The sequence below is a fragment of the Puma concolor genome, chromosome B1, assembly GCF_028749965.1.
Source record: "Puma concolor isolate L17-30 chromosome B1, mPumCon1.1.hap2, whole genome shotgun sequence".
Lineage (NCBI taxonomy): Eukaryota > Metazoa > Chordata > Mammalia > Carnivora > Felidae > Puma > Puma concolor.
In genome coordinates, this window is record NC_141670.1 from 160,740,440 (window position 1) to 160,812,528 (window position 72,089).

The 72,089-nt window shown below is 36.0% G+C and overlaps 1 long non-coding RNA gene across 2 annotated transcripts; it reads left to right on the top strand.

Moving 5' to 3' along the window:
* The first annotated feature begins 11,960 nt into the window (after nucleotides 1-11,960).
* On the top strand, nucleotides 11,961-43,181 carry LOC147581979 (uncharacterized). Of its 2 annotated transcripts, XR_015249822.1 has the most exons (4): nucleotides 11,961-12,017; nucleotides 23,694-23,921; nucleotides 35,196-35,441; nucleotides 42,930-43,181. It is a non-coding gene; the product is annotated as an uncharacterized LOC147581979 (long non-coding RNA). The 2 variants fall into 2 exon arrangements; XR_015249821.1 differs by lacking the exon at nucleotides 42,930-43,181 and having other exon boundaries at nucleotides 35,196-35,687.
* The last annotated feature ends 28,908 nt before the right edge of the window (nucleotides 43,182-72,089 follow it).

Sequence of the window (72,089 nt, forward strand, 5' to 3'; positions counted from 1 at the left end):
ACCTCTTTGCTCCTTTGCTTTTTTATTTGTAAAATAAAGGTAAAATCTACATCTACTTATACATTTTGGATATTTGATGATTAACTGAGTTAAAATGTTATACAACCCTAGTACATAATACTTGTTGATTCTTATAACTTGCATAATCTAAAATATTTTAAAAGTTCAATGTGATCCCAAGGAAAGAGATTACTAAAAATTTTGGAAAAGTTTGGAGAAATAAATACAAGCCTACATTATCTTATTGTATTATTTCAGAGGAAGTTATTTTACTTCATTTGAATGGTAAGAGAAACTTTAAAAATGGGGAACTTTAAATCCAGATTTAGATAAGTTCATGTGAGAAAACATGCATCAGTGAAGAAAATATCCCTGGTTGGATTAAGGAGTTCAGTTAAGGATGTTGTGGGAAAAGAGCATGAAGCATGAAAGGCTTTGATTCAATGCTTAAGAGTTTGAACTTTATCTCTGTAGCAAAGAAGAGTCCTTGATGCTTTTTGAGCAGAGAAATGATATGGTATGTTAGCTATTTTAGGTTGACTTTTCTATTCTTGGTATATAGGATTGTGCAGGAAAAACCAAAGCCAAGCAGGTTTGTTATGGCTATAGCAATAGTTTGTATGATGGTGAGGATGTGAACTAAAATGGTTGGGGGGGAAGACCTGAGAATCCCTTGGTTTCCAGAAATACTATACCTTAAACCCAGTGGAAGTTGCCAGCTTTAGAAAATAAAAACATGGGAAAACCAGTTAAATTTGCATTTTGGATAAATAACAAATCATTATTTAATGTAAATATGTCCCAAATATTGCATTTATCATTTCCCTGAAATCCAAATTTAACTGGACAACTTGTATTTTATCCAGCAATCCTATCCTCACTAGCCAATTTTATCTTTAAAATCAGGATTAATCACTCTACAAACTCTTGTTTGTTCAATGATGTGAGAAGACAGAAGGGGCTACACAGCAGTGAGAACTTCTTGTTCAATTAAGACAGGGAAAGTAAAGGGACACCATGAAAAACTGCTTTTATTTTTCTCCTTTTCCTGCTTCTATTATCACTAGGACCTACACCCTTACCTTATAGAACATAGAATGTATGTCCTCCATGTAAAGGTCAAGGAGTTAATGATTTCTTTGGAGACTTCCAACACAATAGACAACATCTATGGATTGACTGGGCAGGGTCATCATGAATGTTTTTCATGGACACTGGAGTCATCAAGACCCCTGGCTTTAGGGTATAAGTGACTTATGGAGAACACCTGAAACTCCTTTTTGTTCCTGAATACCTGAGAAGACATGTGCACCAGATCACCATTCTCAATAAAAACCTCACTTTCACCTCTCAATAAAAATGCTCATTCTTCTTTCCCTTATGAGTCTCCTAAACACTCTGTCTATATCTATACTCTCTCTATATCTTTTATATACTCTTTTCTCATTTTCTCTTGGCTCACGTTTGATTTCTATCCTGTGTGAAGCCAAGGGCATTCTTGACTGGTCCTGTGAGAACCCCTCTAGCTCCTCAGACCCAGCTAGCCTGCATCACAATGGGAATGTCATTATGTCTTCTAGTGAAAACATTCCTCTTCATATTTAACGCATCAGAGCCCAAAGCCATGAGAACAGAACACAAAATGCTTATGAACAGGTTATTAGTGAAAGGAGATGCCTCTACTCCCATAGCACACCAGTCACTGGTTCTGAGTATATAGGGCATCTTTTGGATTGTACAACAATATTGCAATTTCTTATCATCCAACTAAGACTGTTACTGTGTCTTTAATAGGCTATTCCATTCTTCCATTAAAGCATTCTTCCATTCATTAAGCCATTCTTCTATTATAATGGATGATTTGGTTCATGGTAAACCCTGTATATCCTCTGGGCTGAAGCTCATTTATCACCACTTTTCCTATAAAAATGTTACTTTGTCAGACATGGCAGTAAACACAGCATTTAGAAAGTCAACACATGGTGGTGCTGGCAGAAGCACTGTGGATAGGAAAGGCAAATCTATATTCAGACTTAGTTCAATTCCAAAGAGAACATATGATTGCTTCCCTCAAAATGGAAGAGGTCAAATGTAATCAACTGCCATCTGGAGACTGGCTGACCTCCCAGGAAATAGTGTCATATCAAGAGCTCAGCACTGGCCTCTACCATTGGCAAGCTGGGCATTCATCAGTGGCAATAACCTTAGCTGACTTGGTGAACGGACATGCACTTTGTTTATCTATAGCTGACCCCTCTTCCTGTCATCATGAACATTATGGTAATGAGATCACTGTGCAAGCACAAAGATAGCTGAGGGAAGGGGATGCTTGACATTCACAGAATGGGGTCACCTTGTTTACTTGAATATTGCAAGCCTCTATTGAGTCAATATTGTGTGGTGGGTATTTGTACCCTTTGGAACATCTTTACACTCTGAGAATTCCATCCTTATATCTCTTCACCATACTTGTTTGGCAACAATTTTCTAATTGCGTTTTTCCAGGACACTGATCACTTAGCCAAATTAGCACTTGCCCATAAACAGACCTCTGGCCACTGTTCCTTCAACATGAACTGAACATATAGGTGTTCAGCTCATTAGAAGTATTTCCATTCCATTCCATTCCATTTTTCCTATCCCCCAGTCCTTCCTGGCTATCCTTGAGTAGGACTGTAATGCCTATATTTCAGATTGTTGCCAATATAACATGTGAAACCTTCTGTAAATAAGGTCCTGATGTGCTATTTTTAGTCAGCTAATCATAGATAAACCCTCCATGAGGCCAGATGTGGAACTGGAAGAGATAGGTTGCACTGTAGCTGTAGCAAGTGCCTTGGAGATTACAGTGATTTACTCACACTTATGCCAGCAGGACACATTTCCATTTGCTGATGGAGTACTACTGTATAAGTCTGACATTAGAGCTTGGTGGATCACATAATGAATTAGTTTTCTCCTGCTATATACAAATTACCACAAATTTAGTGACTTAAACTGATGTACATTGATTAGCCCATAGTTCCAGAGGTCAGAAGTCTGGCACTGCATAAATGGATTCTCTGCTCAGGGTCTCATAATACTTAAATCAAGGCAGGGCTGTGTTTCTTTCTGGATGATCTAGGTAAGAATTTGCTTCCATGAACATTCATATGTTGGCAGAATTCAGTTTCTTAAGGTTATAAAACTGCAGTCACCATTTCTTTGACATGTGACCCTTTATCTTCAACAATAATGTATCATAATCCCTTTCATGCTTCAGAATCTTGCTACCATTTGGTAATCACATCTATTTTTTACCTGGTTGAGTACTGCCACTCCCATCAAGATTAAATTCAGTCTGCCTTGCAGTTAGATATGACCATGTGACTAAATTATGGCTCACAGAATGGGACCCAAATGACCTAAGCTATTTCCTGACTTGAACCCTGTTAAGTCCCATCAAGCTCCTGTTAACCCATTTCAGTGGTGGCATATAATACTAATGGCAATCCCCAGCTTACTGAATAAACTACTACAGGGAATTTAAAGGATGCTGAGATTCCCTCAGAAATATATTTCTCAGTGCTGTTATAAAGGGAGTATCTTCAGATCTCTTGTGGGATATAATGAGGTAGTAAGTGATTGTGTTGCATATGATAAATCCAGTCCAATTTTCCTTTACCACTGAGTCTTTGGATTCCTTTCTTTGTACTTTACCAAAGAAATTTGAAATCTTGACTTAATTTAATGTAGGTCATAATTTATTCCAGACTTCGGTCAACCAACCAAGAAAGCAATATGATTCACTACTCATTCCTTCATTTAAAACATGGAATCTATTAAGTCTACGAAAAATGAACCCATATAAGTCAATTCAGCCCAGTCCAATGTTATGCTCTTTTCTCTTTGGTCAAATCCTTTTATAATTGATCCTCCACATATACTTTCTGGGATTTTATTGATAGGAATGAATAAAATTTTGCAATTATTTAGATTTGAGAATCATCTTCCCCCAGATCACCCATTACACTAATACCCCTTAGGTGTTCTGGGACCCTTTGTTATACATTTGAAGGCCAGTAGGATTGGTGGAATGTCTTCAGGGGTATTAACATCCTTTTGAAAGTTGCTTCCCTTAGGTGAGTTTATAACAGGGTACTTCTGGTGTGGAGAGAGGCTCAGTGAAATTTGAGTGGTCAAGGTTATCTGAATATATACATACATTCCTGTTCTAATTCCTAAGAGGCCCACCCTTTCTCAGCCACTTCTTTAACATGAGATCCAGGTAGCCAAGTAAATTAACTATGCTGTAATTCTGCTTCCCACAGGACAAATTTGAGACAGATTATAGGCCCCATTGGCCCTATTAAGATTATAAAAGATAAGAAATTCTTTTAGGACATTCATAAAGACTTTCTGGTTCTCCTGTTAATTGTGGCTTGAGTTGAGAATCTAAGATCTTAATTTTTTTTCTTTTGCTTCTATAGGTTCTGTGGTACATTTAAAAGCTGCCATCCCTCCCTCCTTTTTATAATGATTACATATTTTTTAATGTAACTCTAGTTGCTATACTAGAAATAACCCTAATTCTCAGGGGCTTAATGTGATAAAGTCTTTTCTTTTCACATTCCAGTCCTATAAAAGTTTATAGTTACATAGTCTTCCATGCAGTCATTCAATTGACTCAGATCTTTCACTTATTTATTCCTTGAAAGGCTCTAATAATAATAATAATAATTCAAATTGGAAAAGAAAACATAAGATTTATGCAGAGTTCCATAGGTCAAGTCAGGAAATAGCTTAGGTCATTTGGGTCCCATTCTATGAGCCAGAATTTAGTCACATGGTCACATCTAACCGCAAGGCAGACTGAATTTAATCTAGTTGTGTGTTCAAGAGGAACTTGTTTTGATAAACACACAACTTACTGCTACTCTCTACCTTCTATTCTCATAAAAATATCAAGTAAATGTTCTTTTATAAATATCACTCTTATTTTCACACATCGTACTCATTCATCTTCTCCCTGAACGCTCATCCATTTGTGCATTTAAGTTCAATGTCCAAAAACTACAAGTGATATACGTTTCTTGCCATCCGGTTCAGATGCATCTTTCTATGACCCAGCAACCTATGTTGACATGTTATCCTCTTAACACCCTCAAAGTACTCAGTAGTGGAGTAGGAAAAGAAGACCCCAGTAAAATCTCCCGTATGGGAAAGAGGGACTGGATTACATAAAGCAGTCACTAGTCTATAGAAAGGATAAAATCCTGTTGGGCAGGCACTGCAAAGTCCCCACACCTGGGAACAGGGGAATATTCCATTCATATTGTAAATCTTTCTTCTGGAAAGAATAGTTCTTTGAGAACTCTGTTTTGGCCTTCTTTGAAGAATTTCCTTGTTGAATGTCCATTATCTAACTAAGTATGAAAAATGTCTGCCTTCCTTGGGAGCTGAAAAAATTTTGCAGTCACTCTGGATCCCAGGACTTTTCAGTTACGTTTTTTTAAAGATCACCAAATATTAACAAATTCTGTCCTTTTAAGCTGGTGGTTCTTTTCTATTTGTTGCTCATCAAATCCTTACCCCTCTGCCGCACCCCCAAAAACTACATGCAAAATTGTTTTCTAGATTACCTCTTAAAGCTTGACTATTTCATTGCTTCCTCATCTCACCTCTCTCTTTCTCACAGTATAAATGATGTTATTGAGGCTACCTGAAACAATAGGATTAGGTAAGGGAAAAAATTCTTTTTTTATTATTATTTTTTTAATCTTTATTTTTAAGAGAGAGACAGAGTGTGAATGGGAGAGGGGCACAGAGAGAGGGAGGCACAGAGTCTGAAGCAGGCTCCAGGCCCTGAACTGTCAGCAAAGAGCCTGATGCAGGGCTTGAACCCACAAACTGTGAGATCATGACCTGAGCTGAAGTCAGATGCTTAACTGACTGAGCCAACCAGGCGCCCCTCTTCTCCCTTTGAACCTGGATTATATGTTCTTTAACAGTACAATATATTACAAGTGACCCCCATATAATATCCAAATCTAGATCATAAGAATCCATAACACTTATGCCCAATTCATGTGGGATAGTTACTATGAGGGAAGCCAGATGCCATGTAAAAACTCTATACCAAGAGTACTATGCTGGAGAGGCCCGTTGGCAGCTAGCATCAACTGCAGGCCATGTAAATGAGTCTTAATGGAATTCAATCTATTTGAACTTTCATGATACCTAATTGCAACCGTAAAAGAGACCCTCAAGCAAACCTTTGTAGTCAGACCTCCTTAAATTTCTGACATATAAAACTGTGGACAAAATAAAATGGTTGTTTTAAGTGCTATATTCAGGGATAATTTTTACTGAGTAATAGTAACCAGAACAGTAAGAATTATGTATTTATGAAATTTCTGGAAAAAATTTCTTCTTCCACACATGCAAAATTAACTGCCATAGACATTTCTCTTCCACCATAAAAAAAAAAGAAAAAGAAAAAAGAAAAAAAGAAACTTAGAAGATCAGACAAAATACATGAAGCTTTTGTTTATAGGCATTGGAAAACAGGCAGCAAAGTACTGTGATCACTGAAAGAAGGATAACCAATGAGGTAGACTCTACGATTGACCAAGCTTACTATATGGAGGCAGTTTCCAGCCTGCAGATCACAAAGGGCAACGCAAATGTAGCCCAGTGTCCTCACAGAATTGAAGAGAGAAGAGCCAGTGAACAGAGTTCAGCATGGTTAAGGCAGCTAGCATTTGTAGAACAGAATAATGTAATGAAGGGAGCTACTTAGAGAACGAGTCCTAGAAATCTATAGTCTTTGTTGAGTACTAATCTGGATAAGCATAGGCTGAAATTCCATGTGACCAAGGAATAAAATACTGGAAACCATTTAGTAGGTAAATAATAGCTGGGGTTCACAAAAGGACTGAAGTTGTTCATAAACCAACCATCTGAAGTGGTAAAATTTATAATATTCATCAACCAATAAAATCTTGTCAGGAATTAAAAGAAGCAGAAAAATATGGCCTATAACCAGTGAAACAATTAATAAAAGCAGAACAAGAAATGACAGTGATTAAAGGCTTAAAAAAAAACATAAAATCACAAACATGCACAGGGATGGAAAAGAAACATAAATGTGACAGAAAAATAAAAAGAAGCTATAAAAAAAGAGTGGGATGGAACTTATACAAATAAAAAACACAATATTTTAACTAAATAATATCAGATTAACATCATATTAGACACTTAAGAAAAGATCAATAAATTTGAAGGTGTAGCAATAAAATTACTCAAAATAAAGCCCATAGAGAAAAAGAAGTCTGAATAGCACACCAGTGATCTCTGTCCAACAGAAAAATATTAAGCTGCTAAACATGTGTGTAACTGGAGTTTCAGAAAAAAATAAGGATGTGAGTAAAAAAAAATTTTTTTAAGGAAATAACTCCCATAATATCAAAGTCAATGAAAATTCTAACCATAGAGATTGAAGAAGCTCAGCAACCCTGAGCAGAATAAATACAATAAAACATCATAATGAAACTGCTAAAAAAAATATCAGTGACATAGAGAAAACCTTTAAAGTGGCTGCAGGACAGGAAAGACACATTGCATTAAAAAAGAAAAGCTAAGAACAAGAGCTGGCTTCTTGTAATGGTCTAGGGAAGACACAAGGAAATTAATTTACATCTGTAAACTGTTAAAAGAAAAAAAAAACTATCAATGATAAGTTTATACCCAGAGAAAATGTGTTTTAAAGTTGAAGACAAAAACAATTCTACACACAAAATTATCTGATAGAACTCATCACTAGCAGAAACTGTACTGAAAGAAATCATAAAAAAAAGTTATTCTAACAAAAGAAAAATGATTCCAAAGATAAATCTGAATCTACACAAAAAATGATGAATGCAAGAAATTTTAACTATGTGGGTAAATACTAAAGCCATTTTTCTCAATTTTTAATATTTTAAGATGATAATGATGTATAGCAAACATAAGAATGTTTGTCAGGATTATAACATGAGTAGAAGTAAAGCACATGACAACATTATCAAAAAAGTCAAGAGGGGTCACACTATATGTGACCTGGTTTGGTATTATTTGACTATAGACTGTGATAAGTTAAAGATATATTACAAACCTGAGAGAAACCACTAAATAAATATATCACTAACATGCCCATAGTAGAGACAAATGAAACCAAAACAAATAATTAATCTGAAAAAAGACAGAAAAGAAGAAAAAGGAGAAGTAACAGAAGATGGAAAAATAGAAAACAAATACCTAGATTTTAGATTTATACCAAAACTACATGAACTTCAAGTGATCTAAATACGTTAATTAAAAGAGAAGAGAGTGTCAGAATAAATAAAATAGCAAGATGCAACTATATCCTATTAAAAGAATTCCACATTGAGGGGTGCCTGGGTGGCTCCATCGGTTAAGTGTCCGACTTCAGCTCAGGTCATGATCTCACAGTTCGTGAGTTTGAGCTCTGCATCAGGCTCTGTGCCGACAACTTGGAGCCTGAGGCCTGCTTCAGATTGTGTGACTCCCTCTCTCTCTGCCCCTCCCCTGCTCACACTCTGTCTCTCTCTCAAAAATAAATTTAAAAACGTTAAAAAAAATTAAAAAATAAATAAATAAATAAATAAAAGAATTCCACATTGAATACAGAGACTCAAATTTGTTACAAGTGAAAAGATGAAAAAATATATACCACACAAACACTAATCAATAGAAAGCTAGAGCAGCTGTATTAATACCAGATAAGTAGACTTCAGAACAAAAAGATACAAAGGTACATCCTATAGTGAAAAAGATATAGTTCATTAAGAAGTCATAATAATCCTAAATGTCTATGCATCTAGTAACAAAATATCAAAATACATGAAACAAAAATGATGGAAGTTGAAGAATTAAAAGAAGACACAATTAGATCTGTGGGCTTCAATATTCCTCTCTTCATTCAATAAAACAAGTAGTGCCCCTGCCAGAAATAAGTTGGTAAGAACATGAATTTTAATAACATGAAAGAAATTGACATAATTGGCATTCTATTCAACAATAGCTAAATACAATTTTTTTCAAGTGTTTATAAAACATTCCCTAAGATTGATAATCTACTTTCATTTTTAAGAGTCTCTATACATTTAGAAGAATGAAAACAAGCAGAGTTTGTTTTCTAACAAAAAAAGATATCTGGAAAATCTCCAAATATTTGAAAATGAGAAACACGCATGTAAGTAACATACAAGTAAAAGAAAAAACTTAAAAGAGAAAACAGAAATATTTTGAAATGATGGAAAATGAAATACAATATTTAAAAACTTAGAGATGCAGCTAAAGCACTGCTTACAGGAAAATTCATAGCATTAAACATCAATATTAAAAAGGAAGAAATTTCGCAAACCAAACATCTCATCTTCCACTTTAAAAAACTAAAAATGAATATTAAGCCTAAAGTAGGCAGAAGGAAAAACATAAGGATAAGAATAGAAACTAATGACATAAAAAACAGATAAGCAGCAGAGAAAATCAACAAAGCCAAGCAATGTTTCTTTAAAATTCAAAATAATAAATAACCATTTATCTTAGGTCAAGATTTAAAAAAAAAAAGTCACCAATATTCAGACTGAAAAAAGTGACATCACTGTAAATACTACAGCCATGCAAAATAAAATAAATAAATAAAAGAATGTTACAAATAATTTTGTCAAAAAAATTAAGAATTCAGATAAAATGGTCAAATTCAAAGATACGAATTTTCAAAGATCAATTATTATGTGTATTAGGTCTCTACACAATATATGGGTCTATATATATTATAGAAATTGAATTTGTGATTTTAAAACTTCCCAAAAAGAAAATTCCAGGCTCATCCAGATAGGAAACAAAGTAAAACTTTCTTCATTCTCAGATGACATAATTGAGTCTGTCTTCTACAGACTAAGAAATATACAAGACAACTACAAAAAGTCATTATAAATGTGTGTCGCAAGACTGTAGAACATAAGGTCAATACACTAAAATTGACTGCGTTTCTATTTTTTAGCATCCAAAAATTGACATTTTAAATCAAGAAAATAATACCACTTACAAATGGGATAATATTAAGTAATTTTATATTTGGCTTCTTTTGCCTATCATAATGTTTTAGCACTCCATATGTGTTGCTGAATTTATCAGTAATTTGTTCCCTTTTGCTACCGAATAGTACTCTGTTATGTAGCCAAAACAACATTTGTTCATTAATTTATCAGATGATGGGCATATGGGATGTTTTGAGTTTGGGGTTTTACTTTTACAAATGTAAAACTCTTTATATAAATATATATGATTATCACTTATAGGTAAATACCTAGAAAAGAGATCTCTGGGTCATATAGTTAAGTCTACTATAAACTCTGTAATGTATTTCTAAGTGATTTTATAATTTGTTTGTGGCATTTTACATTCCCCCTAGCAATATGTAAAAGTTACAGTTGTTCCTCAATCTCACTAAAGCTTAATATTGCCAATCCTTCTCATTTTAGTTATTCTTATGGTTACCTAGTGGTATCTCAATGTACTTTTAATTTCATTTCACCAAAGATTAATTATTTTGAGCATTTCATAATATTAAATAAAATATTAAATGACCACCAAAAAGAAAATTTAAAATATGACACAGCATTGTGTATGATTATTACAAACTATGTTAAAGGAAGCAGGGTAAAATTGTGGTCCATGCTATGACAATACTCAAGTAAAACTTTGTGACAATATGAATGGACCTAAAGGATTTTGTGCTAAGAGAAATAAGTCAGATAGAAAAAGACAACTACCACATGATTTCACTTGTTTGTGATATCTAAAAAAAAAAAACAAAAACAAATGAACAAGCAAACAATAACAAAATAGAAAAAGATTTACAAATGCAGAGAACAAACTGTTAGTTGCCAGAGAGGGTGGGGGGAATGGACAAAATAAGTAAAGAAGATCAAGAGGAAAAAATTTCCATTTATGAAGTAAATAAGTCATAGGAATAAAAAGTACAGCACAGAGATTACAGTCACCAATATCGTTAAGAACTTTGTACAGTGGCAGATGGTAACTACACTTATTGTGGTGAGCACTGTGTGTAATACATAGAATTGTCAAATCACTATATTGTACACCTGAAATTAATTTAACATTGTATGTCAACTATACTTCAGTAAGAAATAATAATAAAATTTTTAAAAATTGCATGTGTTTCTGCATAAGATCGGGGATGAAATTAATTTCAATTAGTTGTTTTGCCAGGACTATAGTTACATAGCTTTTTACTTTTTCATATCATTTATATTTTCAAGGGTTGTAATGTGGTCATAATATAGGTACAAGAGAGGGTGGGAAAGGGAGAATCTGATTCATGCAGGCTAACTATTCAAGGAATGTCTCAAGAATTAGGTAGCATATTTGATCAGACCTAAAAATGATGTGTTTGTTAGAGCTTGGATGTGTACCACTATGTTTTTGTGTCTCTAATCCTTCCAAAATGAAGATGAGGAAGACCCTCTTGCCAAGTAGACTGGGGACACCCCTGGGCCCTGAGGCCTTCCACCCAGCCCATCCCAAAGATGTCACAGTAGGCTCTTGTTCTCCTCCTGTGAAAGAATTCAAGGACAGACACAACACAGCGGGTGAGCCACACAAGCCGGAAAGATTATTAAAGCGAAAGTACATGTTATGCCCAGAATTCGTGATCCCCAAAGACCACCAGGGAGCCGAGTCCAATGCAAAAGCAAAAGAGCCTTTATTTGAGCTAGCTCGAGCTCAATCCCCTACCTGCACCGACACAGCAGTGAGATAACGGGGAGAGAGAGCGAGTTTCAAAAGCACAAAGGTTTTATTGGGGTCTAGGGGCAGTTGGTGAGGTAATGGCTGTGGCCTCAGCCGATTGGCTGGGGAAGGGTCAGAGTCCTGTAACTCAAGGGGAGGAAGCATGGTCTGCCGGCGTAGGTCCGCCCCTTCATTACACTCTTGATTTGTGAGAGCAGGTAAGAGAGAGAGCTGCGTGCCCTGGGGTTTGGGTTTCTGGGCAGTTGTTAAGAAAGGGGAGGAATATTCATAACTTGAGACAGGGATTTCTTGCAAGCTGTTTCTTTCCTTACTTGGTCGCTGGTTTCCTAACATGGCAACCGCCACCCTGGGCCTGTCTGGTTGATCCAACTTCTTATGGCTTTGTTTTGGAGTGCTGCCAGGATAGGCTTCTGACTCCCAATAGCTGGCTATGACTTCCTCTTTTTTGACCTCCAGGCATCTTGTTAGAACCTAACTAACTGCCTCTAGCAACATCATTTACATTATAGAGCTGGCCTAAATTAGCAGAAGCCTTAGAAAAACCTGGAGGCAGTTCATGGATGAAAAGAATGGCAAGAAATGAGTAACTCAGAGGATCTTGCTCTCTGGTTTTCATCCCCACCTAAAACTCTTCTGAAGCGTTCAGGCCATAGACAGAACAAAAAGTCCAGAAAAACTTGTACAGTATTGACTAGTTTAATGAGTCTTATAAAACAAATGGATAATTTTTTTTTTTTCAACGTTTATTTATTTTTGGGACAGAGAGAGACAGAGCATGAACGGGGGAGGGGCAGAGAGAGAGGGAGACACAGAATCAGAAACAGGCTCCAGGCTCTGAGCCATCAGCCCAGAGCCTGACGCGGGGCTCGAACTCACGGACCGCGAGATCGTGACCTGGCTGAAGTCGGACGCTTAACCGACTGCGCCACCCAGGCGCCCCAACAAATGGATAATTGATTCCACACATCAGTTGGTGAAGTCTAAAAGGATGAGATGTTCACCTTTTTCCTTCTTAAGTTGCCTCACTGGTCAGAAATGTTCCAGATTCAGAAGCAATCTATGTATTGCTTCTGAAATACATAGCAATACTATGAACATGTATTCATAGTATTGAAATTTGCTACATGTTTGAAATTTGCTACATTATTTTTTTCCTTGTTTCATCTACTAGTCATCGGCCTACGTTGCACAAACTCCTATCACTTACTTGCATCTCCTGTTCATAGTTCTGTAGGCTTTTCTGTATCTCTTGGCTTTGTTTGGACTTGCTTTGAATCTATAAACATCCTCATATATAGTCCTAGGAGAAGTGTAACTTTGTTCAATCATACGTGATGAAGCACTTGTCATTTTCTTTTTTTTTTTTTTTTAATTTTTTTTCAATGTTTATTTATTTTTGGGACAGAGAGAGACAGAGCATGAATGGGGGAGGGGCAGAGAGAGAGAGAGACACAGAATCGGAAACAGGCTCCAGGCTCTGAGCCATCAGCCCAGAGCCTGATGCGGGGCTCGAACTCACGGACCGCGAGATCGTGACCTGGCTGAAGTCGGACGCTTAACCGACTGCGCCACTCAGGCGCCCCAGCACTTGTCATTTTCTAATGTACTCTTTTTTTAATACCTACCATTAAGCCAATCACTTTACATTGTTTTGCCATCTCTTTGCCTCCTTCCGTGCATTCTAAATCCTTTCATTTATTCTCTGTTCATTCCTCCAGCTCATTTTTTTAACTTCTCAGCTCAGTAATTGAAACTATGTGGCAAATTTCCTTAATTTTTTAATATCTCCTGTAAGTTGCACAGAAGTCCACTCGATCATGCACGTTTATTACATTTCTGTCATTTATTTCTGCCTTAATCCTATTCTTTGATTTTCTGCATTATTAATGTTGTTGTTATAGTTCTTTATCACTCTTCAAAAGAAGTTCTAATATTCCTTTCTCAATTCCTTTTCTTTCTCTCTGCCAATAATTTACCGAAACACTCATCTTGGTGTGTGTGTGTTCTTTTTTTTTAATATTGATTTATTTTTGAGAGAGAGAGAGAGGAGAGAGAGAGCGCACATGAATGGGGGAGGGGAAGAGAGAGAGGGAGACACAGAATCTGAAGCAGGCTCCAGGCTCAGAGCTGTCAGTGCAGAGCCCGATGCGGGGCTTGAACTCACAAATTGCGAGATCATGACCTGAGCTGAAGTAGGATGTTTAAATGACTAATCCACCCAGGCACCCCTCATCTTGGTGTTTTGAAAGCCTACTTACATCAAAGATAACAAAACTTTATATTAATTAACTTTAATTTTAAAGATATGCCAAAGAAAGAAGACATCCAAATGGCTAACAGACACATGAAAAGATGCTCAACATCACTCATCATCAGAGAAATACAAATCAAAACCAAATTGAGATACAACCTGATGCCAGTAAGAATGGCTAAAATTAACAACTCAGGAAACAACAGATGTTGGCAAGGATGTGGAGTAAGGGGAATGCAATTGGTGGGAATGCAAAATGGTGCAGCCAAACTGGAAAACAGTGTGGAGGTTTCTCAAAAAATTAAAAATAGAATTACCCTATGATCCAGCAATAGCTATACTAAGAATTTATCCAAAGGATACAAGAGTGCTGATTCATAGGGGTGCATGTACCTCAATGTTTATAGCAGTGCTATCAACAATAGCCAAATTATGTAAAGAGCCCAAATGTCCATCAACAGATGAATGGATAAAGAAGATGTGATATATATGTGTATATACACATATATACCATAGAATACTATTTGGCAATGAAAAAGAATGAAATCCTGCCATTTGCAACAATGTGGATGGAACTGGAGGGTATTTTGCTAAGTGAAATAAGTCAGTCAGAGAAAGACAGATATCATATAATTTCACTCATATGTGGAATTTGAGAAGCTTAACAGAAGACCATGGGGGAAGGGAAGGAAAAAAATGTTTCAAACAGAGAGGGAGGCAAACCATAAGAAACTCTTAAATATAGAGAATAAACTGAGGGTTGATGGGGGTGGGGGGTGGAGAAAATGAGTGATGGGCATTGAGGAAGGCACTTGTGATGAGCACTGAATGTTGTATGTAAGTGATGAATCACAGGAATCTACTCCCGAAGCCAAGAGCACACTGTAAACACTGTATGTTAGCTAATAACAATAAATTATATATTAAAAATAAATAAATACATAAATACATACATACATACATACATACATACATACATACATACATAAATAAATGCCAAAGAGGAATCTTAAGTAGCATAGAAGACTGGTGGATGGGAAAGACATTTCCAAAAGTTTGGAAAGATGATTTTCATAAATTTTGCTATAACTCTATAAGATTTTCACCTGAATTAATCATTTTTAATTCATATATGTACTTTTTATTTCAAGATTACTTCAGAATCCACATGCTTCCTAATCAGATCCCTCCATTAAGCCTAATGATAGCTGCTTGTCACTCATTCTTACAAATACAACACATCTACTTTATCTAGAATAAGGCTTCAAAACTTAGTTCTCTCCTCTGCATCACTGTAACTTGCTCCTATAGATTTCTCCTTTTCATATAAATTTCTTTACTTTTTATTTTTTGTGATTTGGGCATGGACATAAATTCTTGTCTTCCAGTCCTTCCAGCTAGAATACCATAAGGGCACATTTCAATACATAGTTTCTTACTCTTCAAAGTTATCCACATAAACCCCATAAATTCTTTAAAATTTTTAAATCCTTGTGTGTGTATGTGTGTGTGCATATGCATGCACGTTTAATAGCCATAGCTTCAAATGAACCTCTTTGTGACTAGATTTTTCTATTGAGAGTAGGATAGAGGAGAGAGTTGCCTGAGGAATTCAGCCCTATGGATCATGTTATTAAAATTTACCATTCAAATGGTAGCATAATGCAGGAAAAGAGAGGATAGTGAGGAAGGTTAAATTACTCCTCATCTTTAAGTTTGAATTAAAAGTGCTACAAAGTTCAATGACAGCTTTCATGAGAAGAAACAATAAATTTCATCCTATCAAAGTAGAGACTCAAACCTGAGATATTTGACATTCAAGAGATAAATCTTGACATTCAGAAGACAATAAATCTTGGTATCTTCATAAATGTGGAAATGGGACTACAGACTCAGTTTTTTTCAAATCTCACTTCCAAGGAAAAAGCACATTTTTCCTATATGTAGATTTCAAATTAATTACCTCTTCCACGTGTACAAAATTGGTTTTTATCTACTTTTTCATGAAGTGTAAAGTGTTTGGGACCTCAAGTCATTTATTTTAGTAGTGACAATGAACAGAAGCCCAAAGAGCACCTGCGTTCCACTTGGCTAAGTGTCTATATCAGTGAGAGGATCTAGTGTCTCAACACATGGAGTTCAAACCTGTGCTTAATCCAAATAATAAATTTTTGCATGAAACAACCTTAGGGTCACTGGAGAATTGTTGAAATTTCAAATGTTAAATCCACCATTGTCAAAGGACTATTTGAAATACTGATTCAAACCTCCCTAATGTATGTGCTTTGTGCTGTAATTATGTGACAAATCAAACTGCTGGAACAATGTTTGGAAACTAAAAACTAAACTGTTTTTCCAATTAAAGTGAAAACTGGAAAATATTAAGGAAGAAGAAAATCCCTATTTTATCCTCTTTCCTGGTCCTCAAAACTATCATGAATTTCCTAATATTGTACAGTATAAAACTTGAAAAACTAAGAAATGAGTATGCACACTCATCCCCCCACCCCCAACTTCCAAAGTAAATCAAACCTATCCATTCTAGATTTTTAGGAGAGAAAATTCAGTCATGAAGATATTTAGAAATTAACCCAACTTGGCAGACAAAGATGAGCCATCAGATTTTCTGATTTCTGTTCAAGAGAAGAACCATCTGTCCTCAAGCCAACTATAATATGTGATCTGCATGTAGCTTCATCCCGACTAGCTATGTCTGTAATGTCACCCTATCATGGTAAACACCACTCTAAACTGCCTTTTCTGTCATTGTTAACACTTCTATCAGACACTTTGAAGACTGCTGTAGAAAAACATTTGTTGAACTTCTAGCTCACACAAATACTGTTGGGACCTGGAAAATGGTTTCACAGTTAAATATAGCATTTCAAAAAGAAAAAAAAAGTCATTCATAAGAAATAAAAGCACACTCTCTCTCTCACTCTCCTATTCCACCTCCATCTCTTTGTAGACCAATTCTGTGAAGTTTGGCTAAGGTAGTCTTTGTATTCATGCATAATGGCTCTAAGTAAAGTTCTCCTACAGTTTTTTTTCCAAAACTTGGCTTCTTAAACGAAGCATTATATAATACAGGAGTAATGGAGGCTTTTGAAAGTAATTTGGGATTTAGGTTAAGAAATAGCAAAATTAAGATTTGAAAATTACATACTCATCATACCTGTTTTTAGCTCAGTTTTCTGGTCATGAATCTTTATTCTGCTTTTAAAAGAAAACCACATGTTGAGGAGAGATATGTATAAGACGCAAATTGAGTTTTATGTGGCCTCCTACTGTACTTTGAAATATAGTTTCAGTGTATAAAATATGGCACTTGTGTGCCATTATTTTAAATTCACCCCCAAGATTACTGCCTACCCTTATGTCCAATTTTATTTAAATTAAGGATGATGAAAGTTCCCAACACTTATATTTTGTTTGGAAAAAGAATGGTAAAAGTTTGAGTGACTGTTTGAAATAATTCATCTTCCCAAGTTACTAATGTATTATTAAGAAGTGGCTTATTCAGGGGGCATCTGGGTGGCTCAGTCGGTTGAGCGTCCAACTTCAGCTCAGGTCATGATCACGCAGTTTGTGAATTCGAGCCCCGCATCAGGCTCTGTGCTGACAGCTCAGAGCCTGGAGCCTGCTTCAGACTCTGTGTCTCCCTCTCTCTGCCCCTTCCCCGCTCATGCTCTGTCTCTGTCTCTCAAAAATGAATAAACATTAAAAAATTAAAAAAAAAAAAAAGAAGTGGCTTATCCAGGAAATAAAGTAATATTTGCATTGTTGTTACTGAAGATTTTGGTTGTTTCCAAACCCATGTGAAAATCTCAATCACTGGAGAATTCCTCAAAATGTAGATTTCAGGGCTTCAATTTCAGACATATGAAGAATCTCCAGAAATGGAGTGCTATCATTTGTGTTATCTTAAGATGCTTACCCAAATAATTCTGAAGTTCAGAAGGCTGGAGAACCATTTGACTACAATTTATTGGACAAAAATTTGAGGAGCTAATACTTACAGGTTTTCCATAGTAATAAGTATCAATAAGTATCAGTAATAAGTATGCATTCTACTATGAAGAAATAATTTGATATGCTTAAATGAAAACCATTTTATATCTTTTTTTCTGATTCACGCTTGCATTAAAACCTTAATAAGGTGAATTTTAAATATGTCTAATCTAGTAAATAAACTATGATCTCTAAAATGGAAGATGTAAAGCATAGGTTCAATGTTTGTAAGAACATATGCTGTGAACAATAAAAATTCCAATTAAAATTGAAAATATTACCCCAAGCTAGTATCTTTTGGCACTAATTCTTATTTTAATCAAATGCATCAATTTTTTATAGCTTAGTAGAAAAGCATATCATGTTTTATATATGTATATGTGTTTTTATAGCATTTCATGAGTCTAAATGGCCTCTAAAGTAGACATTATGCTATTATCTCCTGTATAAATTTTCAGAATATTTGAGAAGAAAGAGGTGCTTCCTTTACAAATCCTAATTGTTTTTCTCTGAATTGTTTTTGAGACTTATTGTGCATAAAACTTGCAGGACTGTATCTTTGTCTTCTGGGCTCTGTGCAAGACAAACATAGTGACATATGTGTTCTCATTTGTCTGTGTATCAAGGAACACATATGTTGCCCACTCAGGAAGAGAACTTTGTGCTGAAGATTTGGTGGTAAAGAAATCAGAGACACTCCCTACCCTAAGAGAGTTTACCTCCTTATGAGGAAGATAGACATAAAACCTTGGGAAATTATGAATGAAATAAATTCCACCAAGGAGAAATGACAAGTATGAACAGGGCAGGTATTACTGCATAATGGATGTGAAAGAAGAATCCCAAAGGATGAGTAGGAGTTACCTAGTTATCTGGGCAAAGAGAGTTCAAGGCAGAAAAATAAGATGTGGTTAGAGGAGGGCCCAGCATGCTACTTTGTTGAATTGATCTTGAATAGTAGGTGATGGTAGAAATGATGGTGGGCTCTGAAGGAACACAGCTGTAGTTCTAATCCTAACTCTCCTACCACTACTGAGTCATGCCTTCATGCAGATTGACTAATTTCTAAAAAGTTCCTCATCTATTAAGTGAAGTTTATAATAGGACTGTAGTGAAGATGAAAGGATCAAATAACAGCTAAATGACTATAGAAAACAAAATTAATACTTGCTTATGCATAGTGATATATAACCTTACCTTGTTTAATACGTAAATTCCTAATACAATTCCTAACTCAGGAACTGGGCTCCAATTCCAGGGCTCTCTACACAGCACTGCTCTGTCAGGTACTATGGATGGGCTCCTGCAGAAAGGCTTTATAAACACATTATTGCTATTCAAGATTTGGCAGAGGAGAAAATTAGAGGAGGAAATTGAAAATATCATAGTCTTTTTTTCCATGTTCAAAAATGTTGGACAGTGTTTAATGGGGAAAAAAGTTTCCTATAAATTTTAGATGTTGGAAAAGAAAAAGCGGCTCATAGATTTTAGAAAGTAAAGATGGATTTAAGAGTAGGAAGTAGCAGGATGGCAAATGAAATTAACTTGGGTAAATGACTCAGAGGGTGGTTGGCAAAAATGATCTTAATTGTTCTTATGCACAGATTATCACTGGGAAAAATATAAAAATTAGATTTGAAAGTGATTGGATTGTTTTATGAGCTTCAAGCAATAATTTTTTAATCAAACCTCATGATGCAGGAAGTAAACTGATCATTCAGAGATCAGAATGACATTTATGGGCTTGAGAGATTTCTATCTGTCTCTGAAACTGGCTGAGTGGGCACTACCATAGGTGGAACTTAGTAAAATGATTTATTACCCAATGTAGTACATAGCTCTTATTATTGCTAATTAATCATTAGGGGCAAATAGAAGACGCTATTTTCTGATACTAATTCAAATTTCTTAAATTAATAGTTTTGAAGAGAATCAGATGTAGAATTAATGTATAAGGTGTAAGATTTAACACTCCCCAAATTTTAAAAAATAGATAAATAGGGTTTCATAGGTTTCCAGGCCATACATTGTATTAGGCATTAAGATCTATTATGGGTTGAATTGCATTCCCAAAAATTCATATGTTGAAATCCTAACCTTAGAATGTGACTTTATTTGGAAACAGGGTCATTGTAGATATAATCAGTTAAGATGAAGTCACACTGGAGTAGGGTGGGCCCAATCCAATATAAAAAAGTATTCTTGCGGCTCCTGGGTGGCTCAGTTGGTTAAGCGTCCGACTTGGACTAAGGTCATCATCTCGTGGTTTGTGAGTTCAAGCCCCGCGTGGGACTCCGCGCTGACAGCTCTGAGCCTGGAGCCTGCTTTGGATTCTGTGTCTCCTCTACTCTCTGCCCCTCCCCTGCTCACGCTCTATCTCTCAATAATAAATAAACGTTAAAAAAAATTTTTTTTAAAGGTATTCTTATAAAAAGGAGAAATTTGGACACACACACACACACACACACACACACACACACACACATAACACAGAGAACTTTGTGAAGATAAAGGAAGAGATTGGTGTGATGTTTCTACAAGACAAAGAACACCAAAGAGTCCCAGCAAACCACCAGAAGCAGGGGGAGAGGCATGGAAAGGAATTCTTCCTCACAGCTCTCAAAAGGAACTGACACTGCCAACACCTTAATCTTAGATTTGTGGCCTCCAGAACTGTGAGGCAACAAGTTCCTGTTATTTAAGCTACCCAGTTTGTGCTTCTTTGTTATAGTAGCCCTAGTAAGCTAACACAGGATTGGAGCAGGGAATTCCCCACCCTCATGGTGCCTATGTTCCAGTTGTGGGCAATAAAGCAGCAAACTTTTCTGTATCTCAACCTCAAAAGAACTTGTAGGGTTGTTTTCTAATGAACAAAATTATATATTTGTAGCTAAAAGAACAAAATGAAAGTAAGTGAATCCAAAAGAATTCATTTATTAGTCAAAAACATAAGTAGTCTGTGCTTTGTGCTGGGTTTTCTCCACTTACTCTTCCAGAACTATGCCTAACCCTTCTCTGTGTTTTGCTTGCTAAACTTTATGGTCTGCATCAGTCAAGATCTCTTCCACTCTATTTTCCAGGTGCATTCAACCAATGGGAGTCACTGAAAGAAGAGCAGGGTTCAGGAGAGAGTCCATTAACTTCTCACTATTGGTCTGCAGTGTTGTCAATGGCTAAATCCTCTCCACCTAATCATTAGTCAGGTGCCTCCTCTCAGTGAGTTCCAGTAATATTATTCCCTTCTTTCCCCCTTAAAACTAGCTCATGGTAACCATTTCATAATAATTGTTGCTAATTCCCAGGAGCTTTATCCTTTCTCATTGTTACCCTTAACTTCTCCCTTAGAAATAATCCCATTTTCATACGCTCTTTAATGACCTCTTTAACTATCAGTGATTTCTTGCTAACACCATGGCTGATAACAAGAAATTTTCCTGGAATATTCCCAGGAAATAGACTCTAAAATTTGGGTTTTAGGACTGATGTCTCACATATTTGATGAGCATGCAGATTATCTCTTTGCTAAGGGACAATAAGATCTCATGATTGTAGTAGCACCACAGTTACTCAAATTATCACAGGTGGCATGAGATGAGGTGCACTGGAAAAAGGCTTTGAGAGCTCAATTTTCTATGGCATTTAGTTGCTATGTTGACATTGCTAATGTAAAAATCTGGAATATACTTGTTATTTCTAACTAAGCACACACACACAAATTAACTCAAAGCCTGACATTCCTTTTCAAAGTGCAGAAAGCCTCTATGAAGCTTTTTCACATATGACTGTGGATCTGATATAAAGCCTGATTGTTAGTGCTATAGAGATGCAACACCAGTTAAACGTACAATTTCCTCAGATTTTTGATGCTAACTTCAAGGTTCCTAGTAGAACCTTGAAAATTGGGATGGGGAGTTTTGGTCAGTGTATCTGCTTGTCCACTCGCTGTGAACATCTGAAAGGAGAGATAGATGGCTCGATGTAAAAATCTACATTAATTCATAGTCCATAGATAACAGGTTAGTTGTTGGTCATGGTACTGGAAAAAAAGATTGGAAAATAAGTGACAAGTATGAATCTACAAGACAGGATAGTGAATACACATTTCAGAGTATGAAAATATTCATGGGCCACATAAAATCTCTGCATTGAGGTGAAGGCACTCACCAATCAAGTGAATAGAATTACCTGTTGTGTGGATATAAGTTAGCTTTCTATCCTTGGTTGCTAAATTGCTTGTTTAATGGGCCCATTTACAAAGTGGCCACAGTGGCTGGGATGGAGGCTATGCATTGGGCTCAATAACATAGATAACATAGATTTCCCTTCACTAAGACTGAACTGCTCACAACTACTTGTTGAGTATTCAACATGCCAACAGCAGAAGTCCATGCTAGGCCACCAGTACAACCACTTCCTGGAGAGCTAGCCATTCACTGGGTGAAAGTTGACCACTTTCGAGCCCTTTTGTCACAAAGACTGTTCTCATGGGAATATACTCATATGCCAGAAACAGATTTCCTTTTGTGCTGGCAAAACTCTATCAATATTGTTAGGCAGGGACTAACAAAATGCCTTATTCGTTTTTAGGATACTTCAGTATCCTTAAAAAAATCACTTTTGCTGAGAGGAAACATTTTACAGTGAAAGAAATATAGCAAGCAGTGTGAAATTCTCAAGGTACTCTCTGATCTTATCATATTCCCCCAAAGAGCAGCTGGTTGACAAAGTGATAAATTAGCCACCAAAGGCTCAGAAATGACACTATGTAAGTGAAGACATCCTGTGAGCTTGTAGTTCTCTTCTATAGGATGCATAATAAACTTTAGGCCAGTAAACAATAAATAGTGCCATCTTCTCTATAGATAGACTGCATGAGCCTGGGAAACAAGGTGTGGATGTGGGAAAAGCTCTTCTCACTACTGAACCTAATAGTATGCTAGAAGGGACCTCAGTGTAGTTCAAAAGTCAATGCTTCCACCAGGGAACACAGTCATGATTCTATTGAAATAGAAACTGAGATTAACCTCAGGCTATCTTGGGCTCCTTATTTTAACAGGTAAAGACAGAGGTCAATGTTGTGGCTTGAATAATTAATTTGATTAACAAGGAGAAATTAGATTTCTTCCAACTAGTGGGGGCAACTTACTGTGGCACCTATTAATACAGCCATTCTTCTATCATTTGCCAGCGGGAAATTGGGGCAACACATCAAGACAAGACCATTAGAGATATGGCTTCTATAGAAGTGAAGATTTGGGTCACCCCATCAGAAAAAACTCGTCAACTAATGATGGCAGAGAATAAAGGAAACATGAAACTGGTGATCAAAGAATGAAACTATAATTTCAACAAACCTTGTAACCTAAGCCTTATAGTCAGCTATAGAAGTGGACACTATGGTCAGCTATGTTCTCCATTAATCATTATTTTTCTCCCTTCCATCCACTATGGACATCTATACTATATATGAAGGGCACTGGTGCTCAATAATATCACAGTTAAAGCTCCTGGTGAGATTCTAGCTACACTGACATCTCCCCAAGGTGATATGATAGTTAGTAAGACTTTTTGTTTCCTTTATGTTTGGGGATTTTTTTCCTTTGTGTTTCAGATTTGTCTATCTAAAATGAAGAACTGGAATGAATGCCAACTAGAAAAAAAGGGATGGACTGTGCTGATTATTCTGCATTTACTATTACCTTTATGGATCTGTTCTTTGCACTGATCTTTACCCCAGAACTACATCACTTGGTATCTCTTGCCCTCTGACATTTTGCTGTTTTCAATCAATAAGAGGCATTACTATGGGAGAAAAGGAGTAAGAGGGCAAAGTTATCAGGTACTTATTTCTACCACACCTCAGCTCCCTCCTCCCAACCCATGATTTTGACAGTGGCCCTCCTCCTCTGTGTAAGTCCACTAATGCTGGGCAGGCCAGTTTTCACAGCAATAGTCATCACTTAGTTTTGCTCTTACCACTCTGTACCATTTCACATGAGACTTTGGAGTAGTAATGGCTCTCATTGTTGGGGGCCCTTGAATGCTTCACCAACCCTTTTTTGTTCTCTTAATTTTGCCTACATTTCCATAATTATTCTCTTTTATTAACTCATCCATTAACTTTCTAGTGTGCCTTCTGTTTTCTACTAGCACCCTAACAGACTAAACTCATGGTTGATAAATGTCTTTTGTTATTCCCTACTGTCTCTGTCCCAGGAATAGAAATTATCTTTAAAAAAAAATCAAGATTCCACCAGACACTACTGTGAAACATGTCTGACCAGCAGTGTGGACTGCACAGCCAAAAGAGAAGATATAGTCCCTGGAACAGATTCTTTAAGGGTAGTGATATATTGGTATTGTGTTCTATAATCAAGATACTAAATATTTGGAAAGTTGCTATATTTATATCAACAAATTGGATCAAAACTCTATCTGCAATATGCCAAGGTAAGAAGAATTGATGAGAATAACATAATTACAAAGGTCACAAAATCCAGCATATGAGAATGAATAACAGAGAATCTTCTCACTTATATCTTTGAAAAGCTATTAGACTTTTTAGACCAGCATAATAGCTATCAGTTACTTGGCCAATTGATATATATATATATGTAGATAGATAGGTAGATAGATATTTTGGGGGGGTTTTGTTCCTATGCTACTTTATAATAATGATAATGACCTATTTTATGAGACTGAACTATTATCTTGAGTGTTGCTCTTTAAGAACCTACACAACTTATTCAAAATACTAACTAAAATCCTGTATATTTCTTTTCTTTTTTGGAACTGAAAGCGTGAAAAAGAAACCTTCAGAATATTACATGGAATCAATGACTACCACATATCAACTCTTATTGGCCATTGCCTTTGCCACCTACCCAATCCTTTTATTGAGAAACAGAGTTTTATGATTCACATTTAACCTCCCAGTTTTGCTCTTTAGGGGCTAAATGCAATATTGTTGAAACATACTCTTTGAATTTAATAAGAAAATGATCGATTTTAATGCTATCTCAGGAGAAAAAAGTGTAATGCTCAACACACTATAGTAAAAAGGAAGAGACAGGCTTCCGTAGCTGTTCATTGCAATTGAAAAAGCCTCCTATTTCTTCCTACATTCCAGACTAAGTCATCGCAGCAAACTTGTCGGCTTTAGCCAACTCGTGTTTTTATGTCTCAGCAGAGATGTGCTTCAAAGAAATCTCCCTTTGAAACCTGTGATAAAAAACTACTCAAAGCAAACTGAATCCATAATCAAATAACCTGTATTTTCTTTAAAAAAAAAAAGAAAGGAAAACAGAGCTCTTACTTGCAATACATTTTTAATAGTATTTTGAGTAGCTTTACTATTTTTTTCCCTTGTGGGAATATATCAGATTCAGACATGCTCTGAAAGAACAATCTTCTCTCTAAATAATACATAGCTAATAACTGAATTTAAATAGAATAACATGGGAGCATTTGTCTGTATCAAGGGGTCTCTCCCCCCCAAAAAAAAGAAAAGAAAAAAAGAAAAATTCTCTAAAATAAAAAATCGATAGCTATTATTTTTAAGCATTTCTAATGGCCAGGAAGGACTCATAATGCAAATTTTAGTTGCTAGTGTGGGCCACAGACCCTACCCCCCAAACTCATTCCCCACTCCTCAATCTAACCCTTTGCTACCTCTACCTATATGGTCCACATACCTCAAATTCTGGTTCAATTTGGACTAAATAAACAGCATATGCAGATACATGCCATGTGCTAGTATCTGAGTTGATATGTGGGAAATACTAGCACTAATGTTGAGAACAAAGTAGCATGTCCCTAACAGTGAATGAATGCATGAATGAATAAACAAATAATACACTACAGATTGAACTTGAATTTAAACCCTATAAAGAATAATGTTGAAAAATCAATACTTGAAACAATACAGAAAAGTCTTTTTTTATTATTCTGAATTTGTGATCATTTATAGAAAATTAAGGAGGGGGCCTGGGTGGCTCAGTCAGTTGGGTGTCCAACTTCGGCTCAGGTCATGATCTCACGGCTCCTGGATTTTGGCCTTGCATCAGGCTCTGTGCTGACACCTTGGAGCCTGGAGCCTGTTTTCAATTCTGTGTCTCCTCTCTCTCTGCCCCTCTCCGGCTCATGCTCTGTCTCTCTCTGTCTCTCAAGAATAAACATTAAAAAAAAAGTTTTAAATAAAAACAAAAAAAGAAAATTAAGGAGGATATGACAGCAAACAACTCATGTGTACTTCAGAGAAAGAACAATTTTACAACTCATTGGTTTCAAAATTATAAAGTTTTGTTTTATTTTAATGAAGAACACAAAATCACAAATACTGCAACTGATACCAAAGATGAACAAAATTATAACAAAAATAACAGAAATTTGTGTGCAAGGAAGCTAATGGAACAGAAATAGAATCCCGAAAAAGACCCAAACACATATGATCACTTGATTTATGTAGTGCATGACTGTAATTCAAACTAAAAGGGCAGTCTTTTCAATAAATTGTGCTGATCCATTAAGATATCTCTGGAGGAAAAAAAAAATGAAATTGACCCTTACCTCACAACATACACAAAAGTAATTTGATACAGATCATAGTCCTAATTGTGAAAAGAAAAACAAAAGGCTTCTAGATGAAAACAGAAGACAGTATCTTTTTCATCTCAAATAGGCAAAATTTCTTTTTTTTTTTAATTTTTTTTTCAACATTTATTTATTTTTGGGACAGAGAGAGACAGAGCATGAACGGGCGAGGGGCAGAGAGAGAGGGAGACACAGAATCGGAAACAGGCTCCAGGCTCTGAGCCATCAGCCCAGAGCCCGACGCGGGGCTCGAACTCACAGACCGCGAGATCGTGACCTGGCTGAAGTCGGACGCTTAACCGACTGCGCCACCCAGGCGCCCCAAGGCAAAATTTCTTAAACAGGACACAAGAGCACTAGCTATTAAAAAATTGTTGAATTAAAAAGTTCTGCCATCAGTCAAAATACATCAAAAATACAAGAGAAAACAAATGCCAAGCTATAGACTGGGAGAAGATATTCCCAATATTTAGGTGCAGCCAAGGACTTGGAGTCAGAATCCTATAAGTCAATAAAATACTAACAACCTATTTTATAAATAAATAAAACTTGAAAGAGAACATTACCAAAAGTGATGTGCAAAAGGACAATAAGCATATGAAAAGATACTCAGTATCATTTGTCATCACAGAAATGCAAATTGAAATCACAATAAGACATTACATCCCACAGGAATGGCTAAAATTATACATTATATATATATATATATATATATATATATATATATATATGTATGTATATATTATTCACAAAACCAACGTTTACTGTTATCAAGTGTTGGTGGATATGGAGCAATGAAACTCATATATTTTTGATGGGATTGTAAACTGGCACATACATTTTGGAAAAAGGTTATAATAACATATGCACACACATACACACACACACACACGATATTACTGAAAATTTAAATAAGTTTCAAGAGCAAATGCCTGCTTTTGACCATAAAATGGCATGTATAGGACTGTTATGAATATTCATGTCAGTGTTGTTTACAAAAATCAAAAGCTGGACAAAATCCAAATGCCCAACAACTGTAGAACAAACAAATGAAAATCACCAACACGATGAAAAAAAATTAACTGTATCTACAGACAAAACATGAATACATCTCACACACATCAAATTGAGCTAAAGAAGCCAGAAAAAAGCATATATACTATATTTAATTAATACAAAGTTGGCAAAACTAATCTATGATGATAGAGATTAATATAGCAGTTATCTTTTGCAAAAATCCTCAACAAGATACTAGCAAACTGGATCCAACAATATATTAAGACAATTATTCACCACAAACAAGTGGGATTTATACCTAGGATGCAGGGCTGGTTCAATATCTACAAAACCATCAATGTGATACATCACATTAGTAAAAGAAAGGACAAGAACCACATGATCTTCTGAAAAGGTGCAGAGAAAGCATTTGACAAAATACAGCACCCTTTCTTGATAAAAAAAACCTTCAAGAAAGAAGGGATAGAAGGAACATACCTCAAGACCATAAAGGCCATATACAAAAGACCCACTGCTAATATCATCCTCAATGGGGAAAAACTGAGAGCTTTCCCACATGGTCAGGAACATGATAGGGATGTCCATTCTCACCACTGTTATTTAACCTAGTATTGGAAGTTCTAGCCTCAGCACTCAGACAATACAAAGAAATAAAAGGCATCCAAATTGGCAAGGAGGAAGTCAAACTTTCACTCTTCACAGACAACATGACACTCTATATGGAAAACCCAAAAGATTCCACCAAAAATTTTCTAGAGCTCATCCATGAATTCAGCAAAGTCACACAATATAATATCAATGCACAGAAATTGGTTGCATTTCTATACACCAATAATGAAGCAGCAGAAAGAGAAATCAAGGAATCAATCCCATTTAAAATTGCACCAAAACCCATAAAATACTTAGGCATAAACCTAACCAAACAGATGAAAAATCTATACACTGAAAACTATAGAAAGCTTATGAAAGAAATTGAAGAAGACAGACACACACAAAAATGGAAAAATATACCATGCTCCATATTGTTAAAATGTTGATACTATCCAAAGCAATCTACATATTCAATGCAATCCATATCAAAATAACACCAACATTCTTCACAGAGCTAGAACAAACAATCCTAAAATTTGTATGGAACCACAAAAGACCCCGAATAGCCAAAGCAATCCTGAAAAAGAAAACCAAGGCTGGAGGCAGCACAATTCTTGACCTCAAGATGTATGACAAAGCTGTATTCATCAGGAGAGTATGGTACTGGCACATAAAACAGACACATAGATCAATGGAACAGAGTAGAGAACCCAGAAATGGACCCACGAACATATGGCCAACTAATCTTTGACGAGGCAGGAAAGAATATCCAGTGGAATAAAGACAGTCTCTTCAGCAAATGGTGTTGGGAAAACTGGACAGCAATGTGCAGTAGAATGAAACTGGATCACTTTCTTATACCATACACAAATATAAACCCACAATGGATGAAAGACCTAAACATAAGATAGGAGGCCATCAAAATCCTACATGAGAAAACAGGCAAAAACCTCTCTGACCTCAGCAACAGCAACTTCTTACTCAACATGTCTCTGGAGGCAAAGGAAGCAAAAGCAAAAATGAACTATTGGGACCTCATCAAGATAAAAAGCTTCTTCACAGTTAAGGAAACAATCAGCAAAACTAAAACACAAATGATGCAATGGGAGAAGAAATTTGCAAATGACATATCAGATAAAGGGTTAGTATCCAAAATCTATAAAGAACTTATCAAACTCAACTCCCAAAATACAAATAATCCAGTGAAGAAATGGACAAAAGACACGAATAGACACTTCTCCAAAGAAGACATCCAGATGGCTAACAGACACATGAAAAAATGCTCAGCATCATTCATCATCAGGGAAATACAAATCAAAACCACAATGAGATACCACCTCACACCTGTCAGAATGGCTAAAATTAACCATTCAGGCAACAACAGATGTTGGTGAGGATGCAGAGAAAGAGGAACCCTTTTGCACTACTGATGGGGATATAAACTGGTACAGCCACTCTTGAAAACAGTGTGGAGGTTCCTCAAAAAATTAAAAATAGAACTATTCCATGGCCCAGCAATTGCACTACTAGGTGTTTATACAAAGAATACAGGTTTCGAGGGGCACATGCACCCCAATGTTTATAACAGGAGTATCAACAATAGCCATAGTATGGAAAGAGCCCAAATGTCCATCAACAGTTGAATGGATAAAGAAGAGGTGGCATATATATATATATATATATATATATATATATATATATATAAAATCGAGTATTACTTGGCAATCAAAAAGAATGAAATCTTGCCATTTGCAACAAGGTGGATGGAACTATAGGGCATTATGCTAAATGAAATTAGTCAGAGAATAACAAATATCATATAACTTCACTCATATGTGGAATTTAAAATACAAAACAGATGAACAAAAAGGAAGGGAAGCAAAAAGAATATAAACACAGGGTTGGGGACAAAACATAAGAGACTCTAAAATACAGAGAACAAACTGAGGGTTGCTGGTGAGGTTGTGGGTGGGGGGTGCACTAAATAGGGAAGGGGAATTAAGGAAAACACTTGGGATGAGCAATGGGTGTTTTATGTAGGGGATGAATCACTGGATTCTACTTCTGAAATCATTATTGCACTATATTCTAACTAACTTGGATGTAAATTAAAAATAAATAACATAAAATAGAAACAAAAATAGCTGTTATCCTTGAGTGTATACGAACAGAGAGGAAGGATGAGGTAGCATGCTGGGTGTTGGAAATACTCACTTTGATGCAAGTGATAGTTTACCTGTGTGTATACATGTATAGAAAAGCAAGCGTTCACTGTTTGATAATATAGCAGATTTGATTAGCAGGTGATATAGCATAATGGACATGTATTGATTTCTAACTATGCATATGTTATTTCATTCAATTCTCCCAATCATTTTTTGAAGGATATATTATTTCTCCTCCACAGATGATGAGTTGGCTATTTAAAGAGGTTAAATAATATAGCTAAGTCACTCAACAAATTAGTGTAGTTAGCATTCAAGTCCAGATCTCTGGGATTCCTAGATCCATAGTCTTAAAAAAATGAAAAAGAAATAACAACAACAACAACCATTCTACTTTATCCATACATCTTTTTAAGGCACATTAATGATGTGTTTATGAACAGCCTAATCTTTATAGTTCCAAATGTACTTGAGAAGGGCTTAAGTGAGGCCTCTGACATATGGTAATTTGTAAACTTACTGAGACATGAATGTAAATCTCCAATCATTTAGTTAGGGATTTAGTCTGACTCAATATATAATTCTTAATGCTACGTTGCCAATCTCTACCTATCATTTCAAATGCAATAGTTCTTATGAAATTGTTATTAAATAAATATTCATTGTAAATCTTCAATTTTCCAGGCACTGTTTTAGGTCCCAAAAAATTTATGCTACACATATAACAGGCTAACAATAATAGTATTTAAGAATTTGTTGAAGTAGTCCTAGTAAATGTCAAATATCTATGATAAGTATTTTTCTTCCTTGTCTTTTACTATGAAATTATAGATGTGTTAAGAAAGAAAAAAATAAAGTCTCATTAGATTGTCTTTAAATAAACTTATTAAAATGTAAGCCATCACCGATATCATACTGGATGCTGTAATTCTGCTGTAGGACCCAAATCTTCTGGTATGTTCTATTTTCCTTTTTTTGTACCTTACCAGCTGTAAGAACTTGCCTTTTCTATACCTTCCTTCAAATCAAAAACTTCTATCATATGTAAATAACCCCAACTCCTTTCCTAAGACCTTGAAACTCTGTTTCTTTTTGATGCAATAGCTATTAAAATGATCATACCTTATCAATTGGTGCCTTCATTTAGCTTGAAAAAATACACTGAAAATGTGTTTCTCAGTATTGCAATTCAAAATTTTACGTAAGTAAGCTGAGATTGAAGGACATGTAGATGAAGAAACTATGATGAAAATCCAAAACAGCTCTTTTTGGAGACAAATAGTGTTATTTTACAAGGTGATAAAATCATTATTTTTTCCATGTCTAAAAAAACACTCTATTTGAAAGCAATAAATAAAAATAAAAATAAAAATATACTATTTATGAAAATTAATCCAGATGTTTCAGATATAAATTTGAAATATAATAAAAAATCCTATAGTTTTGTTATTATTAAATCAGTAAAATTGTGAAATCCTTAAAAAAATTTTTTAAACTAAATTTTAAGAATAAATTTAGATAACTTATTCTGATATCTTACCATAGCTGCATCTTGACTCCATTTCTTTTTTTTTAAATTTTTTTTAATGTTTATTTTTGAGAGAGAAAGAGAGCATGAGCAGGGGAGGGGCAGAGAGAGAGGGAGACACAGAATCCAAAGCAATCTCCAGGCTCTAGCTGTCAGCACAGAGTCCAATGCAGGGTTCAAACTCATGAACCCTGAGATCATGACCTGAGCTGAAGTCGTACGCTTAACCCACTGAACCACCCAGGTGCCCGTATTAACCCCATTTCTACTACAGGAACTGACATCCTTATATTTTAACAGTCTTCAGAATACATAATTTTATGGTAAATGCTTATAACACCAGAAATGGATGGGCATCAGAAAAAAATATTTTCAAAGGTTTGATGATTTAAATCATCAGAGGTTTAACTACTCAAGTAGCCATAATGAAAAATATTACTAATTAACTCAGCATTACTATACTTATTTTACATTTTAATATTATTTTAATTATGTAATACCTATGCAATAGGTACCATAATATAATAGGCTCATAATACTATATAACAGACATACAAACCCTGTACTCTTTTTCTATAGTTTTTCTCAGACTTAAATTAAGTTTGGGCTTCAAACTACCTTCTAGGTTCTTATAACTCCTAACAAAGCTACCTCATGTTTTGTCCAAGATAAGACATTACACATATAATTACTAACAATGTGTCTTATAATCCATCCAAACAAGATTATTTGCTATTCCCTAATATTGCATGGTATTGTGATAGAAGCATGGCCTTTGGAGTTAAAACATCCAACTCAAATCCAACTTCATCTTATTCCTGCTCTGTTACCTTGGCCAAGTTATTGAGCCACTCCATTTTTTTCCCCTTATTCCAAAAAAAAAAAAAAAGGGGGGGGGGATAATATCTCTTTCACATTTTCGTGTAGCAGGATTAAAATTTAACACATACAACTCAGATTCATAAAGAAAATGCAACTTCTTTATTTTTGCAACTTCTTTATTTTTGTCTACCAATAATATAATAATTCTCTGAAACCTGAACCTATTGTAATGTGGAAAATAACTGTAATTGCTAAAGATTTCTTTAGGATTAAACTCAGACTTCTATCCCCCTTCTCAGGTCCTTTTCACAGTAGCTTCCAGGAATATAGAGGGAGAGATGTGGCTTAAGAAACCTTATGTTAAAGGAGTGATTCAGGATGGCTCCCTTGATCTCTAGGATCATGGTTCTCATCCACTGGCTGGCATCCAAGACTGATACAGCTCAGAATCTGACAATGAGCTGGTAGAGACTTTGGTGGTGCAATGTGGCTGATTAAACCTCATCTCCAACCTTCCTAGTACTTTCAATCCCCCTGAGAACTCAGTATGATTCATATGGATATGGATCCCTGGAGAGTAAAATTTAGAAGAGCTGCTTTGTCCCTGCTTTGATTATTTCCTCTGGAAATTTACCTGTAAGCATCTTGGTCACTTCTCATTTGGTCTATGGCATTCAAGAACCCAGGGCAGCACAGTGTACAGGGTCATCTGCAAGGAGTTCTCTTTCCAGAGGTCCCAATGTGGACCATTGGCAAAAGTCCCGTCCCACCCTTATTCAGTGGTATTTTATTTACTAAAATACCTTTGCCTTCCCCCACCTCTTTTTCTCTTCCTTCTTCCAGACACCCACTGAGTCAGCATTGAAAGATTTTTTTCTTTCCTCCATATCAGATGTTCCTTTCTCTAGAGCAGGAAGTCTTACAGTTTGGTTATTCTAGGAGAAAGAGCACCTCCATTACCTTATGGAAAAAACTCAATGATTTAAGTCCTTCTTAGTTCTTGAGATGTTCACTAAATGATAAATAAATTTGGAAATTCCTGTTTTCAAAAACACTTACTTGACTACAAAATCTTTTTTTTTTTCACATTTAGAAGTCAAAACTGGCCTCATTTCTCCACTTTTCATTCCGTGTTAAATCTCACTACTACTCCAGGCATCTGAAACCCTGGGACTAGCCAGAGCTAAAATCATGTGTTTAAAAAGACAAAAGAAATGAGCAATAAGAATTTCCCAAATTATCACCTTATTTCTATCCATAAATGTTCTGCTAGTTAAAATAGATTTCCCTCTATTGGTGCATTTTTATATTACCAACTCCTTTAAGGGTCCTTCTCAAATATTAGTTCTTTCATGATCCTTATAAGTAGAGGTAATCTCAGTTATAACCAATATTTCTTGTATTTTGCTTTTATGGTGTTTGTCACTATCTCTCTTCATGTAACAGTTATATCTACCTTTTTCTCACTTGCTAGATCCTATGCTCCTTGTAAACGTGGACTATATATTGGATATAGTCTGACATAACAGGGAGACATGTCTAGCTCTTTTATGAGATCAGACAAGTGACTTAAATTCTCTAATAATAATAATATCTACCTTATAGCCTTGTATAATTATTATTAAAAATATCAATACTATATGTGAAAAATCCCTGTATAGTATCAATTAGCAATTTATTCTCAAAAGATAATAATAAAGTCAATAATTAGAATACAGCACAGTTTTAAGAATAGTCTAGTCCACAGAGTAGACACTCCTATTCTATTAATATCCAGGAATGACTTTAATCTTTGAAACAAAGCTTCTAATATTGAGAATGCAAATATAATGAAGTACGGTGAATGATGAAATTAATATTATTATTTATATTAAAAACAATTTAAATAATCCAGTGAACTGCAATCAAAATACTATGTACTTTTGTATAGGACCTCATAAAGTATGCAGTTTATTCCTTCTTTCAATAGTGGAATTTTTATTATGAGAGTAGTGACAAAAATAGAACCTTATCCTATATAATATTTTTCATAGAGATTTCTTTATACAAAATATTGTCTTGCTTGTTGCTTTTTGCATTATAGTTAGGACAAGTTAGTTAGATTGGAAAATCTAAAATTCAGAGGTTGGGACATTTCCCCAAGGTCAATTACTGACTAGTTAGTAATGTGAATGGGTTAAGAGTCAGCGCCTCTCAATTTCTTGCTTCAATTCTTCCTTTATCAATCAGAAGCAATAAACTTGTGAAGCTGTTATTTTGCTAATGAGAATGCCATTCAGTTTTAGAATATTTTAAAGAATGTTTTTCTATTTATGTCACTTATTAGTAATAATGAGAGTAGCAACAGTGTTTGTTTATTATGTGGGATTTGTGAGAAATAAATTTCCTGCTCTTCTAGGAATCTGGATGTACGCCTGCACCATCAATAACTGCTGATCAACCGTTTCTTTTGCTACCTTCATAGAAGAGATGAAGTTCCTGTCATCTGAGGACAGACCTTGGCATCAGGAATGCCAAAAGTCCCATCCCACCCCTATTCAGTGGTATCTTCTCCTGCCCAAAGATATACCTCTGCAACATAACTTAAGGCTAATAGTCACATCCTGTTCTGAAAAAGAGGAAACACTTGAAATACCATTCAGAGGTGATTAAATACCTGGCTGAATAAGGGAAAAAGTGTTTTCTCTTTCTCTGTTTTCCCCCTTCCTTCCTTCCTGTCCTTTTTCCATCCTTCCCCCCTTCCTTCCTTCTCTTCTCTCTTTCTCTTCACAAAAATTACAGAATTGTAAGCAAACAACAGGTATTATAATAACAGGATCAGAACAACCACAAGCCTTTAAAATGAGACCTTTCAATTATTTTGCATTAAAATTTTTTCAGCTTACCAAGATTTTCTCTCTGTTATCTCTTTTCTTCTTTTTTTCCCCCACAAACTAAGTGTTGAAAACATAAAAGATTTGAAAAACAATACCTAAACATACAATGCTTTAAAACATGATAAAATTGTGCTCACTTAGGCTTAAAGACTGCCTTCGAGACAAATTCTTTGTGCAAACACATCAGTTAGAATTCGACCCAACAAAAGTAAATTCTGTTCCTTTATGTACCATTTGGGAGCAGTCTCTCACTAAAGAGGGTGCTTGATATATTCTACTTCTATTGTAAAATTCTAGCTCCCTTCACATAAAGTTTCCAAGGGAAAAATACCTTGCTCTAAAATGTAGTAGTAACTGCTGCAGATCAACCAGAGATTTGTGCATTACAGTTGACCCTTGAACAATATAGGGAGAGAACAGAGGCACCAAAATCCTGCACAGTAAAAAATCCATGTATAACTTTGGACTCCCCAAAAAACTTAACTACTAATAGCCTACATTAACCAGAAGCCTTACCAATAGCATGAAAGTCAACACATATTTTGTATACGAATTATATACTGTATTCTTAAAGTAAACCATAGAAAAGAAAATGTTATTGAAAAAATCATAAGGAAGAGAAAATACATTTGCAGTCTTGTATTTATCAGAAAAAATCTGGTTGTAAGTTGTGAGAAGTAAGTGAGATGATTCATTTTCAGAAATACCAAATAAAAGTTGTGCTATCTAGTTAAGAATAGGTTTACAAGCTATTGGAAATATGTACAAAGCTTGTCCCCCCAACAATGGAGTCCCAAACCCTTAGACACTTCACTTCCTGGTTCTTCCCCTCTCCATTTCACGGGCTTATTTTTCATGGGTTTTGCAATGAGCATTCACCAAAGAACTGAAGTCTCTGCGTCACCTCAAGGAATGTACATTTGTTCCAATCAGACTACTTTTTTGCTTTACATGGGCATAGGCAACTTCCGAGTAAAGTGTAATCTCTGTAGTATTCAGCCAATGAGAAATCAGTCAAGGAAGTTGCACACTAGAAGGTAAGTTGCCTGCTGGAACCAGCCTACCTGTGCCTGTCCATCAGACACCCTCTCTTGCAAGAAGGTTGATTAAAGCTTGACTTCACTGTGCTCTGAGTCTCCACCATCCCTCCTTTCATTCGGTCAGTGGGCTCATTTCTCACAAAGTGGACCCATGCAGTTCAAGAGCCAGCTATAGTCAGAAAAGTGATAAAAACAGGCAGAAATCATTTTTCAATCCATTTTTTCTCATTATTTAAAATAAAGCTTTCATCCTTATCAGGGAAATACAAATCAAAACCACACTCAGGTATCACCTCATGCCAGTCAGAGTGGCCAAAATGAACAAATCAGGAGACTATAGATGCTGGAGAGGATGTGGAGAAATGGGAACCCTTTTGCACTGTTGGTGGGAATGCAAATTGGTGTAGCCGCTCTGGAAAGCAGTGTGGAGGTTCCTCAGAAAATTAAAAATAGACCTACCCTATGACCCAGCAATAGCATTGCTAGGAATTTATCCAAGGGATACAGGAGTGCTGATGCATAGGGGCACTTGTACCCCAATGTTCATAGCAGCACTCTCAACAATAGCCAAATTATGGAAAGAGCCTAAATGTCCATCAACTGATGAATGGATAAAGAAATTGTGGTTTATATACACAATGGAGTACTATGTGGCAATGAGAAAGAATGAAATATGGCCCTTTGTAGCAACGTGGACGGAACTGGACAGTGTGATGCTAAATGAAATAAGCCATACAGAGAAAGAGAGATACCATATGTTTTCACTCTTATGTGGATCCTAAGAAACTTAACAGAAACCCATGGGGGAAGGGAAGGAAAAAAAAAAAAAAAGAGGTTAGAGTGGGAGAGAGCCAAAACATAAGAGACTGTTAAAAACTGAGAACAAACTGAGGGTTGATGGGGGGTGGGAGGGAGGGGAGGGTGGGTGATGGGTATTGAGGAGAGCACCTTTTGGGATGAGCACTGGGTGTTGTATGGAAACCAATTTGACAATAAATTTCATATATTAAAAAATAAATAAATAAAAAATAAAAAATTTAAAAAAAAATAAAATAAAGCTTTCATGACATTGAGTAGATTTGTTCTAGGTCAGAGCAGCTTCTTAAAGGGCGCTACTTTTCTGCCTTCCCCAAAGAAAAACCACTGATGGGTTCAAAAATAAGAATTACTGGGGATGCAGGGGTGGTTCAGTGGGTTAAGCCTCTGACTCTTGACTTTGGCTCAGGTCACGGTCTCACAGTTTGTGAGATGGAGTCCCACATCTGCTTCTGCACTGATAGCATGGAGCCTGCTTGGGATTCTCTCTCTCCTTCTCTCTCAGCTCCTCCCCAAATCAACATTAAAAAAATAAGAATAACTGGTCTTAGCTCAAATACACACTTAATTCACAAAAGAAAACTCACTTTCGAGAAACAAAATGTTATCTACAATTATCCAGAACAAGGGTTCACATGACATTCTATGGCCATAGATTCTTCAATAAACTTTTCATTAGCATGAGAATCTGTGCATTCAGTGAATACTGATTTACCATCTAGTGTGCCAGGGCACAACACTGATCCCTTATCACACCAATTACACACATACACATCCCTACACATACACAAAAACTCCTCTGAGAATCTATTTTATCATACCCTGTATAAGTTATTTATAGGCACTATAATGATGTATAGCAAAATAACAGAAAACTCAGTGGCTTAAAACTATTTCTTATTGCTCATGAATCTTGAGGTCAATTGGGTAATTTTGAGATATTCACTGAGTTCAAAAAGTGAGAAAAATGAACTTTTTGATTTCCCAGTGCATATAAAAGTTATGTTTATACTATATTGTAGTCTATTAAGTATGCAGTAGCATATCTCTAAAAAATGTATATTGGTTTTTTTTTTAATTTTTTAATGTTTATTTATTTTTAAGAGAGAGAGAGAGAACATGAGAGGGGGAGAGGTAGAGAGAGGGAGACACAGAATTTAAAGCAGGCTCCAGGCTCTGAGCTGTCAGTACAGAACCCAACATAGGGCTCAAACCCATAAACTGAGAGATTATGACCTAGCCAAAGTCAGAAGCTTAACTGACTAAGCCACCCAGGTGGCCCTGTACATTGTTTTTTTTTTAACAATTTTTTTAGCAACCAAATATCTTAATTAAAAGGTATTTGGTTGGGGGCGCCTGGGTGGCGCAGTCGGTTAAGCGTCCGACTTCAGCCAGGTCACGATCTCGCACTCCGTGAGTTCGAGCCCCGCGTCGGGCTCTGGGCTGATGGCTCAGAGCCTGGAGCCTGTTTCAGATTCTGTGTCTCCCTCTCTCTCTGCCCCTCCCCCGTTCATGCTCTGTCTCTCTCTGTCCCAAAAATAAATAAACGTTGAAAAAAAAAAAAAAATCTTTAAAAAAAAAAAAATAAAATAAAATAAAAGGTATTTGGTTGGTAAAAAATTTCTAACCATCATCTGAGCTTTCAGTGGGTAGAAATAATTTTGCTTGTGGAGGGTTTTGCCTCAATGATGGCGGCTGCTGACATCAGGGTGGTGGTTCCTGAAGGTTGAGATGGCTGTGACAACTTCTCAAAATAAAACAATAATGAAGTTTGATGCATCAGTTGACTCTTCCTTTCATGAAAGATTTCTCTGTAGCACATAATGCTGCTAATAGTATTTTACCCAAAGTAGAACTTCTTTAAAACCTGGAGTCAATTCTTTCAAACCCTGCTGCTGCTTTATCAACTGAGTTACAGAATATCCTAAATCCTTTGTGGTCATTTCAATAGGTTTCCATCTCAAGAAATCACATTATTTGCTCATCCAGAAGAAGCAACTCCTCATCTGTTAAAGTTTTAATATGAGATTGCAGTAGTTCAATTTATATCTTCAAGCTCCACTTCTAATTCTAGTTCTCTTGTTATTTCCACCATATCTGAAGTTACTTCTTCTACTGAAAACCTGAACCCCTAAAGTCCTCCATGAGCGTTGGACTCAACTTCTTCCAAATTCCTGTTAATATTGATATTTTGACCTGTTCTTAATAGCATCTAATATAGTGAATCCTTTCCAGAAGATTTTCAATTTACTTTCACAAGATTCATCAGGGAAATCGCTACATATGGCAGCTATAATTTATGAAATGTATTTCTTAAAAACATAACTTGAAAGTTGAAATGACTCCTTGATCCATGAGCTGCAGAATGGATGTTGCATTATCAGACATAAAAACAATAATTTCATTGTACATCTCCATCAGAGATCTTGGGTGACCAGGTGCATTGTCAGTGAACAGTCTTATTTTTAAAGGAATCTTTTTTTCTGAGCTAGTGGGTCTCAAAATATTTGGTAAACAATGTTGCATACGTGTGTTGTCTTGTAAGCTTTGTTTTCCCATTTCTAGGGCACAGAGGAGATTTAGCATAATTCTTAAGGGCCTTAGAATTTTCAGAATGGCCAATGAGCATTGACTTCAACTTAAAGTCACCAGCTGCATTAGCCCCTAACAAGAGAGTCAGTCTGTCCTTTGAAACTTTGAAGCCAAGTATTGACTTCTTTTCTCTAGCTATGGAAGTTCCAGATGACATCTTCTTCCAATAGAAGGTTGTTTCATCCACAATTGAAAATCTGTTATTTAACATAGCCACCTTCATTAGATCTTCTGGATTGCTGTTGGTTTACAACCCTCTCAGGAGCTTCCCAGGGGTAATCTGGAACTGGCCCCCATACTCAGGAGGCAAGGAGAGACCAAAGAAAGAGGGAGCCACTCTACATTGGTGGGGGTGTGAGAAGTTTTAAAAAGCAAACGGAACTTACATATGAGGCTTGTCTTGGTCAGCAGCAAAATGAATGGATCCCTGCACCTGCCTGCCAAATCTTAAAAGTTTACAAAAAGGCCTTAGCCGGGTTCAGTCATGTATTCTGTGCACCTGTTCTCAACACCACATCATTATCTAAAGGTTATATCCTTAGAGCAGCCTCTGGGAGCTAAAAAGGCAAGAAGAACTCACATTCCAAGGACAGGGGAAGGGATAAGAAGCCTCCAAGGGCCAGAGTCCAGCTCACAGGTCAATAGATGGTCATGTCTTTTTAATGATGTTCCTCAACAGTAACTTGCTGCATCTCCTGTATCAGCACTTGCTGCTCACTTTGCACTTTTATGTGAGGGAGATGGCTTCTTCCCCTAAATCTTATGGAGCAGCCTCCGCTAGCTTCCAACTTTTCTTTTGCAGTTTCTTCACCTCTCTCAGCCTTCACAAAATTAAAGGGAGTTAGAGCCCTCCTCTGGATTAGGTTTTTGGCTTAAGGGAATGTTGTGGCTAGTTGGATCCTCTATCCTGATCACACTTTCTCCACATCAGCAATAAGGCTGATTCACTTTCTTATCATTTGTGTGTTCACTGGAGTAGCACTTTTCATTTCCTTTAAGAACTTTTCTTTTGCATTCACAGCTTGGCTGTTTGGCACAAGAAGTCTAGCTTTAGGCCTGTCTTGGCCTTCCAGATGCCTTTCTCATTAAGCTTAATCATTTCTAGCTTTTGATTTCGAGTGGAAGACATGTGACTCTTCCTTTCACTTGAACACTCAGAGGCCACTGTAAGGCTATTAGCTGCCCTAATTTCAACATTGTTGTAATAACTCAGAAAACAGGGAGCCTAAGGAGAAGAAAAGAGATGGGGGAATGGCTTATTGGTAGAGCAGTCAGAACACATGCAACATTTATTGATTAAGTTTTCCATCTTATGTGGCTGCAGTTTGAGGTCATCCAAAACAATTACAATAGAAATATCAAGGGGTTGCCTGGATGGCTCAGTCAGTTAAGCGTCCAACTTGGGCTCAGGTCATGATCTCATAGTTCATGGGTTCAAGCCCCACATTGTGTTCTGTGCTGACAGCTCAGAGCCTGGAGCCTCCTTCAGATTCTGTGTCTCCCTCTCTCTCTGCCCCTCCGCTGCTCATGTTCTCTCTCTCTTTCTCAAAAATAAATAAACATTAAAAAAAAATTAAAGACATATCAAAGATCACTGATCACAGGTCACTGCAACAAAATAATAATACTGACAAAGTTTTAAATATTTTGAGAATCACAAAAATGTGACACAGAGAGCAAATGCTGTTGGAAACATGGTGTAGGTTTGTCACAAATTTGTACAAATGCACTATGTAGGAAGCATAATAAAGCAAAGCAATAAAACAAGGTATGCCTGCTGTTGAACTTGATCGGGCTCACTCACGTCTGGGGGTTAGCTGATGAAGACTGGTCTGGCCGAAGAAGGATGGTGGGTGGTGTAGCTCAAATCCATATATCTCATCTTCCAGAGAGAGCTGGGGGTTTGAGAGCAGATAAGCAAGTCTCAATATGCAAGTGCTTTTTATGCTTTTTTATGTCCAATTGCCTATAAAGAAGGCCACAATGATTCCTCCTCTTCTTTCACACACTCTTTTTTGCAGTGTGTCTGTTTACCCACATCTTGAATCTGGGGTGGTCTTGTGACTTGTTTTGACTGTTGGAATGTGTCAATGTGACATTGCTCAACTTCTGACTTGAGGCTTGAAGAGACGTCCAGCTTCTCCTATATTTTCTTAGAAAGTCTTGTTACCACATAAGGAAACTGTACAGCCTGCTTGAGGATGATAAAACTACATAGAGCAGAGATCAGTCACCTAGCTGATAACTCCAATGAAAACCAGCCCCTAAATCAAGCCACCCCAGGAAAGACCAGCAGAAAATCACCCTGCAGAACTAAGCCCAAATTGCTGACTGATGGAACTAAAATAAAATGATTTTTGCCTTAAGTCACTATGTTTGGGGGTGGTTTCTTATACAGCAATAGATAACTGAGATACTCTACATGCATCATAATTTGGAAATAATACACCATCGGTCAAATCAAATCATGTAGTTATTTCCAGAGTCAAGAAGTGGGGCAGAATGTTGTACCCACAATGAGAAGAATGAAAATTAAAACATTCAATGCAAATGACCTACTATGTACACATTAAATATGAGAGAACTAATGATAAGAAGCTCAAATGATTCATACAACAGCACTCATTTAGTAACAAAAAGTGTTAATCCTAGCTCCTTCAACTATAAAGCCTAAAATCCTTTTCCTTTACCACTGAAGCCAATCTACAATAGGGGAAATATAGAAGTTCAGCTTGAGGAGGCTAGGGATTCCAACTTCTGTTAAGACCCATGCTCAAATTTTCCCTTTGCATTTTGTCTTTTCCATAGCTGAAATTAAATTTTCACCAGAAGGCTCAGGGCATTCAAAAGCCAACACCAAATATGAACTAAAGTGGGTAATCTCTAAGGACCTTTATAGAAACAGCATTTTTTACCAAGCATCAGACTGCCCTTGCTATTAATGGGACCCCAACAAAGTGCTGTATTTCTGCTGAATGGACTCTGACCTTACTCCAAATGTCTGACTTCCCACAGCATGTACTTCAATTCTTCTAAATAAAGTTCTGTTCAGAAATTCTACTTCTGGTAATTGGTCTATTTCTTTATTGTCCTCTTTGCTTTCTTTAGTCTCAGAGACGGGACATTTTTTTTTCCTGGTTCAAATAACGATGACCAAAGCTCTATTGCCATTTTCAGATCTTCTTAGAGTTGCTTGCCTAGACTTCTAAGAATTATCCAAAACTTCTGCCCATCATCTCATTCTTCACACTGGATACGATGCCCTGATATTTCAGTGTTAAATCCTACTGCTAGCTGTTTTCTTGCATTTCTATCCTGCTAACTCTTAAGACAAAAAATATCTTATTTATCTTTATGTTTGTATACATTATGTTTACTACAGTGCTTTGCAGTATCTTCAATTTAGCCAGCATTTCATTAAAGTGTGTTGAGTAAGTGACACAAGTAAATATTAAATGAATACAACTTGTTATATGGAAAAGCAGTTTCATATTGTTGCTTATTAGAGGAGAAAGACAGGCCATTACCTCTTCTCTGATACTATTTTTACACTAATACGTTAGTAAGGAAATTACCACTATGACTCTAATTTAATAATACAGAAACAGTTTCTATTACTTTCTGATGTGTCTATAGTTATCTATGGATTGTCTAAAGCTACTGGGTACCATGGTGACCTGTATTTATACGGAGGCTAAGTGGAGAAATGGAAATCTGATTCAGTGGTATCAGAAAAATGAAATTGGGTAAAAAGGAGCACATACTATACTGTAGCACACTCATTTTTCTCTGAGTCACTTTCAGAAGAAAGTACAGTTCTTTCTGTACTTTGGTGGACATAAAACTGGTGGGGAAAAAAAACAACAGAAAGACAGCTGTCTGGAGCCCTTCAATAAAAAGAAACTACAGTAATTTTGATAATCTGTCCTTTCTACCATTTTCTATATTCCATTTGTAGCAAAAACTATATCCGGTGACCATTGTAGAATAAGTCTGTAATGGTTAATTTTATGGGTCAACTTCACTGGGCCATGAGGTGCCTAGGTATTTGGTTAAGCTTTATTGCTGAGTGTGTCTGTGAGAGTGCTTCTGAATGAGATTAACACTTGAATCTGTAGATTGAGGAAACCAGATTGCTCTGATCAGGGTGGATGGGCCTCGTTCAATCCAGGCCTGAATAGAATAAAAGGATGAGTAAGATTTTTTTTTCCTCTCTGCCTGACTGACTTTGAGGTGGGACATAGGTCTTCTGCATTTGGACTTGAGCTTGACTGGAATTTACACCACCAGCTCTCCTGGTTTTCAGGCCTTCAGACTCAGAACTATACCACTGGCTCTCTTGGATCTGGACTTTTCAGCCTCCCTAATTGTGTGAATCAATTTCATATAATGAATATTGGTTCAACTTCTCTAGAAAACCCTGACTAGTACAAAGTCCTTCCTCCCAGTAACGCAAGAACCACTGAACAAGCCAAACATTCAGTGATCTCAGATACCAGAAAGATTAAAAGTAATAGCCCTTTATTATTATCATTTAAACTTCAATCATTTTGAAGCATCTGCCTTTTGAAAACACATAAACTATTCAGCAAATGTATATAAAAAAAAGTTTTTACCACAAAAGACCATGGAAAGGTGAATTCCATATTTTCCTATGTCCATCAGCAAGGCTTGAACAAGTAATGAAAATGAATAATACATATCCTTAAAGGTCTGATGTTTGTCACAGTGCTAAGCAAGGCATATTTACAATTTTCCAATGCTCACTCAGCATTAATAAAGAAAGGATGCCATAATTCCCCACACTATGTCAGAGTGTCAGAGCAAGCTTTTGTTTTTATATCATATCTGCTATCAGAACATGGAATGAAGACTAGAAAAGATGGAGAATTAGCACCCTCCTTCCTCCATTCTCTTCCTTTGCCACTCAAGACACACTTGACAGTATTTTATGTAATTTGTGTGTGTGTGAGTGTGTATGTGTACTTTTAGTTTTAAAAAAACCATTAAAGAAATACATCAAGAGGGGAAACTTAGTCAAAGCAATATAATAAGATACAAGAGTGCTTCAAAATCACACACTTGATGGAAAAGATAAAAGAAAATCAGTGGTAGGACATTTTATGAGAACAAAGACTTTCATGGAAAGATTTCAGCTTTTTTTACTGCTAGGAGTTCAAGAAAGCAGTTCATGCGATGGCTGTCATAACGATCATCACAGATCTAATATATAAATGTCATATTGCTGAGAACATCAGAATTGTTGAGAATTTAAAACAGGAAGAATTCCAGTATGGAAACATACTGTGAATAAAGACATTTCCTATTTTCATATGAGCCTTTGGTCCAACATGTTATTTCTAAAAAGGGATAGGGATGTCCCTTTAGAAAGGAAAAAAGGATAAAAATAATGTTTTTAAAAAACTCAGTAAAGAACAAGCAGGTTAATTTCAATAAATAATCAAAACTTTGTAAATATAAATTTCCTTTTGTGGTTTTATTATATTTTAACCTTTTGTTTAGCACCAACCTATCACACCAGCAGTGACTTTTTATTTAAAACAAAAAATAAAACTGAATAATTGACACCATTGCAACCTCATCTACATGGGATAGATTCTAGAAAGTAGAAAGTATTTTATATAAACAAATCAATATTTGTTCCCTACATCGAATATTATAGAAGATTTTTCTCAATACATTCTAGTGATCATTCAAAGATTCTCATCATTCTAGTTATTTTAGAAAGAAAGTCTCAGCTGAATGCTAATATGTCTGTAATTATACATTCTTCACCTTTTCATTTTGAAATAATAGAGTGACAAAAAAAAACAGGTACAGAGAGGTCCCATGTATCCTTCAACCAGTTTCCCCTGAGGTTTACATTTTACATAACTATAGAACAATATCAAAACCAGGAAAGTCACATTATTACAAAGTGTATTAATAGTTCTAAGCCATTTGATCACATGGGTAGATTTCTGTAACCACTACCTCAATCAAGATATAGAACCACAAAGATTTCCCTTATACTACCCACTTACAGTCACACTCACCCTCTGATCCTTAACCCTTGGTAACCACTAGTTGATTAATATATCTACATCTCTGTCTATATATGTTTATAGTCATATCTAGAATATTATATAATAGGGGACGACTGGATGGCTCAGTCAGTTGAGCATCCAACTTCGGCTCAGGTCATTCATGATCTCACAGTTCATGAGTTTGAACACTTCATTGAGTTCGGGTTTGCTGCTGTCAGCCTGTCAGAGCAGAGCCCACTTTAGATCATCTGTCCCCCTTACTCTCTGCCTTTCCCCTCTCTCCACCTCTTCCCTCAAAAAATAAAAAATAAAAAATAAATAAATAAATAAATAAATAAATAAATAAATAAGAATATTACATACTGGAATTGCACATTATGTGACTTTTGTGATTGGCCTTTTGTACTCAACATAATATGCTTGATATCCATCCAAGCTGTTCCTTTTTATTTCTGAATATTATTCCATGGTATGGATGTACACTATTTACCCATTCACTTGTTTTTTAGTTAATTCATTTATTTTTTTAATTTATATCCAAGTTAGTTAGCATATAGTACATTAATGATTTCAGGAGTAGAATCCAGTGATTCATCCCCTACTATAACACCTAGTGCTCATCCCAACAAGTGTCTTCCTTAATGACCATTTAGCCTATCCCCCAACCCACAATCCCTCCAGTAACACTCAGTTTGTTCTCTATATTTAAGAATCTCTTATGTTTTGTCCCCCTCTCTGTTGTTGCATTATTTGTGCTCCCTTCCCTTATGTTCACATGTTTTGTATCTTAAATTCCACATATGATATTTGTCTTTCTCTGACTGACTTATTTCACTTAGCATAATACCCTCTAGTTCCATCCACATTGTTGTAAATGGCAAGACGTCTTTCTTTTTGATTGCCGAGTAATACTCCATTGTATATAAATACCACATCTTCTTTATCCATTCATCTGTCGATGGACATTTGGGCGCTTTCCATACTTTGGCTATTGTTGACAGAGCTGCTATAAACATGGGGTGCATCTGTGCTTTTGAAACATCACACCAGTACCCTTTAGATAAATACATAGCAGTGCCATTGCTGGGTCGTAGGGTAGTTCTATTTTTAATTTTTTGAGGAACCTCCATACCATTTCCCATAGTGGATGCACCAGTCTGCATTCCCACCAGCAGTGCAAAAGGAGTCCTCTTTCTCCACATCCTTGCCAACATCTGTTGTTGCCTGAGTGGTTAACTGTAGCCATTCTGACAGGTGTGAGGTGGTATCTCATGGTGGTTTAGATTTATATTTCCCTGATGATGAATGATGTTGAGCATTTTTTCATGGTTTTGTTAGCCATCTGGATGTCTTCTTTGGAAAAGTGTCCATTCATGTCTTTTGCCCATTTCTTCACTGGATTATTTGTTTTTTGGGTGTTGAGTTTGATAAGTTTTTTATAGATTTTGGATACTAACCCATTATCCAATATGTCATTGGCAAATATTTTCTCCCATTTGTCAGTTGTCTTTTAATTTTGCTGATTGTTTCCTTCACCATGCAGAAGCTTTTTTATCTTGATGAGGTCCCAAAATTCATTTTTGCTTTTGCTTCCCTTGCCTCCAGAGACATGTTGAGTAAGAAGTTGCTATGGCTGAGGTCAAAGAGGTTTCTGCCTGCTTTCTCATCTAGGATGTTGATGGCTTCCTGTCTTACATTTAGATCTTTCATCCATTTTGAGTTTATTTTTGTGAATGATGTAAGAAAGTGGTCCAGGTTCGTTTTTCTGCATGCCGCTGTCCAGTTTTCCCAGCACCATTTGCTGAAGAGACTGTCTTTATTCCATTGGATATTCTTTCCTGCTTTGTCAAAGAGTAGTTGGCCATACATGTATGGGTCCATTTCTGGGTTCTCTACACTGTTCCATTGATTTATGTGTCTGTTTTTGTGCCAGTACCATACTGTCTTGATGATTACAGCTTTGTCATACATCTTGAAGTCCGGAATTGTGCTGCCTCCAGCCTTGGTTTTCTTTTTCAGGATTGCTTTGGCTATTTGGGGTCTTTTCTGGTTCCATACAAATTTTAGGATTGTTTGCTCTAGATCTGTGAAGAATGTTGGTGTTATTTTGATAGGGATTGCATTGAATATATAGATTGCTTTGAGTAGTAACAACATTTTAACAATATTTGTTCTTCCAATCTAGAAGCATGGTATATTTTTCCATTTTTTTGTGTGTCTTCTTCAACTTTTTTCATAAGCTTTCTATAGTTTTCAGTGTATACATTTTTCACCTCTTTGGTTAGGTTTATGCCTAGGTATTTTATGGCTTTTTGTGCAATTGTAAATGGGATTGATTCCTTGACTTCTATTTCTGCTGCTTCATTATTGGTGTATAGAAATGCAAGCGATTTCTGTTCATTGATTTTATATCTTGTGACTTTGCTGAATTCATGGATCGGTTCTAGCAGTTTTTCGGTGGAATCCTCGGGTTTTCTATGTAGAGTATCATGTCATCTGTGAAGTGTGAAAGTTTGACTTCCTCCTTGCCAATCTGGATGACTTTTTTTCTTTGTGTTGGCTGATTGCTGTGCTTAGGACTTCTAATTCTATGTTGAGTAGCAGTGGTGAGAGTAGACAACCCTGTCGTGTTCCTGACCTTAGGAAGAAAGCTCTCAGTTTTTCCACATTGAAGATGATATTACCAGTTGGAGTTTTGTATATGGTCTTTATGATCTTAAGGTATGTCCCTCTATCCCTTCTTTCTTGAGGGTTTTTATCAAAAAGGAATGCTGTATTTTGTCAAATGCTTTCTCTGTATCTATTGAGACAATCATGTGGTTCTTGTTCTTTCTTTTATTAATGTGATGTATCACACTGACTGATTTGCAGATATTGAACCAGCCCTGCATCACAGGTATAAATCCCACTTGGTCATGGTGAATAATTCTTTTAATGTATTGTTGGAACCATTTGTCTAATAATTTGTTGAGAATTTTTGCATCCATGATCATCAGGGAAATTGGTCTACACTTCTTTTTAGGGGGTCTTTGTCTGGAATCAAGGTAATGCTGTCCTGGTTGAATGAGTTTGGAAGTTCTCCTTCCATTTCTATTTTTGGAACATCTTCAAAAGAATACTGTTAACTCTTCTTTAAATGTTTGGTAGAATTCCCCCTGGAAAGCCATCCAGCCATGGACTCTTTTTTTTTTTTTTCTTTTCAGAAGATTTTTGATTACTAATTCAATTTCTTTACTGGTGATGGGTCTGTTCAAATTTTCTATTGCTTCCCGTGTCAGTTTTGGTAGTTTATATGTTTCTAGGAGTTTGTCTATTTCTTCCAGATTGCCCAATCTATTGGCATATAATTGCTCATAATATTCTCTTATTATTGTTCTTATTTCTGCAGTGTTGGTTGTGATCTTTCCTCTTTCATTCTTAATTTTATTTATTTGGGTCCTTTCCTTTTTCTTTTTGATCCAACTGGCTAGGGGATTATCAATTTTGTTAATTCCTTCAAAGAACCAGCTCCTGGATTCATTGATCTGTTCTACTGTTCTGTTTTTTTGAATTTTGGGGGGGGTTGTATGTTTTTTTGTTTTGTTTTGTTTTTTGTTTTTTGGTTCCTATAGCATTGATTTCTGCTCTAATCTTTATTATTTCCCATCTTCTGCTTGTTTGGGTTTTATTTTCTGTTCTCTGTCCAGCTCTTTAAGGTGTAAGGTTAGGCTGTGTATCTGAGACCTTTCTTCCTTCTTTAGGAAGGCCTGGATCGCTATATACTTCCCTTTTATGATGGTCTTTGCTACACCCCAGAGGTTTGGGGTTTTGGTGTTATCATTTTCATTGACTTCCATGTATTTTCTAACTTCCTCTTTAATTTCTTGGTTAACCCATTCACTCTTTAGTAGAATGTTCTTTAATCTCCAAGTATTCATGGTCTTTCCAAATTTTTTCTTGTGGTTGATTTCAAATTACATAGTGTCATGGTCTCAAAATATGCACAGCATGATCTTGATCTTTTTGAACTAGTTGAGGGCTCATTTGTATCCCAGTATGTGATACATTCTGGAGAATGCTACATGTGCACTCAAGATGAATGTGTATTCTGCTCCTTTCAGGATGAAATGTTCTGAATAAATCTGTTAGGTCCGTCTGGTCCATTGTGTCATTCAAAGCCATTGTTTCCTTATTGATTTTCTGTTTAGATGATCTGTCAATTGTTGTAAGTGGGGTGTTGAAGTCCCCTACTATTATGGTATTATTATCAATGAGTTTCTTTATGTTTATGATTAATTGATTTATATATTCGGGTGCTATCATATTGGGGGCATAAATGTTTATAATTGTTTAATCTTGTTGGATAGACCCCTTAATTATGACATAATGTCCTTCTTCATCTCTTGTTACAGTCTTTATTTTAAATCTAGATTGTCTGATGTAAGTATGGCTACTCCAGCTTTCTTTTGGCAACCATTAGCATGATAGATGGTTCTCCATCCCCTTATTTTCAATCTGAAGGTGTCTTTAAGTCTAAAATGGGTCTCTTGCAAACAGCATATAGATGGATCTTGTTTTCTTATCCATTATGTTACCCTATTTATTTTGGTTGGAGTTTTTAGTCCATTGACATTTAGAGTGAGTACTGAAATATATTAATTTATTGCCATTTTGTTGCCTGTAGAGTTGGAGTTTCTGGTGGGATTCTCTGGTCCTTTCTACTCTTTGTTGCTTTTGGTCTTTTTTGTTTTGTTTCATCTTTTCTCCCCTGAGGGAGCCCACCCCCTTAAAATTTCTTGCATTGCTGGTTTAGTGGTCATGAACTCCTTTACTTTTTGTTTGTCTGGGAAACTCTTTATATCTCCTTCTATTTTGAATGACAGCCTTACTGGATAAAGAATTCTTGGCTGCATATTTTTCTGATTCAGCACATTGAATATATCCTGCCATGCCTTTCTGGCCTGCAAAGTTTCTGTGGATAGGTCTGCTGTGCACCTGACCTGTCTTCTCTTATAGGCCAAGGACTTTTTTTTTGCCTTGCTGCTTTCATAATTCTTTCCTTGTCTGTGGATTTTGTGAATTTGACAACTATATTCCTTGTTGATGGTGGTTTTGTTTTGTTTGTTTTGGTTTCTTTTATCCAATGAGAGTTCTCTGTGCTTCTTGGATATTGAGGTCTGTGTCTTTCCCCAGGTTAGGAAAGTTTTCTGCTATGATTTGCACACATAAACCTTCTACCCCTTTTTCTCTCTCTTCGTCTTCTGGGACTCCTAAGATTCAGATGTTATTTCTTTTTAGTGAGTCACTGAGTTCTCTAATTCTTATATTGTGCTTTTTTCCCTTAGTTTCCCTCTTTTTTTCTGCATTATTCTCCATAATTCCATCTTCTATATCGCTGATTTTCTGTGCTGCTTCATCCATCCTTGCTGCCATGGCATCCATTTGAGATGCATCTCAGTTACAGTGTTTTTAATTTTGTCCTGACTAGATTGTCCTTCTTTTATATCCACATAAAGGAATTCTAAGCTTTTTCCAACTCCAGCTAGCATTCTTATTTTCATTATTCTAAATTCTAGTCCAGACATCTTGCTAATATCTGTGTTGATTAAGTCGTTGTCTGTCATTTCTTTCTGTTCTTTCTTTTGGGGTGAATTCCTTCATTTTGCCATTTTGGAGAAAGAAAAATAATTAATAAAATAAAAAATACAAAGTAAACAAATTAAAAACAACACAAAAAATCAAATAAAGGAAGCTAGTTCCTAGGTATATTTTGGTCTGCTTGTTGAAAGAAGTTTGATTGAATAGAGAAAAAAAAGTAAGAAACCATTTAAAAATTTTTAAAATGTATGCAATAAATAGAATAAACTGAATTGAAGAAGGTAAAATAGAAAAAACATAAAATAAAAAACTTACTAAAAAATTAAAACTACAGTAAAAAATTTTTAAAAACTTTTGTATAAAAACAGAAATAAAAAATAAATGCTTTCTCTTGTCTCCAAGAATAAAAAAAGAAAAAGGAAAGAAAAAAAAAGAAATGAATGGATGGACCAGTGAACAGAATGAAATACGAATGAAATTATATACAGTTTCCCTTAGAAGTCAAACTATGAAGCACTTTATAGTCTGTACACTAAACAGGCAGAGAGCCTTGTGGTGGTCCACCGTTAGGGCTTGGTTGGTGCAGTTGAATGGGACTTGGTATAACAGCTTCATTGTCCACTAGGTGGCACTGCTTAGCTTACTGGGGTGGATTGTTGTGGCTCACATGCACATGTGTGTGCATGTGCAGGAGAGGTATAAATGTCATCACCCAGATTCCCAGTCTCTGACTCTGAAACTCTGCATTCTCACCAATTGGCAATCAAGCCCTCCTTTGTCTGTGGCTTCCAATCACTGCCCACTTCTACACTGTCCATGTCCAAGCCGTCAGTCTGCCAGGCAGCACCTCCCTTCCAAATTTTATCTCAGATGTGGCTGTTTCTAAACCCCTCACTTCTGAGGGCCCTGTGGCTTGGACCCACTCCAACTCTCTGGGGGAGGTTCTCACTAAGCAATGGTCAGGTGCTGGCTTGCCCCCGGGAACATTCTCGGGATCACACTGCTGCAGAGGCTCAGTGGTTGTGGCCAGTGCTAGCTTGCCCCAGAATAAGATTGTGCAATTGCTGCCTGGCAGTGGTTCAAACATTATGGTAAATCACAACATACAACCAGCTCCAGGTTTCACTGCATCCTGGCATCTTTGTTCCAATACCAGCAATCATGTTCTCTGTGGTCTGCTGGGACCTTCACCTGTGGGGAAGTCATACAACCTCTACCAAATGCTCTCCCGGCAGGGGAACCACTTCTCCCTGTGTGACCTGCAGACTCCTTGGACCTCACTGCCTGCTCCTGGGGATTAGCCCTTCCCACCAGAGCACCACCAGGTAATGGGCTGCGGCATTTCTGATGCTGCTCTCCCCTGTTTATAAAGTCCTAATGGTATTGAAACCCTCTTCTTTCTCTCTTTCTTGTTCAGTCATTTGTGGGTGTTTCCACTCTTTCCTTTCTCTCCAGCTACTTTTGGGGAGAATGGGTTTCCTGTACTCTCCCCCCTTTCTCTGTCCTCTCTCTGCAAATATAGCTTCCTACCCTCTGCTGCTTCTCTCTCCCCCAGTTCACCTCTCCGTGCCATGTACCTGTAGAGTTCTGTGGCTCAAGTTATGCAGAGTGTTGTGTTAATCCTCAGATCAGTTTTCTAGGTGTGCAAAATGGTTTGATGCTGATCTAGCTTCATCAGGGATGAGAGAAACAGGGAACTTCCATGCTGCTCTGCCATTTTGGCCTTTCCTCTCTATCCATTCACCTATTGTAGGACACTTTGGTTGTTTGCAGTTCAGAGCAATTATAAATAAAGCTTCTATGAACATTCCTGTATAGGGTTTTGTGCAGATAGTTTGACTTCTCTGAGATAAATGCTCAGGAGTGTGATTGTTTGGTTATATAGTTAGTGTAAATTCAGTTTTTTTTTTTAAGAAACTGCCAACCTATTTCCCAGAGTGGCCTTATCACTTTAAATTCCCAATAATATATGATATATATGTATCAATATATACAACTATATATATGTATATAATAATGTATGAGAGTTTCTCAGCATATCTGTCAGCATTGGCATTGTCACTATTTTTAAATAGGCTTTATTTTTAGAGCAGTTTAAGGTTTGTAAGAAAAATTAATCAGAAAGCACAGAATTCCTATAAATCTCCTGACCCCATATACATACAGCCTACCCACACACTAACAGTGTCTCCACTATCAACATCCCACAGCAAAGTGGTACATTTGTAATAATCAATGAATCTACATTGACACATCATTATCACTCAAAGTTCATAGTGTTCATTAGGGTTCCCTTTTAGTTATGAACATTTTATGGATTTTGACACAAGTATACTGACATGTATCAACTATTATAGTATCATAGAGAATAGTTTCACTGTCATTAAAATCCTTTGTGTTCCACCTATTCATCCATTCCTCACCCAAGCTCTAGCAATCATTGATCTTTTCATTGCTTCCATAGTTTAGCCTTTTCCAGAATGTTAAATCATACAATATGTGCCCTTTTAAGATTGTAAATTATACTTAATAATAAGCATTTAAGTTTCCTCCATGTATTTCCATGATTTCAAAGCTGTTTTTTTTTTTTATTGTTTTAGCACTGAATCATAGTCCACTACATGGATGATACACCACAGTTTACTTATCTATTAACCTACTATCATGGGTTAAATTATGCACTCCCCCTCATAAACACATGTTAAAGTCATAACCTCTCATACCTCAAAATGTGACTATACTAGGAGATAGGGCCTTTAAAGAGGCAATGAAGTTAAAATTAGGTCATCAACCTGGATCCTAATCCAATATGGCTGGTGTCCTTATGAGAAAATATTAGGACATAGACATGCACAGAGGGAAGACAATGTGAAGACACATGGAGAAGATGGTAATCTATAAACAAAGGAGAGAGGTCATCAGAAGAAACCAACCCTGCTAACATCGTGATCTTGGATTTCTGGTCTCCGAAATTATGAGGAAATGCATTTCTGTTGTTTAAGCTACCCCATTTGAGGTACTTGGTTATGGCAGCCTTATCAAACTAATAGAACTACTGAAGGACATCTTGTTTGCTTCCAAGTTTTGCAAAAATGAATTAAACTCCTAAGAGAATATGTGTGCAGATTTTTGTGTGTTAAGTTTCAATTCATTTTAGTAAATACCAAAGAATGTGATTGCTGATCATAGAGTAAGAGTACATTTAGTTTTGTAGGAAATTGCCAACTTGTCTTTCAGAGTAGCAGCACTCTGGAAGTGCTGGAAGTTTTACATTCCAGTGTATGAGTGATCCAATTACGCTGCATCTACACCAACACCGATTCTTGTTTGTTTTTTTTTTTTTTTTTTTTTTTATTACAGTTGTCCTAGTGGTTGTAAAGTAGAATCTCATCGTGATTTTTATTTGCATTGATATCGGCATCTTTTCATGTGCTTATTTACCATTTGTATACTCTCTTCTATGAAATGTTTCTCCAGGTCTTTACCTATTTTCTAATTGGATTTTTTTTTACTGTTGAGTTTTGAGAGGTCCTTATATATTTGTCATTAAGAGTCTCATCCAGATATGTGATTTGCAAATATTTTCTTCAAAGCTATAGCTTTTTATTCTTTAACAGGGTTTTTTGTTTGTTTGTGTGTTTGTTTTATTTTGTTTGTTTTGTGTGTGTGTGTGTGTGTGTGTGTGTGTGTGTGTGTTTTCTTTTTCAGAGCAAAGGTTTTTAATTTTGTTGAAATTTGGTTTCTTCCATGAATCATACTCTTAGTATTATGTTTAAGAACTCTTCACCAAATCTTAGTTTCTAAAGATTTTCTCCTACATTTTCTTCTAAAAGTTTTATAGTTTGAGGCACCTGGGTAGCTCAGTTGGTTAAGCTTCTGACCCTTGATTTTGGCTCATGGTTCATGAGATTGAGCTCCATGTCTGACTCTACACTGATAGCACAGAGCCTGTTTGGGATTCTCTCTCTCCCTCTCTCTTTCTGCCCCTCCCCTGCTCACTTATGCACTAGCACTCCCTCTTTCTCTCTCTTTCCTCCAAAAAAAAAAATAAATTAAAAAAAATAAAATAAATAAAAGTTTTATAGTTTTACATTAAAATTTTTTTTTAATGTTTATTTTTGAGAGAGAGAGAGAGACAGAGCACAAGTAGGGGAGGAGCAAAGAGAGAGGGAGACACAGAATCTGAAGCAGGCTTCAGGCTCTAAGTTGTCAGCACAGAGCCCGACATGGGGCTTGAACTCACAAACTGTGAGATCATGACCTGAGCCAAAGTCAGACGCTTAACTGACTGAGCCACCCAGGTGCCTCTATAGTTTTACATTTTATATTCAAGTCCATATTCCACATTAAGTTAATTTTTATGTAAGACATGAGATATAGGTTAAAGTTTATGTTTCTATTTTAGTTAAGGATATCTAATTGTTCTAGCACCATCTGTTAAAAATATTATCCTTCCCTCACTGTATTTCTTTGCTATGTTTGTTAAAAATCACTTGTCTACACTTGTATGGGGGAATGTCTCTATTCTCCTTATTGTTCCATTGATCTCTGTGATACTCCCTCTACCAATAACATACAATCTTGATTACTGTAGTTATATAATAAATCTTGCTATTGGGTAGAGTGATTCCTTCCCCTCTTCTTTTTTGACAAAATGTTTTAGCTCTGCACTTCCTTTACATTTCCATATAAACACTGCACTTTTATATATATTAATTTCTCCCTGAACAAAAAGAGTATATCTGTGAACCAGTTAGGATGCATAGCAAATATTTCAAATCTGAGATTTCAAAATATAAAGCTGTTGTGTGTGTGTGTGTGTGTGTGTGTGTGTGTGTGTGTGTGGTATAGTTGTGGTAGGGAGTGGAAGTGTTCCTTATTATAGCATATATTGATTTGCTGTTTATAATTGGTGTACATGAATTATAGTCTACTGTTTCTTTAACCAAAGTCACTGTATAATATCAATTGTAATGTATTTTGCCAGGTCATTGGTATGCATTTAATAAGAATGAATAAATGATTTCTCAATAAATATAACCAGATGGTAAGCAACATCTTCATTGACAGAAGGATAGCATTTGCTTTACCATATATTAATAAATTAACTAGATGTCTCATATAAGTGGACATATAACTGCAGTTTTCAGTGCAGCTGAAAATGAGGAAAGAATTAGGTACTTGTATATTCGTGATTGTAGTGCAAATATTGTGACCTCTTGACCATATATAAAGGGAGGAAGGAAGAATCCACTTCTGAAAATTTTGTATTATTATTATTATTATTAAACACAGATTATAAGTATAGAATATAAGACAAAAGGGTTCTTTAGTTTCTCCTCCAGTGGCTAATCAGTTCATAACAAGTCAGACTGTTAACCATAAAAACTATGTCCTGTTTTTCGGTTTCTTCTCCCCGATCCTGGTTTTCTTAGTCTTTTACCTTACCTACTTCCTTGCGGAATCCCATGTAGTCTCTTCTAGATCCTAGACCCAGATAAGAATCATTCCATTAGGTTGAGATTTTCTTTCCTTCCATCCTGAGAGTTAGAGACAAGATAAGAAGTAGGTGTGGTTGGAGGCTTGCTTCAGTGTAGCCTTGGGGTGACTCAATTTATTTACAAGACAGACAAACATGTTTTTCTAGTATTTTTTCACATTTTTAGTAAAATCTCGAAACCTATTACTAAAATAATTTTCTGCCACTTTATCAGGACTAAACATTGTTGTTTTTTTTTTTAATGTTAGCTTAGTGTGGTCCATGAACTCTGGAAGGAAGATGGTTATGTATAATTCACCCCAACCTAGCTGAGGAACGGGGGATGTTTTTTTTTAATCCTGCTATAGTATTTTCCTAGGAAATTATAAGAAAATTTTCCTTTTTCCATATCTCATGTGTCTGCATTTATGCAAAGAGTCATAGTCCACAGAAGACATTCACATGTTAGTGATTAATTTTATCCTCATGAACTATTGTTGAGGTAGGGAAAGGGGGAATTAATATTGTTACTCAAATTCTAGAAATGAAGAAACTGAGGTCTTAGTGATCATGCAAGGTTAGAGAAGCAGAACTTCTGGCTCCAAGGTAACAGAAACTGTCTAAAACACTATATTGTCTTCTTGCATAATGCCAAAACTTCATGCATTAGTAACTGTAAAAATAAAACTACAGAATGTAACACTTTATGAAAGAAACAAAAACATTTTGATCAGTGAATATAGTGAATATTCAGACTTGATGTTATAGGTTTGTGCATTATATTTTCAGATTATTTAAATACTCCAGAAGCCTAATTTCTTTGAATTATGACCACATGAAACAGTTTTCAATATCTAAAAGTCTCCACACTCCAAAGAAGACTAGTTCTTGACAATGCAACAAAGAAAAAAAAAGTAAGAGAAAGCAACAGAAAAGGGATGGGAGAGAAGGGAAAGAAGGAAGGAACGGAGGGAGGGAGTGAGGGAAAAAAAGGAAAGAAGAAAGAAAGATAACTGAAAATATTAGTCAAATATGTTGCTTATTAATGGTATTAATTTGTTTAAAGTATCATAAGTTTTAATGATTAAGTTGTTTCACCCAGATGAGAACTATTGATTAAAATAAATGTTTACTGCTCGGGGATTGTTAAGAAGGTGACTGGGGTCAGACACAAAGGATTGTTTTATAACCACTGAGACTCCAGTTTGTGTCTCACCTCTTAGACTTAATGCACAGTCTGGTACAAGCTCTCATAGGAAACAGAAGCACAGACCCAGCAAGACTTACCATTTTCATATACAGTGCTAGACTAATATAAATTGATTATACACTACTTCATTGCTGCAGAGAAAAATCTATAGCCACTAATGGATTTTGCTTTTAGTGTTGAAAGTCACAGAAATATTATATTCCTGACCTTGAATATTAGTTAATTTCCCTTTAGTGACCACTTTGGTAAATTAAAAAAAAAAAAACCACAAACGGCTAAAAGGTTCCTATAAAATTCAACAACCATATGTTTAAAGAAAATAAAGTGGACTTTTATGTCAGGGGTGTGGTCTCTCATATGACAGTAACAACTAGAGATTATTATTCTAGTCACCTACACTTACCCTGATGGTGGCCCATGACACAATTCAGTTTATTCTGCAGGAAAATCCTGAATGATCAAAGCATACACAGTCATATCTTGTACATAGGGAAGTATATTCAATCCTGTTTATGGTGTTGGAAAAATATAGTCTGAATCTGTCCTCATTAGGAAAATCATTTAAACATTCAGTGTATGAAATATATATACATACATATATTATATATAAATATATATATATATATATATATATATATATATATATATATATATATATAGTATATATATATCTGTAAAAAACAGGAGGGGAAGTCCTGTCAACTGAAATAAACTTAGCTATCATTTAGTATGGTTTAATTTCAGAAACACATGTTCTAATTCACAAATGGAACCAATCTGAATGCCATTAACTATTTGTCCCTGAAGGGAAAGAAATTTAGCAAGTGTCTTAAACCCTCTACTGAGGTAACCTTACCTGTTAACTAAGACAATAAAAGGTACTTTCCTCAAAGGGAAATTTTGGATTTATTTAAGTGTTTTTAAATGTACAAAAATAAATTATAAGCACTGTCCAATCTAAAGCAAAATACATCTACAACTCCAATAAAATGGAAACTAATGTAACTGACAATGTTCCCTTGGTCTTGTGCATAAGAATTGGAAGTTTGGATTCAGAAGATCTAGAATAAGTGGATTGCAGAGATGGCCCCTATCTTTTGCCCCTCCTGTATTCACCTGTTTTGCCATAGCATAATTTTTCAATCCCTTCCCATAAGCATGAGAGTAGACATAATTACCATCCCTGGGTTCATCCATGAATAACACTGGCAATGATATGTTCATTTATATGACACAAAGAAAAGATTAAAATGGGTTTATACAATTGAGTGCATTCTTACACTTGTCCTCTAATACTGCCATGAAAGGACATACCTGGGCTAGACTGATGAAGGGTGGGAGACATAGGGAGTAGAGCTAAGGTTTCCCAGTTGCCCCCAGATAAGACCATGCTAAATCATTTGATAACCAAGTAACCACCAATCATGATCATCAGAGTTGCTTCTAGAACTTTTCTATTAATGTAAGCAATAAATTCCTATGATTGTTTGTCACAGAAGTTCCATGGTTGTTTGTTATACACCATTACTAAGGCTATAGACAGCTGATGAAAAAAATGTACTGAAAGTGGGGTGCTACAGTAATAAAAATATGATTCATTGATTTGGTGACCAAGAGACAGGTAGTGAGAAAGAAACCATTAGAGGAAGTAGAAAAAACTTCCTCTACAACAGAAAGAAGAAAACTGTAACAGGAAAAGTGAAGAATGGTGACCTGTGTTATAACATTTTGACACATTTAGTAAAACTGTCACATATAACCTAGAAGTTAGAAAATGCACCTAATGAACTTTGGGACTTCACTTAAGAAATGTCCAAGGAAAGTACTTAGAACACCCTCCGCTTGCTTTTAGTTGTTCATGGTAAGGTTCTACAGGAAAAAATAAAGACTAAAAAACATGCCAGTTTTCAAGCAATATATAGTGGGAGTGTGGAGACCTTGGAAATTTTGGAAACTGTTAGTCTGGAAAATAAAACCATTCACATTCCCAGCCTCTCAAACAAGTAAAAGATTATCATATTAACACTTTGCCTCAGGAACAAGGATCTTTGAGACTTTTTGTTGAGACCTCTGGATGAATTAAATTGGTGCCTTGCAGACCTTCTCAGCTGGACAAATAAACTCCTAAGAATCTTAATTGTGTCATTGCACAGCAGCTTGACACGTCAAAACCACCAGGAATTAAATCTAGAGATAAAGGAATGTCTCAAAAACATTTGGGATGCAGCCTGTGGTGTATGTAGTGGACTCAAAATCTGCTATATAGAAAACCCACACAGTTTTCAAGGTGTTTGTACTTGCAAAAGCACTACTAGCTTTTTTAAAAATATATAATTTATTGTCAAATTGGCTAGCAAACACTGTGCCCAGTGTGCTTTTGGTTTTGGGGGTAGATCCCCGTGGTACAGCACTTACATACAACACCCTGTGCTCATCCCAACAAGTGCCCTTCTCAATACCCATCACCTATTTACCCTCTCTCCCACCCTCCATCAACCCTCAGTTTGTTCTCTGTATCTTAAGAGTCTCTTATGGTTTGTCTCCTTCTCTCTCTGTTTGTAACTATTTTTCCCCTTCCCTTTCCCCATGGTCTTCTGTTAAGTTTCTCAAGATCCACATATGAGTGGAAACATGATATCTGTCTTTCTCTGACTGACTTATTTCACGGAGCATAATACTTTTGAGTTCTATCCACGTTGCTGCAAATGGCATTATTTCATTTTTTCTTATTGCCAAGTAGTATTCCATTGTATATATAAACCACATCTTCTTCTATATATAAACCACATTCATCAGTTGCTGGACATTTTGGCTCTTTCCATAATTTGGCTATTGTTGAAAGTGCTGCTATAAACATTGGGATACATGTGCCCTATGAATCAGCACTCTTGTATCCCTTGGATAAATTCACAGTAGTGCTATTGCTGGGTCGTAGGGTAGTTCTATTGTTAATTTTTTGAGGAACCTCCACACTGTTTTCCAGAGTGGTTGCACCAGTTTGCATTCCCACTAACAGTGCAAGAGGGTTCCTGTTTCTCCACATCCTCGCCAGCATCTGTTGTTTTCTGACTTGTTAATTTTAGCCACCCTGACCAGTGTGAGGTGGTATCTCAGTGTGGTTTTGATTTGTATTCACCTGATGATGAGTGACATTGAACATCTTTTCATGTGTCTGTTGGCCATCTGGATGTCTTCTTTAGAAAACTTCTATTCGTGCCTTCTGCCCATTTCTTCACTGGATTATTTGTTTTTCAGGTGTTGAGTTTGGTAAATTCTTATAGATTTTGGATGCTAACCTTTATTCTGATATGTCATTTGCAAATGTCTTTTCCCATTCTGTTGGTTGCCTTTTAGTTTTGTTGATTCTTTCCTTTGCAGAAAAAGCATTTAACAAAATACAGCATCCTTTCTTAATAAAAACCCTCAAGAAAGTTGGGATAGAAGAAACATACCTAAACATCATAAAAGCCTTGTATGAAAATCCCACAGCTAATATCATCCTCAATGGAGAAAAACTGAGAGCTTTCCCCCTGAGATCAGGAACACGACAGGGATGTCTACTCTCACCGCTGTTGTTTAACACAGTGTTGTAAATCCTAGCATCAGCAATCAGACAACAAAATGAAATAAAAGGCATCAAAATTGGCAAAGCAGAAGTCAAACTTTCACTTTTCGCAGACGAATGATACTCTACACGGAAAACCTGAAAGACTCCATCAAAAGGCTGCTAGGACTGATACATGAATTCAACAAAGTCACAGGGTACAATATCAATGTACAGAAATCAGCTGCATTTCTATACGCCAATAATGAAGTAACAGAAAGAGAAATCAAGAAATTGATCCCATTTACAATTGCACCAAGAACCATAAAATACCTAGGAATAAACCTAACCAAAGATGTAAAAGATCTGTATGCTGAAAACTATAGAAACTTATGAAGGAAACTGAAGAAGACAGAAAGAAATGGAAAAACATTCCATGCTCATGGGTTGGAAGAACAAATATTATTAAAATGTCAATACTATCCAAAGCAATCTACACATTCAATGCAATCCCAATCAAAATTGAACCAGCATTCTTCTCAAAGCTAGAACAAATAATCCTAAAATTTGTATGGAACCACAAAAGACCCTGAATAGCCAAAGTAATATTGAAAAAGAAAACTACTAGCTTGTCTTAAAGGAACTTAGCCATCCCCATATTAGAAAATCAAGGTAGAATCAAGAAACATAACCCACTCCAGCGTAGGGGAACCTGGCAATATTTTGCCTGGGTTTCAGACTTGATATGGATTGGTGACAGCTACAGTGCCCATTATTTTTCTTTATTCAAAAGAAAGTGGATTTTGTAATTATTTTCTCCCTGACTGAGTGGCACAAAACAAACCTTTATTGTGTTCATGGATTTTGTGGTTCAGAAATTTTGGCTAGAAACAGTGGAGATAGATTCTCTCTACTCAACAATCTTTGGCATCTCAGCTGGAGGACTGAAAGCTAGGGACCATAATTATCTGAAGACTTATTCACCAAGATGTCTGGTAATAATTTCTAGTGGGGACCTTAGCTCTATCTATTTGGTACATCTTAACATGGTCTTCCCATGTGGACTTGGCTTACTCACAACAGAGTGGTTGGGTTCTGCCAGAAGTATTTACTGAGACCATTTTTAAAGATATAATCTGCCATACAGTTTGTGTTGTTTAGGGCCAATTTGGTTTTGTATTTTGTAGTTTTTCTCCAAATCAAGAGAACCCACATCCAAACCTGTTTAAGATGGTAAGATTTTGGACCTTGTGAGATTAATGTTATAACTGGATGATATTGAGGGTTGGGGATAGAGTTGAACATTTTTTGTGTGTTAGACATTATTAAGTAATTGACGCTATGAGTGAAAACTATATTAACTTGTGCTAATAGATCCAATTGTTTCTCCTTCCCTGTACCCGCAACACTCTGCTATGTAACTTTTCAAAGCTTTCCTAGTGTAGGCGTAGGAAGTATTGATATAATTCCCCTCCCTTGGGCTTGGCCACGTCTCATTTTCTGACCAGGGAATTGTTAGCCAACATGATGCAAACAGAAGCTTAGAATGGTTTAGTACAACAGTATTTGTCCTTGCTATTGCCATCAGCCATCAGCATGAGAAGGACCTGAGTAGGCCTGCCTATAAGAAGATGGCAGATGTGGAGCAGAGCCAAGCTGACCCAGTCATTCCAGATAATCTAGCCTGCTTTCACCCAGAAATGAATTGAGTCCCACCAAAACTAGCAAAGCTGATTGCTGACCACCTGGAAGCACAAATTTAGTAAACGCTTGTTGTTATGGGACAATGAGACCCTGTATTACTTGTTATGAGACTTTTGTGGCAAAAAAATAAACTGATATCCATAGATCAGATACCAAATAACATCTAATGAAAGGTAAAAATGAATGCAACTGTTACATCAGGAAGGCACATCAGGGCTAATTAACTTTTCAGGTTTTCCCATGTACTGTATTTATTGGGCACATGCTTGAGAAGCAGAAATTTACTATTCAGGGTGAAATGCTTACAGGTACACATATCACACTCACATCCTATCAAGCTACAGAGAAGTAGTGAGCATCTGTATGAGACAGCTATTTGTACCAGTAAGCAGAGCCATCCAACAACTTATCTGTAGAATGGAGTTGATGTTAACTAGAATATCAATGATTTTTGCACATCTGCTTATGAAATCAAATTTACATCCTTAACATTTTACTGTAGGAAATTTCCCATTTAAAAATAAGAGACCAATGAAGCACTTTGCAATGAAAGGGCCTATATAGAAAAATGAGAACTACTTTACAAATCACAAATGAGCCTCAATTGTAGATGCACCTTTGGTTAGAAGACTATGAAAAATAACTGCATATGTTAATAATAACATACACCATTGTTCCTCATAATTTAGATATATCACAGAAACTGAAGAAACAGTTTTACAATGCCAAGAAAATCTGAATGAAGAGAAAGGAAATCACTTTGTGTGTGTTATTCTCCTATTCAGAGAGATTATTAGGATAATTCAGCGCTACTCTAGGGGGATACATTATTCCTAGTTTGAAACATTCGTCTATTTCAAACAACATTGATTAAATTAGGCACTAAGTAGTAACCTAAATGATAACATTTTCAGACCATCCAAAGCATCTTCTTTAGATGTGTGTCTAAGCTCATGTACATCTTTTCAAAAATCTTTGCATATTCCTTCGGGACTAGGAGAAATCCACTGGCATTAAATTTCCAATCGCTGCTCAAAACCATAAAAAAGAGTCAAGTGGCAATTTCAGACAAATGAATGAGGAGACAGGATCTGGATTCAGACAGCCAAGTTAGAAGCTCCAACATTAACCACCTGGTAACACTGAGCAACTTAACCCCTCTGTGCCTCAATTTTTGAACCTGTAAAATGTGAGTATAATTGTGCCTACATCATATGATGTAGTGAGGAGTGAATCAATATAATGTCTCGCACATGATAAGCACTAAAAAAATGCGAGCTATTGGTACATCTAAATGTAATCATACAGTTCAGTTGCTTGACCATCTTTGATTATATATTAGAATCATTATGCATATCTATGGAATTAGCAGTATTAGATATTAATCATTAATTCCCTGACATTAAACCCAACGGTATTACTTTTGTCCTGTGTCTCAGTGTAAATTATCTTCCCAAATAGTTATTGCTTTATCTCTAGAAACCCTTCTTGTATTATTAAGGAATAACATTACCAACTATGTGAAAAAAAAGTTACTCTCACTATAAAGATAAAGGAATTCTCACCTGAGCCCTGATACTACCTTATTGTAGAACTTCTGGCACATCGCTTATCTTTTCCTCAGTGCATGGGAAATGGAGAGGCCTATACTGGAGACTACAGAGGTTTCTTCTGAATCTAAAACTATAAAACTACTTGCATGTATTTAGAAGAAGCACAGGAGTTAGCATCAGACAAATATGAATGTGAATTCTAGTTTAGTTCCTTGCTCTCTGGGACTCCATCTTTTCCACGGTTAATATATAAGATTCTTATAATGACTGATATGTGTAAAGTGTGAGTCAATGAGTGGTACATATGAGCACTGAAACACTGATTGCTAAGGCATGTCATGGTAATAAAGGTCTGAGCTCTAGAATCAGACCTCCTGGGTTTAGATCTCAGCTCTTCCACTTGGAAGCTGACTAAAGTCTTTAAATTCAGTTTCTTAGCTCAGTTTCTTATCACTTTCTCATCTGTAAAATAAGAATAATAATGGAATTTTCTTGAGAGGACTGTTATGATGAGTAAAAGAGATAATGTGCATAGAGAATTCAGTATGATTAATTATTATTCCTCTTCCTATTATTATGATAAATATACATTTATTCCAGAGCTGTTTGTTACTTCTTATGGATTCTCTATTCACATTCTCCTACACTGCTTTTTTTTTTTTTTATCAGAGAAATGTCATTCAGTAGTAGATTAAAGGTCAGGAAAAATACAGCAAGGATTAAGAATCCAATGAACACATTTTAATTGGCAACTTGAGGAATAATAATTTTTGCATTCTGCTAGATACATTTTAGAGAAATATACATGATTTTCCCTTTTTCCCTGGCACCTATTTAGCCACATTTGCCTCCCAAATATGCCTCCCACTATGTAGATGTTTGGCATGGCATTTACCATCCAGTGGTATTTTTAGAGGTGATTTTGGCAAAATGCCCACTTAGAGAGATCATGTTCAATGTAAGCAGATGAGCACTGTAAGCATCGAGTCATTTTGTGTGGAGGTTAGAGTCCTCTGTAGAGCAGTGATTAATGCCAGGGTCTATTATAAACCTCAGTGTACCTTTTATGCCCGTAGATAAAAGAAACATCCCTTCATAAGTTTTCTATCCAAAGGCTATCCAGATGGGTGTCAAGTGATACCCTGGTTCCCAAGTCTTCACTAAATACAATTTTACTCATGTATACTTATGACTTTTCTATAAGGTGGGTTCTCTACATGTATTTTTTTCTTCATCTGAAAGGGAATTTTATTTTTCTTTCTCTTCTTTTCAATAAAAGCACATGGTTGATGTTATTTAAAGCCTAATGTCCCACAGTGGAGTAGTATATGAGGTCATAAATGGCTCTAGCAGTTATCAAAAGCCTCGGCTTCAACCCGAGCATTTAATCATCTGTAAAAGCCAGTTATAGGCTCATATACTTCCCCTCTGTGAACATTATTCCTCTTATGTGACAAGGGAAAAATATTTTTAAAAAACAGATTAAACAAACCACATCATCCAAAAATTAATAATGAACTATTTTTACCCATCTCATAAGAACTCATAAGTTTCATACTTTTGCTGACTTCTTTCAATATGCATTAATTATTTAATGTCTGTTCAGTTCTTGGAAGATGGTATGCAATATATAAGTGCTAAGTATTATTAATGGTGTTATGTGAGGTTAGTTTGGAAGCATGAATTAGATGAAGAATAGCATAAAGGAATGTATGATGGGGAAAAGAAACAAGATTTGTGATTAGGCACATGTCAGCTCAGAGAAGATTCCTTCTGAGAAGGGGGGTCTATTTACACTTTCTGAGTTTTGATTGGTCAAAATGGCTTCTTTCATAGATTTAGAAAGGATGTATTATACTGATGCTGGAAATTTGCATAAGGAAGAGTGCCATGGTACATACACAGGAGGAAGAGGTTACTAACCCACTACTGAGAAAAAAAGCATTTTAAATCATTTGTTAAAAAATAAGAATGATACATTTATAGTCATACAGAATTTCTCAATTACTTCCCATTTCAAACAAGGATGTCCATTATATAGATCACACACACACACACACACACACACACACACACACACTCCCCAGAATCAGCACTGTAGTTGATATGCCCTGGTATAAAAACTTTCTGGACTCTGTGAGGTTTGAAACCATAGTCTATATTTTATAATATAGTTAATTGATCACAAGACACCCTCCAGTGAATAAAACAAAAGTTTTTTAAATCTTATATTTTCTGTACTGCAATAGTGAATTCCACCTCTGCTCCCCTCAATATTTTGTAACTGAACCTCCATCTATTTCAAAATAAATAAGTGTAAGTAATTTTCAAATTCTAGAGCACTGTATGAGCATTGTTTAATTTCTACAATTTAGTGTGAATATAAATATTTTATGGCTTAGGTATTGGACCAAAAATGGAGAGATGCAATTTATAATGATTTTGATAACAGAGATTCATTTGTGCAGCCAATTTGATCCAGGCATTTTCTCTTTTCTGTATTCATGTCAACTCTGCAGTCTCTCCCTTCCCTTCTAATTATACTCTATTGTTTTTCTTGGGGAGTGAACTATGAAGAACACTTTTGGTTGTTGACAGAAATGAAAATGAAGAATATTTTCATGGAAGATTTATGATACATAGCCAATTACATCTGGATTGCAGATAGCAAATTAGTTTTGGATTTGTCTCATTCAAAAATCATTGACAAGTGTGATTCATCATAATAATTTTACAGAGGAATCATAGCAGATCATGGCCTGCACCACAAACGATGCTGTTATCACAATCCATCATGATTAAATAGTGGTCTAGAGTTAGATGAATGAGAACTTGGAATAATATATAAACATTGATAATTAGATGTTGATTTGAAGTAGGGGATGTGGAACCTTGTGTGGTACTACTACCTTACTTAATACTGAGAAGATTAAAAATTTTTTGTGCTTGTTACTTTTGAATTCTATTAGAATCCTCATGAAAATTCTGCCTGAAACTTACAAACAAAAGTCTGTTAACTTCCTATTTAAACACTGTTAGAATAGGCCCTATTGAAATGATTGCCTGTGATGTTATCCATCTTTTGTGACAATTTTAAGAAATGCCAGATGAGATTTTTAAAGTTTCAAACATAAAAAAAAAAAAAATTCCCCCCGAAAGGGTATGTTCTTCTCTAGGCCTGATTTATTTCCCCTGAGCTAGAAAAGCAGTACACAACTCAGTTCCCTGTTCTCAAATAGATCTTCATAGATCCTGACTGAAAAAAAAAAAATGTTAATCTCTGCCTCCTCGGAAACTCTCCTAATGATTCTCATGTCTCCTTGAGTTCGTAATTTATTTACTCATTCAATAAATATTTAGTGAGTATCCTATGACGTGTCAGGTACTGTTCTAGGTACTGGGAACACAACATCAAGAAAACATACAAAAATGTCTGCCTTCTTTGAGCTTACACTATAGTGGGAAGAATCAGAAAATAAGCAAAATAATACGTTGATAATACTTTGCTGTTGGAGAAAAAAAATCACCAAAAATAGCGTTTAGGGAGTATGAAACTGAAAAAGAGCCCACAAATCTTGAAATATGCTACTTAGGTATGTGCAGGTGGAACTGAAAAATTCTTGGTTCTTTCTTCATTGCATGCCCTAAAAAAAAGTAATTGAGTCAACCATGCATGAAGCCTTTCAAATGCTGTCTGCCTATTGGATCTGCTCGCTAGCTATCCACTGGCTTTGCTCAGAAAGAGCCATATTTTATTGAATTACTGTTTGTAATGTGGACAGGATTATGGTTAGAGTACCTAACAGACTATCTTTAGCACTGAAAAGTCCTGTCCCCTCATTGTACCATGGAGTAAATTTTATAAAGATAGATAAAATGGCTTACAATTCCATGACTAGGGAAATCAGCCTAAAACCTGGCCTAAATTTCAAAACTCCAAGTTCAATATTACCTGCTGTAATTCTGCCCATTCTACTGCCTGTCTGTGCTTAACATACTGGATGCCCCACTGCAGCTCTCCACCCCACAGCTGGGTAGTATTTTTTCCTCATAAATATCCAGCCTGGAAAGGTTTAAGATAAGGGTACATTTCTTCAGGGCCTCTAAGCACCAAAAAGATAATTTATGGTGCATCCTCAAGTTATTAAAAATTAAACAATCTTAATACATAAAAAATGTATAAAGAAATTCAGAGTTATTTTTCCCAGATGATGTATTTGATGGTTTATTTGCAATATCAAGCATCTAATTATTTAAAAGAATATTTTTATTGGTTCTGATTGACTAGTGTTCTAGTTCATACTGATTCTGCCCGTTGGATGATCTTTTACTGATGAGCAGAATCCAGCCCTTTCTTTATGATGCTATTTCACCATTTTTAATAAATATGGTATGACTATGACTGGCTAAGCATGCACCAAACTCACTTCACTCTTCCCTTAGACTACATTTTAAGCCTCCTTTAAAGTCAGATGTAACTATATTTCTAGTATTGGATCACTGGAATAGGATGAAAGTCTAGGCCACCTCCAGCACTGATCTCTAAACCCCACCATGTGACCCTTCATGCTTCTCCGTCCCCCTGGCAGAAAGGAAAGGATTCAGGCGGACATGGAAGAGGCTGGAGCCACAGATGGGGGAGGCATTTGTCGCTGAATTACTTCATAGAAGTCTATTTGCTATATACCCAGATTGGATGCTATGTTAGCAAGAAACACATTTCTGTTGAGCTGAGCCACTGAAATGTTGGGGGTTATTTTCTCTATCAGCTAGTCTACTCTGATTAACACATACAAATTGCATCTACATATTTAAATGTCAATCAATGGCTCTTACTCTCCTAAAAGTCTCACAAGCTTTCCTGATTTATATTTCCATTTCAATATACTGTCAAATAACAGAATTTGGGGGCGCTTTTCATATGAAATCTCCAATGAATATCTTTAACTATATTTGGGCCTTTCTTATTTGGGGCACAGTTATCTCCTAAAGCTTCTTCACTTAAAAAAAAATCAGTCAATAGTACAGAGCTAATTCTGCAAGATATTCCATTACTACTTGCATATTTTGTGTTTTTATAAGTGACCAGTATTTTTATTAGTAAGAATATTAAGACATGCAAAAGTTACAGAGAATAATATAACTCCCCCTATGCCTTCCACTCATTTTAAGAAATAAATATCCGGGGCGCCTGGGTGGCGCAGTCGGTTAAGCGTCCGACTTCAGCCAGGTCACGATCTCGCGGTCCGGGAGTTCGAGCCCCGCGTCAGGCTCTGTCTGGGCTGATGGCTCGGAGTCTGGAGCCTGTTTCCGATGCTGTGTCTCCCTCTCTCTCTGCCCCTCCCCCGTTCATGCTCTGTCTCTCTCTGTCCCAAAAATAAATAAAAAACGTTGAAAAAAAATTAAAAAAAAAAAAAAAGAAAGAAATATCCTCATAAACCACTAGCCAGTTTGATCAAAAAGAAAAAGGAAAGGACCCAAATAAATAAAATCAAGAATGAAACAGGGGAGATCACAACCAACACAGCAGAAATAAAAACAATAATAAGAGAATATTATAGGCAATTATATTCCAATAAAATGGGAAATCTGGAAGAAATGGACAAATCCCTAGAAACACATACACTACCAAAACTGAAACAGGGAGAAATAGAAAATTTGAACAGACCCATAACCAGTAAAGAAATCAAATTACTAATCAAAAATCTGCCAAAAAAAAAAAAAAAAAAAGAGTCCAGGGCCAGATGGGAACTCTACCAAATATTTAAGGAAGAGTTAACACCTATTTTCTTGAATCTGTTCCAAAAAATAGAAATTGAAGGAAACTTCCAAACTTATTCCATGAAGCCAACATTACCTTGATTCCAAAACCAGATATAGACCCCACTAAAAAGGAGAACTATAGACCAATTTCCCTCATGAACATGGATGAAAAATCCTCAACAAGATATTAGCAACCGGATCCAACAATACATTAAAAAAATTATTCACTGCAACCAAGTGGGATTTATACCTGGGAGGCAGGGTTGGTTCAATATCCACAAAACAATCAATGTGATTCATCACATTAATAAAAGAAGGGACAAGAGCCATATGATCCTCTCAATAGATGCAGAGAAAGAATTTGACAAAATACAACATCCTTTCTTTATAAAAACCCTCAAGAAAGTAGGGAGAGAACGATCATAACTCGAGATCATAAAAGCCATATACGAATGACCCAACGCAAATATCATCCTCAATGGGGAAAAACTGAGAGCTTTTCCCCTAAGGTCAGGAATAAGACAGGGATGTCCACTCTCACCACTGTTATTCAACATAGTGTTGGAAGTCTTAGCTTCTGCAATCAGACAACACAAAGAAATAAAAGGCATCCAAATTGGCCAGGAGGAGGTCAAAGTTTCACTCTTTGTAGATGACATGATACTCTACATGGAAAACCCAAAAGATTCCACTAAAAAACTGCTAGAACTGATTTGTGAATTCAGCAAAGTTGAAGTATACAAATCAATGCACAGAAAGTGGTTGCATTCCTATACACCAACAATGAAGCAATAGAAAGAGAAATTAAGGAATCGACCCCATTTACAGTTGCACAAAAAACCATAAAATACCTAGCAATAAATCTAACCAAAGAGGTGAAAAATCTATACACTGAAAACTATAGAAAGCTTATGAAAGAAATTGAAGAAGACACAAATAAATGGAAAAAGACTCCATGCTCCTGGATAGGAAGCACAAATATTGTTAAAAATGTTGATACTACCCAAAGCAATCTACACATTCAGTGAAATCCCTATCAAAATAACACCAGCATTCTTCACAGAGCTAGAACAAACAATCCTAAAATTTGT